Genomic DNA, 70,636 nt, shown 5'->3' on the forward strand with positions numbered 1-70,636 from the left:
CTGGGAACAGTCTGTCCTATAGATCTGAATAAAAGTGAAAACCTGTCTTCACAAACATCCAGAGAATCCTCTCAGACAGCTCGTTAGGTTTAAAAATGTGAAGAGGAGGGAGGAGGACTTTTATCAGGATGATAATTCAATTCACAATTCAATTCTCAATTCACCTCTGATTTTTTATTTTTTTTGGACTAAGTGAGAAATGCAAGTTGAGTTTCTCTTCATGCGTTTACCTCCACAGTTGCATCCAATCACTGAGTAAGACTCTTTACCTGCTGACGTAGCGATGAGAGCGTGAAGAAGCTGCTGCACACGTGATCGTGTGACCGTAAACATTTTGTAGGCTACTTTTTAAAGGATCACACAGACAGCGTTCACAATCACACAACGTCCAACTCCATTCTATGAATGACTTTTTTTCTCGGCTCAACCAATCACAGCTTCGGAAAAAAAAAAAAAAAAGTGTCAAACCAAGCAATGTGGTCCACCACACCAAAGGCGCTGTGGCTGCTTCATCTGCGGCGTTTGAAAGGGGCAGTGACGTCAGTGTGTGTATGTGCACGTGTGACCTGCAGTGTAACTTAAACTCTCCAGCAGATGAAGGTGTTAGTATATGATATCATGGTTTAACGTGAGTCAAATACCATTGATTTAAAAAATAAAATAAAAAAAAGTATTAAAAAGTAAGAACTTCAGGACACTTTGGATCGTGATTCAATAACATATTTTAATTTTCAGTGTTTTAGTATAAAAATCCCAGCGGCCTGCCGTCGGCTGGTGTCCGCTCTCGTTGGCTATAACTGTGTTTTTTTTTTTTCCCAGAGAATCAGCTAAAGTACCAAATCTATGTACACACAACATCCACATCCAGAGGGGCCAAACAAAAGCTCACATCTACCCATCGCTACCCCGTCCAAAAGAAAACATCAAACACTATCACCTCACCGCTCAGATTTAATGCTATTGATCAAAAAATTAAAATAAAATAAAAAAAGAGTCACAAAACAAGAGAAGAGGCGCCTCTACACGCGGCTCCTCCTGTGCCCGTCGTATTTTCTTACAATACTCTCTCTATAAAGTAATGCATATACATTTTCTGCTTTACAATAAATTAGTACAGGCACGTTCTCTTCTCTCCTACAGCTGACTGTAGCTCCGCTCAGGCGATGACGCAGCACGCACACACGAGAGGCTGAAAACAACCGTAAAAAAAAAAAAAAAAAAACACATTTAGTGGGAACCGTGTGGGAAGCAGATTTTTTTTTTTTTGGTTTCGGTGTGAATGATGCACTTTCGGCATTTTTAAAACTTTTTGAGAGCATCTATATAGATTTTATATAAATATGTACAAACAAAAAAAAAAAAAACCCAAAACAATGAAGTAGTCCAGTAAAACATTCAGGTAAAAAAATAAAAAGATGCAAACACACACAAAAAAAACAAAAACATAATGCCAAAGACGAGAGAACTTGAAGCTTGAGAACTCAATAACTTACAAAAACTGTAGAAAAAAAAGGAGCTGAAATCAAAGAGTTTGTTACAGTATGCATGTTTGTTTCGTTGTCTCCGTGTAGAGATAGCACCAGCAGAAAGGCCGACGTGCCGGCGACGACGTGCGTGGATCGTCACCTGCGACGGTATAAATATGTGAACAGCATGTACCAAAACAAACTGAGGATAGTGAATAAATTAGTGTCAGGCCTTGTACAGGATATTTACAGGAGCTGCTGCAGTCGCTCCGCTGCACGCTGACGGCTGTTTTCTCCGTGGCAGTGGGACTGTTGCAGCAGTCTTGCAGCACATTAAAAGGAGGTCAGAGGTCAAACTCTGACACATTCAAACAGGTTTAGACCCGAGACCTTCTCGGCCCTCACAGACCCGGGTTTTGATTTCTCTCACGACTTCTTGCACCCGCTCACCGAGTCGTTGACGTTGCATAGCTCTTTGACAAAAAAACAAGATGGCCATCACAAGCTACAGTATTTGAGACGGAGGGGGACGATGTGAGGGGAGACGTGAATCCAGTTAGCAGGAAATGGTAAACATGACAAGTGTGTGTGAGTGTGTGTTTTTTTTGTGCGTAAGAGGCAGAAACTGAGCGTCTCACAAACGGGACAAACAGGAGAGATGGATGATGGGAGGAGGAAGAGTTCAGTCCGTGAGAGCGAGGGCGCCGCTCAGCTCATGCTCGCTGCTGCGGACCCGGTTCATGTGGTCCATGGCTCGTTGGAAGGCGAGCCGCACGGCTTTTCGGATGGAGGAGCAGCGAGCCTCCTTCAGCTTCACTCTGTCCAGCGTCTGGTTGATCCCGAAGGGAGCCATCTTGGATCTAGGAAGCCATTGCCTGAAGAGAGAGGAGACGGACAACATTCAAGCACGGACTGAACGGAGTTTACACCAGGAGTCGGGTTGTGTTTTTTCACATCTGTAATCCGATGAAGACGCGGACGCTTCATTGAACAGAGCGCTTAACGACGAAAACACTAAAAGACGTCACACACTAGTGATGGCCGGATATTTGATCATGTGATCTACAAGCTGTATTCCATCAACCTGACGCCCTTTGCTCGTCCACTGGCGTACCGCAGGGATCTTTACTGGGCACACTTTTATTTTGCTTGTATGTAAATGAGCTTCCATCTGTCTGTGCTGACGACACAGCAGGAACGTTTATTAACATGCTCTCTAAATAAATCAGCGTCAGACTTCAAAGAAGAACAGCTATAATGAAGACACAGCGTTTGTTTACAGTCTGTGATGATGGAGACAGAATCATGCGAGTCGTCGATCTCCTCACCAGCTGCGCCTGCTGTCGAAGAAGTGGACGAGGAAGAGTTTCTCTGCGGACCTGAACTGCATCCGCTCTCCGGCTCTGAGGACGTCCTGCGGCGGCTGGGGAAGCTCCGCCCCGCTGGGGCGCGGACGCGTCGTCCTCCTCCTCCGCGCTCTGGGATCCATGATCTGTGGAGACGCAGAGAGAGAGAGAGAGAGAGAGGCGGAGCCTGAGTGACGGGCGGTCTGCTCGCTGTGTGACGGCGGAGAGAGGAAGCCCGCACTCAGAGACACAAACATGCAAAGGCCGAGTCGTGCCGTGACGCTCTGAGCGAAGCGGCCGACTTACACACACACACACACACACACACACACAGAGTGGTCCATCATTGGCTGGCTGGCAGCTGCTGCATGGCTGTGAGCACGAATCACGAGCTACGGCACGCACTATGGCAGAGGTAGCAGATGGTGGATGAGAAACAGAGGGCACCGACACTCACTCACCAGGGCGGGGTAGGACGGATATCCACTACATTTAGCCCAAACTAGTTTAAGAGGCTCCAGAACAAATGGAGAAGCAGCGGAGGGTTTCCACACCTCTACAGAAACAACAACAAGCAAGTTATGAAGCGTTCACTGCAACAGACAACTGAGCACGAGCAGAGAGAGAACACACACACACACACACATACAAACACACACGCACACACACACACACACACACACACACACACACACACGCACACACACACACACTGGAGGAACCAGGAAGAGCAGGAGACAAACACTGTGTGTGAGCGTCAGGACAAAAATAAAACACAGTCAGGTGTGGCGAAGAACATCTGTACAGGAGGAGAGGACCTTACAGACTTCTCTTCACTTCCACCGTGTCAATCAAAGGCTTCCTGTTTGCACCTCGTAGACAGGAAGTTGTTGTTTTTTTTTCATCATTCAGTGTGTAAGGCTGCATGCACGCTCTGCAGAGGAAAGGCGTCTCAGTCACCTGGAGAGATGTCGGCGGAGGCGGTGAACTCGCCGTTCTCGATGCAGGTCATCAGAGTGCTTTTGTCGTCCACGGTGCTCCGTCGAGCCGCCGCCGGCCGCCCTTTCCCGCTCTTGGACACGTTGGTGACAGTGCTGCGAGGAGGAGAAGGGACACGTTTAAGTAGCAGGGTGGGACGAGTCGGACGTTCTCGGAGAAGTAAAGTCGGCTTAGTTTGATACGTTAAAGAGGGAATTAAAAAAATGCTGTGCCCGTCTCACCTGGTGCTGGAGGGGACGCTTCCCCCGGAGGAGATGCTCGACTCGGAGGCACATCGCCGGCGAGGCTCCAGCAGACGAGGGGGCGGGGAGATTTCCTCCTCCTCCTCGACCACGAAGCCGTTAGCTATACCTGAAGACAAACATCAACGTTGCTTTAGTGGCTGTTGACTTTTTGCCGGCTGTTTGGTTTCAGACTCTGAGGGAGTACCTGTACCGAGGCGTTTAATGGGCGACTCCTCCTCCTCCTCCTCGCCTTCCACGCTGGAGCTACGTTTCCTCTTCTTGGGCAGGAGGAGCGTCTCCAGCCGAGGGATCACCACCGACAGGAAGGTTTTGGCGCCCAGGGGGGACGCGGGTGCAGCGGGAGCCTCCTGGGTCCTGGGCGGTTTCTGCGGGCTGGTGCTCTTGGATCTGCGGAACAGGATGTTGGTCGGTGGGTCGCCGGAGGCCTCGGTGTGAAGCTCGCCGTTTAGGAGCTGTGGTTCGAGGATGTGCCCGTTCAGGGGTTCTGAAGCGAGCACTGAGGTAGAAGTGTCTGTGTCGCCGTCCAGCTCCATGGGAACGTGGTCGGCGGCGGCTTTGAGGGGTTTGAGAGGCGGCTCCGAGATGCCACCGGGCGAAGTGTCCAGCGCAGACAGGGAGGTTAACAGTTCAAACGCTGGCGAGGGTAAAGGCTCCTCCTCCTCCTGCGGCGTGGGCGCTTCCACGGGGAGCTCTGGTAGTGGTTTCTCCTCGGGCTCTGGGGGGGCGGAGTTAGTCTCCTGAGGAGGAGGGGGAGAAGGGGGCGGTTTGGAGCGGGGCTTCTTGAGACTCATCTCGCTGCGGACCTCCATGATGGTCTTCTTCAGCAGCTTGAGCCTCTTGCTGCGGGACGGGCTGTGCTTCATGGCCGTGCTCAGGTCCAGCTTCTCCAGCAGCTCCTTCAGCTGCTCCTCCAGCGGCGTCTGCTGACGGTACGCCGGGCTCAGGACGCGGTCCACTGTGACAGAGAGACGTTTACACATTTAACACCACCGTGTGGAACCTCTAATGCTTCAACTCAAACTCTACTCCCCCATCTTTAATCCTCAACTTCAACCAGTTTGTTCTTTCTATAAAACCATGAGAAGCCTTTTTTTCTCAACAACATTTAAAGCCTTTTTATATTTGTTCATGATGAATGCAGACAGGGGTGGAACTCTGTACAAGCCTTATTTGGCTTCGTTTCCCTCCTTGCACTCCGATGTGCTAAATAAACAAATCAAACAACCATCGACAGAAAGTCTCAGACACAAACGAGCAAACTTGCTTTTTCCTTTACAGTCAAACTCTGGGTTATAAATCGTGCTGGACTAAAAGACGCAGGCTGTTTCCAAGAAAACAAAAAGAGTTGGAAACCATCTTCCTGTGTGAGCAGAAAAACTCCACAGAGTTCAGTTTCTGTGCCTCTCTGTATGTTTGCAGCTCTACTCGTGACATCACAAAAACGTGGAAGCAGCGCATCTTACCGTCCTCCCAGGAGAAGGGCGCCGGAGCCTCAAGTTTGGGGGCTTCGGGCAGGTGCAGCCCGCTGGGGAAGTCGAAGCCAATCCGGTCGACCTCCCGGCGGGCTCGGCGGAGGATCACTCCTCCGTGGTCCTGCATCCGCTGAGCCGCCTTGTAGAAGAACGTGTCCTTGGAGTTGTAGGACAAGCAGTTGGCGATGATGAGGTTGAAGTCGTCCTCGAACTCGTCGAAGCTCCCGTACTCGTGGCCGTCGATGCGTTTCCTCATGGTGGAGAAGTCCATGGGCTTCTTGATGTGGTCGTGGTAGTCGGGAACCTGCAGGAGACGCGGCGAGGAAGTAAATCTTTATTTATACAGCACTTTAAAAACAGGAACAAAGACAGAAGGCTGGTCTGCACGGGGGAGTTTTCAGGTGATCAGAGAATCGGGGACAGACCTCCTTGGCGCTGACGGGCTGAGCGTAGATGTTGTACTGGTCCTTCTCCTGCAGCTGGCTGAGCACGGCTCTCAGCAGGATGTTGAACGGCGTCAGCTGGACCTCCAGCACCGACTGCTGCTGCTTCATCTGACGGGACGAAAAAAAACACATGTGTCAGCGCGGACGCTAACAACTATCTAAATACGGCGACGCGGGGGGTCAAAAACGTTCTCTACCTCCTCCCTCTTCAGCTTCTCCCTCTTCCTGATGAGCTCCAGCAGCAGGCGAGCTCGCTCCAGGTCGTGGCGGAGGCGGTGCCACTCTTTCAGCTGCTCCTTCAGCGCCTGGTTGGTCTCCATGCGCTCCTGCAGACAAACACGTTCCGTCACGTCAGCGAGAGAGAAAGAGACGTTAAAAAAAAAAAAAAGGCTCCTTTTTGAGAAGCCGCACTGACCATCTGCTTGGTTTTGGGCGGCTGAGGCGTGGCCTGGAGCCGGCGGATCAGCGGCACGTTGTTCCTCGACTGCCTCTTCTGCACCCAGTAACTAAAGACCCGCTCGACGAAGACGCGCTTCCTCTGAACCGCCACCTGGTTCAGGATGGTGTCAAAACTGATGAGCAGAGAAACAGAAAACACATGGGTCAGTACTTCCTCGTGTTTCCTCCGGTGTTTCGAAGTGAAAGAGTTCATCTGAAAGCGTACCTTGAAACAGTAATACTGGGTCCAGCGTTAGCAGGCGTCTCAGGTTCTGGTTCTGGTTCCGGCTCCACCCTCCTGCTCTTCTTCTTCTGCCAGCTCTTGGCCCGGGATTTCCCCCTCTTGTCCGTCCTCTTGCAGGCTCCGTTTTTGGGGTGCGGCTCCTCGTAGACGTTGAGCGGCCGGCGGTCGCAGCCTTCCGGCGTGTGGCTGCAGCAGTACGACGTCTTCTTCACGGAGAAGGTGGAGGCGCCCGACGGCGTCACCTCTTTGACGGGCTCCATCTTCATGTAGAGGCCGGCCTTCTGCGCGCAGCTCACGTGGAAGGCCGTGTAACAGTTGATCTTGTCGCACTGGATGCAAGCGCCCGCCCCCTTCTCTTTGCAAAGGTAGCAGGTGAGCTTCCAGCGCGCCGGCGGGATGTTGCGGACGCCGTCGATCGGCTCGATGAAAACCGTGTCTGAGAAGCCGACCTCTGGGACCCACAGGGCGCACGCCACGTGACCCCAGCGGTCGTCGTCGGTCTTCTTCAGGGCTCCGCCTCGGTTCGGGCAGAAGACGCACTCGGCCGGTCGAGACGGGCACTGCAGGCAGTGTCTGCACAGCCACTGACCCTCGGGGATGTACGGCACGCCGTAGCACTCCTGGTGCACGGCGATGTTGCACGAGTCGCAGAAGAGGATGACGTTGCTGTCGGCGCCGTCCCCGTCCATGCAGATGCAGCAGACGGCGTCCTCGTCCACCAGCGAGTGCGGCTCGCTCTGACCCTGAGTGGCCATGTACGACTCCTTCTCGAAGCGGTCCATGAGGAACTCGAAGAGGTTGTGCGACACCTGGCTGACGCCCTCGCTCTTCCTCTTCTCGTTGATCAGCTCCAGCCAGGCGTAGTCCTCCTCGTCCATGTCGTACTCCACCTCCTCGTCCAGCTCCTCCTCCGTCCTCTCCATGTATTTGTAATACGCCGCGGGCCTCTTGGGCACCACCGGCAGATTGTACTCAACCGTTCTGACCTTGGCCTCCAGCAGGCCGCTGGCGTGGCCGTGCGTGCCGATGCCGCCGTGCGCGGCCGTGAGCGCCGCGTTCTTCTTCTGCTGGTTGTTTTTGAGGCGCACGGAGCGCACCAGGACCTGCTGGGGCTTCTCGTTGTTCTCCTTGTTGCTGTTGCACTCCATGATCTCCTGAGCCGTGGGGTCGTCGTCCCCGATGACGTCCAGCTTGTCGTAGATGCTGAGCCGGTGCACGCGGCCGTCCACCTCCAGCTCCACGATCCGCTGAGCCTCGGCGTACGTCAGCGTCTCGCGGTTGGGCGAAGGCTTGATGGGAGAAGAATCTCTCTTCAGCACCGCCGGGCGGTGATGTCGACCCTTTTTCTTCATTTCGACAGACTCTAAAAAAAAAACCAAAGAAGGAAAACGGTGTCAGTGATGTAACACAGCAGCAACCTGCTGCGATGATTTACAGCCTGCTGCCTCACGTGTGTTCCACGAGCACGTCAGAATAACACGTCTCTTGGTTCTGCAGCTCCACCTCATCCATGCTTAGAGAAAGAAAACTCACACATAAAACACAGGCATGTGTGTAACTTCATGCACTCAGTGCAGGCGCAGCAGAAACTAAGAAGCCGAGCGGAGCACTAATGCAGATGGAGTCACATGTTACAGCTAAGTCTCGGTTGGCCCCACAAATACCTGCCAACATATTTGTGATGATGATGAAGATGATGATGATGTTAAAGACTGAGGACTGATACCAAAACCATGCTCAACACTCGACCTGGAGAATCTAAACTCCACATCAGATGTACTTCAAAACTGAATATCTAATCAAGTTGCTCCTAATACCAGAACTCGTGGTCCGTGTATTTAACTCTCGTCCATAATGAAGTCATATTTATAAGCCCTTTGTTGCACACTAACCACAACTACAGAGAGTCATCACGGTGTTTCCTCTCCTCTAAGTAATGACACACTGGTTGATGGTTCTGTTTGGATGTTTAGCTGTCTGTATTGTGTCTCCTCCTCCACGTGTATGCTGGGCTGTAGAGCTACACAGACGGCTGATGAAAACAATAACCACGGTTCATGTCGGTCAACACGTGCAAGGTGACTATTCAATACATAACATCTCTAGAAACGAAAAGGAAACCAGCCTGATTGTTCATGTTCATAATCATCATGGTTATTGAACAGAGCTTCATTTAAAATGAATGGATTCTGTCTCTCCTCTGTTGTGAGGGAAACAGGGAAGTTAATAGAATTACAGATGCGTCCTCACAGGAACAGATGGGACATGAAGATCAGCTGAGAGCTTTAGAGGAGGAAGCCCCCGACTCTGTGTGTGTGTGTGTGTGTGTGTGTGTGTGTGTGTGCTGCTCACTTTATCAAGTGTTTTCACTACACCAGGTTTGCATGCATCTATGAGACAACAACACCAACAAAACAGACGTGTCCTCTGCGCTACTTTAGGGAAATGTCTCATTTTGAATCATCAAAAACTGAAGTCCAAAGTCCTACTCACTATCAAAACGTTTCCATGCCGATGTACACGTGGGAGTAAAAACGTGTGCAGGAGTTTGCTCGTCATTTTCTGTGGACTCTCTCCTGCAAGTCCGTCTCATGCAATGGATCAGCGCTGCACAATCAATCAGACCTGTGTTCAAATATGAGCTTTTCCCTCAAGAAAGGCATCGCAAAATTCTGAATTCAAATCGCAATCATAAATAGAAAAAATGATGTAGACGTTGGAATTATTTGTCAGTCAGTATGTGCATGACGTGTCTGCACACGGGTGTCATGGTCATGTTGATGGGCTCATATGAGACTGAAGCAAACTGTCAGCTACCCTCACATTCAACAATGTCAGAAAACAAGTATTGTTGGCTTCAGGAGAAATGTTTTAATTGCACATGCACAGGTTTCATTTGTGTCATATAAGAGGGCTTCTAAATCTTGTTTCAGGTTTATTATATACATGTTTATAGTAACTAATGTCTTGTGTCCTACTACTGGATGAGGGGATGTTTCCCCTCAGGATCGATAAAGTACCGATCCATCCATCTAGTTTGGTGTAAAACATGAAGAACTGAATTATAGATGTTGTGCATGCTTGAATATTTGTTTACTTAGCACACAGTTCATTTTACTAATCATATCTTAAATAAAGTAAGAACACATGGTACTATTTTCTAAAGACATTCAAGTCTTTTATTTACATAAAGAGGAGTAGTGTTATTATTATTATTATCAGGTTTTGATTTGTGTTCTTGCAGGTAGATAAAGACATCACAATGTCAGCTCTGTTTATTAAAAATAACTGTGTCGAAAATTAAAGTGTTGAAGATTGTAAAATGTTGACAGTATTAAATGTTAGACAGTCCAGGTTGAGGGGGGGGGACTGGATGAATGAAACTAAAGAGCCGAGAGCAGCGCACCTACACGCCGCCGAGGGCGAGCCCACTGTCGGCTCTGTGAGTCCGCCTGGAGCCGCTGAGAGCTGGATGGTCGTTGTTGAGTGTCCTCGGCTTCCAGCTTCTCCATTACTGTACTCAAATGGATTCTTCTAGCTGAGGAGGCTAACGTTAGCTTCACTACACTGTCAGGAGTGTGATCTGTGTTATGATCAATTGTTTCTCCTTGTAGAAAGAAAAAAAGCTAAACGCCAGTTAAGTGTCTGAACTAACCCCGTCGATGCCCCCTCCTTCTCCGGGCGTCGGTTGAACACATTAGGACACTCCGTCCACAAACCGGAGCTAATGCTAAAGCCAGCTAGCATTACACTGAAGGGGGGAGGAAACATGGCTACTAGCAGCACAACAAGAAACGCTTTAGACCTGGAAACATGGCTTTCCCTCACGGTGGCTGGGGTCGTTTTAAGGTGTGAAGCCTCTCCAGACTCACAGGGCGTCATATTAAGAAGGTTAAGGCCGAGTGAGGTTGATCTTACCTCGGTTATTTTCACGAATTCAGCGTATAAATCCAGCAGCAATGGCGGCGCGGCCTGCGGAGCGAAGCGGCAGTTAAATCCACATCCAGTCCGCTCATCCAACCGCGGCGGCGGCTCGCGCTGAACCGAGTCAAACTTGTTGGTGACTGACAGGTATCCAGGGCGACGGAACCGATGTCGGTTTGTTGTACGATGTTCAAGAGAAAACAAAAACACGGGGTCGATCTTCCTGTTTTTTTTAAAGCGGTTAGAAGTGGCAGGGCTTCTCTTCCCCCAACAACAATGCGGTTGTGTGAGTCTTTGCGTCGTGACGTCAACGCGTAAAAAAAAAAGGAAACCAGGAAGTGGAGATGCTTTTTTTTGGTTGGGTTCTGGGCTGTGGTAAAAATATATTTTGAAAAACTTTCCCAATTAATTAGAAAACTGACGCATTACATACCCTTGTATATTTCATTCAATATTATAATCCTTTTTTTTAAAATTATCTATCATCTCCTTTCTTCAGTTCAGACCTCATTAATTGCACTTTTAATACACCTTCATTTAATTTCTATATTTTTTAAACATGTTGATTGCTGTTTCTCTTGACAATCCTGTACAAAATGTGAAATGTTAATTTTGCAATATTTTGCATGTGTTTTCTGTATTTGTAATCTTATAGGAAATGTTTAATAAAGTTTTTTTTAGGGTTCTGTGCCGTGGTTTCTTAGTGTAAACATAAAACCGGTTCATATCTCAATATTGTTGACAGTGTAAACATAGCTAACAGAGGAGGATGAACACGGGTGTTACAGCAGGACATGAACAGAGAGTTAATATTCTAAAAAGTGTTAACTTTTTTATTATTATTAATGGACTTGAAAAAAAAAAAAAATGTGCTCAACTCCTGAAAAGCTGGCGAGTGAAGCCCAATAAATCCAAAACAAGAAACACAATGGAGGGACTGCACCTCACAGATGCTGAGACGCAGCAGATGCCCATCTTCAGTCAGCAATGACACTAGAGGGCAGCACACCAGGAGATTTGATGTTAGTTACATTCATGCAAGTAAACCACAATGTCATTGTTTTTCTTTCCAAGACATGACCTTTAATTTTCAAATATAAAATGTGAACAATTCTTTATTCAGAGTCTTGAAGGCTCTGTAATCAAACGCTCCCCATTAAACCAGACGAAACAATAAAAACATACCACCATGATCAATTAAAAAAAAAAATGGAGGTCCTCTGAAGGTGAAGAAAGACAGGATGAAGGAGGAAACGGGTGACACACGTTTCCAGTCTTTGTACTAAGCTGAGCTAAAAACTGCTCGGTTTTTGAGCTGGATCCACATCCACCCTCTCATTGGTCAGATATCTGTGTGGCGAGGAGCAGTCAGAGGGATCAGGTGGACTCAGTTTGTTGCTGTGTCTCATCTTGGCTCTGATTGGGAGTGTCCTCTCTGGAAAGCAGGTTGTTTTTGCGGAGGTGGCAGGCCTGTTGGTAGGGGGGCTGTATGGGCGGCTGGGTGGGTGGCGTGTACTGATAATGTTTACCCTCTTCCAGCTAAGGAAAGAAAACACAGAAGCTTACCACAACTATGAGATTGTCCAGAAATAATAATTAAAAAAAAACACACTTCAACATGTTTTTTTTAACTCTAAAGTGTTTACATTACGATAAGAATAATGCTGTTTGTCTCAGTAACGAGCAGAACGGATGGCCAGGCTCACCTGTAGAGGGTAGGTTCTGTCTGAGTCGAAGGCGCTGAGGTCTCCACACGCCAGGAAGGGAACGATGACACGGTTTGGACCCTCTAACTGGTTAAAATCCACATCTGAAGAAGAGAGTCCAGACTGAGATGAAAGACTGAAACTGTTTTTGTTATACTATTTGTTTATAACGTTTACCTTTGAGTCACATTTATCTGTAACTTCCCAGTAAAAGTGAAACGGGCTCATGTGATGCGGTTACCGTAGCAATGGTCGAGCAGAGGGTTGGACATGTTGGGGACGTAACCTTCAGGAGGAGCGTAATTCTGACACACAACGAAGGCCTCTGCAAACAGACAGACGGAGAAACTGGATGAGAGTTCAGGAAAATGTTGACAGTATAGATAAAAACTGTGAAGAAAAAAAAACAAAAACATTAGATACACATGGTTATGATGCATTTGACTTTTCTACGCTCATCTGCACATATGCTCACAGTGAAGTCGTGCATTTATTTTGACTTGGAGGACTGATGGTTGAGTGTTGCTCATGACTCACCGATGCTCGAGTTCCGGCTGCTGCGAGGCTTGGCGCAGGTCACACCACTGAAGAAGATCTTCAGCTGAGAGTAGAGCAGAGTCACGTCTTTTCCTCTGAAGATCTGAGACACACAGGGCAAGATGAGGTTACAAAAAATGTGATGTCATGAAGGGAAAATCTCCAAACCGACTGTTTGAGAGTTGACTTTTATATGTAAAGCACTTTTACTTGCATTTGTTGTACAGAAGATCTAATACAAACACAGAGACTCTTATTAGAATCGTTTTTAGCTACAGCATGTTCACACAGATTTTTATAATCCACGTGGATTCAGATGAGTAACAGTTTGACTCACTTTAGCCACAAACGTTCCTCCAGGTTTCAGGACGTGCGTCGTGATGTTCAGAGCCTGAGAGAGACAAACAAACAGCCGTCATCATGACATCACAGAGAGACAGGTGAATTAGCAAACACCTCTTTACTCACAGCCAATAGGAGCTGAGCCTGGATGTACTCATCCACGTCGTGTAGACCGGTTACTATGGAGACAGAACAGGATGTTACACCTTCAGATTGTCTCGACGTGGGATACGGGGAAGGTTAAAAGTCAAGATGGGACAGACAGAAAACGAGCGCCTCACCATCTGGAGCTCCGTCACACACAACCAGGTCGGCCGGCTGACCCTCGAAGTGACGGATGATCTCCTGAGCTGTCGACACCTGAGAGGAGGAAAAAGAAGGTGTGTCAGATTTCAGTTATTTAAAAAGGCAGCAACATTGTAGCCAGCCTGTTCAGACTGCGTTTCATGCCGTGATATTCACACCCCGTCACGTTTTATCTTCTGTCTGAATTTCAAGTACTGTAGGTATAATCGTAGTTTACTGACGCTGAAATTAAGTATTTTCTGACAATTTTCCTTAAAAAACAACACAAAAAAAGTTTCCCTGCTCCTGTCTGATTAAGATCTGAGTACCGTGTGTATTCATCTTGTCCTCACCTTGGTGATGTCTCCCTGAATCTGAGTGACTCCTGGCAGAGGAGCCATGGCCTGTAGGTCCACCGCCACAATCTTCACCTCCTCCCCTCCCTCGCCCTTTTCCTCCCGTCCTCTGAGAGGACAAAAACAAAAAAACAATTCATGACACAAAGCGTGGAACTGTAACAACAGGAGCTTCAATCCAAAGAGAAAGGTTTAGAAGAAATGTACCTGAGTTTCCGACTGAGGACCTGACTCCAGCTGCCAGGTGCTGCACATAGATCCACCGCTCTGTTCACGCCTTACAGAACAAGTAGACACATCTGACATTTAATCAGAGGCAGTAAATTAACCCATGAATGACCAGTGTGTATGAACAATGTCTGGTCTCAGGTGTCTCCTTTCTCAATCTCACCTGAGAACAGGTTGAACTCTTCGTCCAGCTGCAGCAGCTTGAAGGCGCTCCGGGCCCTCCAGCCCTCCTCTTTGGCCAGACGATAGTAAATGTCCCGTTTGTCTTTGGAGGAGCGACCCATCCTGACCTCTGGAGGAAAACACACAGACACAGTAACAGTGACATATGGTCAAAAATACACACCAAATACACCATAAGACAATCCAACTAATGTCAACACATAATGTTCAAAATGGATGTTTGGCTTATTTTATGTGAGCCGAATTAAAGAGGGCCTCGTCATGAATCTTATCATGTATTTGTTGATAATTTGATGAACTCTGCTGACATGCTGCAGACTGATTAATACAACTTGAATTATTTTTAAATTGAGTTCGGCGTAGAAAGAATAACAAACGCGTCATTTCATGGCTGCCTGAGCTTTTTATTCAATGTTAGGTCAGTAAATATCTCTTGGTTGAATATAAAGATTTGTAGTCTTAAAGATTAGACTTTAAAAACATCATTTTGTCACATTTAAGAAGGCTTTACGAACCATTAAAACGCCGCTATACGTACCGTAAGCGTGCAGCTCCGGTGACGATGGAAGGACCACTGCCCTGTCAACAGCTGTCCGCGCGGTGCCTGATCAAAATGAAGTTTCCAAACCAACTTAAATATTTTAAAAATTACAATAATCCTTCACGGAGATTGTCGTTGTATATATAAATGTATTTCACACAAAAATGAAGGACGCTAATATGCTATAAAGTTGGAAATACCAAATGGGATGCGATACAACAAGACGGCCACGCGGTGTCGCTGCTAACACACAAAACGTCCCTCATTAGACTTCAAACATCCTCAAGGAGAAATGTGGAAAAAATATCACTGATGCCAGTTAATATTAAATGATGTAGAGTCATATAATATAAACTTTAATAAACAGACAAGAAATGTGTGGGAGCAACAGATTGGTGTGATGTGCAAACGTATATTTGAAGGATTACTAATGCATTACCTTATTTTTTAACTTGTTCTCAAGTTTTAAGTCTAACGAATGTTTCTTAAAGGTATGAGCAGATTATGTGAAGTTATTTTTTTTTCATTCACGGTGAGGGATTTCATGTTCGTGTTTCATTGCTCAGTTTGCTCGATGCGTTAGATAAAAAAACAGAAATAAATTTCACAAGAAACCAACTTTCTACAAAAGTTTTAATTTCAAATTTCTCCATGAAAAACAAAATACTTTTTGTTCTGTGTGAATTATTTACATCAAAGCATTGAACGAACAAACTGATCTAAAACCTGAACGAAGCTCGTAATCATGAGGAAATGAAAACCACTAAAGACATGTCCAATAAATAACCACATAGGGGGACGTCTCTTAACCAAATAAATACGGGATATATAAAATAAACATAAAATACACATATTGTTCATATTACAAGAAAATAGTTTTTGCATTGAATGTGCGTTTTAAACATAGAGGCGGACAGCTGCAGGGACCCTTATTCTCCGAACCAAAGTAGTGAGACACATTGAAACTTAAGACCGGCCGCGCAACCCGCAGTGATTTCGTTTATTTAAAACTGACCGGACTCAAGGAGGACGTGGTCTCAGTCCAAAACATTTCAAACGCATACAGCCGCCTTTTAAGAGAGGGAACAGAAAGAACGATGAAGAACGCTCTACGGTCTGCTGTGACGGGGTCACCGACGGATGCCTTTTCTGAGTTTTACATCAGGAGGCTCCGCCCCTGTTTAAGATCAGAAACGTTAAACATTTTTAAAAAGTCAGAACAAAAACCTTGAGATTCCACGGAGTGAAAAGTAAACATCTTTTGGTATCCAAGCAGAGAGTCAGGTCTGGGGTCCTGAAGCAGACTCCTCAGGTGTGTGTGTGTGTTTAAGAGTGTAGATTGTGTGTTTTCAAGTATCCCACTTCTTCTTCAAGCAGGTGAGGGTCTCTTCACGTACATGTCGGTTCATCTTTTTGGCAGTTGTTCAAGTAAGCTGAAATAAAAGTTAAAAGTTGCTGCTTGTTTGTCTTTACAGTTCAGTCTGCTGTCGCCCAACATGAGGTAAAAAAAGAATCGTTTTCATCTTTTATTTTGAAAAACCAGAGCACCATGTTTCTCTCTCCTCGGGGTGAACGACATGTTTCCAAAGTAATGCCTGAACTGATTTACACGCGTCCCTGTTTAACGAGGCCAGATGTCGACTCTGACAGAGAAACAGTGGAACATGAACACCCTGAGGTGAGCTTCACGGCGGTGCTCGTTGATGTTTATTGTGATGAAACAAAACAAAAAAAAAACTGAAAAACGACCCAGCGGTGGGTGCCTAACCCTTTCTTTTTTAATGTTGTCATGGTATTAAACAGCCATCTGTGTTGTTTCTAGTTTTACCAGAGTGTAAGTCTAAAAGTCTGGTAGGTAGCCCTGACAGGAGGCGCGTCGCCATGACAACGCTTCACCCGCAAGATGTTTTTGTGTTAAGGCACTGTGAGGCAGAACACGGCTGATGAGGCTCTATAAGAGCTACTCGCTCCGATCACATCTCGAGACGACCAGCGTGCCCAAGAAAAACTCCACCAGAGGAGGAGCTGTCAATCAAGCTCAAGCCCCGCCCTCTGGACGCCCCCATTTGACCAATCAGATGCTCTGCTGGCCGGAAGAAGACGAGGAGGGGTCGGCTGTGATGGAGTGGAGCGTGATGCTGTCCGTCTTCTGTCCAGCGCCGCCCGTCACCCACGGGTGAGCGAGGATCTGCTCCACTGTCGGCCTGTCAGACGGCGCCTGGCTGAGACACCAGCCAATCAGCTGCTGGCATTCTGCGACGCAAACACAGCGAGAGATGATGAACAAACACGAGACTGAAGAAAAACTCCATTTAATGTCTTTTAACTCGTCTCCGTTCTCACCCGAGGAGACTTTTTCTCTGAAGCAGACGCGTCCTCTCAGGATCTCGTCGTCCTGCTCGAACGGGATGTCCCCGCACACCATGTCGTACAGCAGGACGCCGAGCGACCACACGGTGGCTGAGCGACCGTGGTACCTGCGAAACCGGATCCACTCTGGAGGACTATAAACCCGCGTACCTGCAGGGAGCAGAGAGGGGACGAAAACATTCAGGAAAAAAAGAAGAAACAAATAGCTGGGACTGTAAGACGATTATAAGACATCAGACTCACCATCAAACTCGGTGTAGGCGCTCTCTTTGAGGAGCGCTCCCGAGCCGAAGTCGATGAGTTTGACATGTCCCGTCCTCAGGTCCACCAGCAGGTTCTCGTCTTTGATGTCGCGGTGGACGACGCCGCAGCTGTAGCAGTGACGCACGGCCTCCAGCACCTGCAGGAAGAAGTGACGCGCCTCCGCCTCGCCCAGGGCGCCGCGCTCCGTGATGTAATCGAACAGGTCCTGCCCCTGCTCGAGGCGCTCCATCACCAGCAGCCAGCCGTCCGTCCGCTCCCACCAGTCCAACAGACGCACCACGCCGCCAAACGCCCCGCCCACCTTCTTCAACAGCACGATCTCCAGGGGGACGACCACGCCACACTGAAGACACACGTGTCCATTTTCAATCCATGAAATTAAACTTTTTAATCAAATTTTGAGACACTGCAGAAAACGTTCAAATTCAAATCACCCGCTCTGATAAAATACTGTCAAAGTTAAAAAACATTGAGTTGTGTGGATGTAAATAGTTCAGTATGAATCTCACCAGAGAGCCCCACTCAGTCACTCGCTCCCTGCACACGTGCTTCACCGCCACCTGCAAGAAGACAAAACAACCAAAGACTTAATACATGATAAATAAACTATATCAAAATCAGCACAAGAAGACTTGTCTGCTGCTCTGGCCTCTGAAGGTTTTTCTTTGTTGACAAATTAAGAGGATTTCACCAACAGTTTTTGGCACCCGCACTGGAAATTTAATTTATTTTGAAAATCCCGTCTTTCTCCCCACGTGTCAAAAACAAAAGCAGGATTTCTTCCCGACACAATAAAAGAGGCGTTTAAAGCTCCACTGACTATGGCTCTTTGTGAAAACAAAGACCACATGCCAGACGGCACGAGGTGCGTCAAGCTGGCCAGCTGACACAAATGAAACAGGAAGTAGAGAGAAACGACGCTGCCTTCCAAATAAAAGCACAGAGACAAAATAAACCGGTGCTCAGCTAGCTGTGCATTAAAATGCAAAACATTGAGATTTAGACAAGAGACAACAAAGTTTTAGTGTTTAACAGCTGTTACTCAGTTTCTGTGTCTTGTTTGCTGTTCTTTCAAGTTCGATACGATACGAGTGTGTGCATCTTGTTACTACTGAATCTGAATCCAAACAGCTTTTATTTTTCCTTCACCACTTTAATAACGTCTATTAATCTGAGGGTAGGTGAAAGGTTGCTTAAGCTTTTCTCTCTGTATTGACAGTGTGTGAAAGAATAGCCTTCATCAGAAAGGGAATTTAATGAACACTTAATAGATTTGTTTACATGCAGTCATTTTGTCACTAATGGTCAACAAAATCTTGAGCATGACAGCGATGATAAACTAATATTAAAAAAGTATTGAAATAGAAAGTGAAGTAAAGAAAGGAAACGCTGCTTGATTGGGGCCACAAAATATCTAATTATTAAAGACATTAGAGCTATTGAATTGTTTCAACAAATGGACCACACAGTAAAATAATTAAAATTCATGATTAGAATTTAAATTATATTCCAGAAGACAATGCTCAAAGCCACACTGTTTGTGCAAATTACAACATTCATTTCTTCTACAAGTATTAATTAATGGATCATTGTAGTTTATTTAATAACGTCATTTAAAAATAAAATAAATAAATCTACTGCTTGTAACAATAAAAGGAACAATGACAATATTGATTTAAAGCGGCTCTTATTTTGGAGTATTGACAGGAAGTGCGAGCTTCCAGTGTGTAACTTGACGCTCAGAGCCGCCATGTGGCGCCGGGAGACACCGGGACCAAAACAAAGCATCATCACCCCGCTCTTACCGGCAGCCCGTCGGCGAGGCGGACACCCGAGTACACGGTGCCGAATCCTCCGCTGCCGAGCACCGGACCCAGCCGGTACAGCTTCTCAAAGGGCGGCTTCTCCGTTTTCACTGAACAAATAAAAAATAAAGAGTTAAAAGTTAAATCTGCATCATTGCGCCAAAATGTCAAACCCCTCAATAAATCAAAAACCCAACGATGTGCTTTCGATTAACTTGATTGTCTTTATTTATATGATGAATACAAACATTTAAGAATTAAAAACTAACATCAAACAGCGAGTAAACCCGGGCACAGGGCCGGCTGTCCTCGGATGACCCCCGTTGTTCTTCTTGTTTGAGCCGTTTAAAAATGGTGGACGCACAAAAGCTCTTAACGGCTGACCAAAAACCAAAATAAAAACACAGTACCAACATGTAGCTTTTAATTAACAAAGTCAAACATTTACACATTAAATACTGCGTTCAAAGTGGTCAAACGTCGTGTTATTTTAAAAAAAAAGGTAATGCAGTAAAAGATTTAAAATTTATTAATTTAAATAATTTATTTAAATATAGTCAGCGGTCTTCGCCTCTCCTGTTTGAAATAAAATTATTTAGAAGCCATTGTCTGGGTTATGTTGACCTTATTGAGGTTAGAGATTGGTTTAAAAGAGAGAGAGAAAAAATAACGTTTAAATAAATCACTAGTTTCCGCCAAGAGGTGTTACGCTGTATTTTGCGACCCTTGTGATCGTGTGACCTAGCTTTTTTTGGCACTGCGTCCCTCGTGGAGTTACGTGAGGACACCAAATAATCCAGTCACAGAAAATGGTAAGACACTACCTTCGTGTTGTCGTCGTTTTTTTCTTACCTTGCTGGAGATGAAGCTTGGCCGGTAGCTCCATGCTGGATGAAATGTGAGACAACGAGGAGTCCAGCTTGGAGAGCAGCATGCTGCTGCTGGTGATTCCTCCCAAAAAATATATTCAGCACACCGGGAATAAAAATTAAGAAAATCCAAAATGGCAACACTAGTCCGTTTAGCTGTTCTTACGGGTGAAAAAAGACGCAAGCACGGTAAAAATCCATCGGTAGTACGCCGGTAATTCACTCTGGAGAAGAGTCAAATCCCTGCAGCGTATAAAGAAGCGCGCCACTCTCTGCCTCCTCCTGCTGCTGCCAATATTTACAAACACTACATAGATCCTTCCGCCCACGCGGATCATCAAGTAATACCTCAACAGCACCACCTCACACCTACACTGACTCGCTTAGATTAATGTTGTGTCCATTTTCATCGGTCTACTGGGGTTTTTATTTCAAAGTGATCGCGTGGAAGCGAAACGAAGGAGAAAACAAAGCGGACTACTTTAACGTAGTAACGTAACGTAGACGGCGCAAGGATACAGAGAGCGCGCGACAGAGCCGCGGCTCCCGAGAGCAACGAGACGAATAAATAAGCTGTTTTTAAATCAATAAATTATTTATTCGTCTCTCTTTCGTTATTTCTCATAACTCAAAAAGAATACTATTTATAGGTGCTGCTTTTAAATACAATATTTATTGTCTACATCCCTCGTCTCTCAAATATCTCTCGTGGTTTTTCTGTTTAATACAAGTCTTTTTAGTGAAAAACAAAACAAACAAACTACAGCATATGCAAATATTATAATCAGTTAAACAGCATTAATCGATTAATTGTTCTCTTTAGGTTTGTCCCTTTGTATCATCATCATTTTCCTTCTAACCTCAATGTACAATGTAGTCATGTGCTTTAAACGCATAATCATTTTTATTTGGTTAATATATAAAGCATGAAGGTTTTTATATCAATTAAAACATTGTGTTAGAAAAATCAAAGTTCAAACATAATCAGCATTGTTTTGTATCTTGTGCCTCCAAAGTTTGAATCCTTATTATGAAATGTCACAACATCTTAAAAACTAAACAAAAAAAACCCGAATATTTTTTCCTGCATCTTGGAAAGCGATTTCCTTTTGCTCTTTCTGTGGATGTCAAAATAAAATATTAGATTACAGTCAACCTCTAAAGTGTCAGTCTACATAGTAATCTCTTCACAGATTGGTCTGTTTATAAATCACTGTATACTGCTGTTATCATTGATGTTCACTTTTATTATATTCCTCCTTGTGCATTACATTTTCTGTTTTTGTTTTATTAATAGCACCTGCTAATCTGTGCAATGGGTGTAAATAGTAGGTTTTTTTGTTTGTTTTTTAAATTAGCTGCATGGGTTGTGTATGTAAGTCCAATGCAAACTGGATTTTAAATCCTTTGCTTTTTGTTTACTCAGTGGGAAATGACTTGACAGACATTTAAGTTGCAACAGAGCAGTAAAGAAGGAAGTAGACCCTCACATCACGTGAGGGTTTGACTCTGATAACCTGATTAACGTCATCCACACACACACACACACACGCTCATCCATCCCTTTAGTTAAAGCTCCACCTCCTGGCTTCAGTCCCAGATCGACGCTGGAGGTTGTTGAGGGCGTCGGCCTCCGAGCCGTGTCCCAGTCTGACCTCGGCCTCCCTCTTTATTCTGGCTTGGATTTAACGTCGCTGCCTGCTGCTGGCGTCCCGCTCAGTTGCCCTTTGGTGCCTGGCTCTGCCTGCCGTTTCCCTCCATCATCATCATCATCAGAGGAAACAGAGGCTGCTGAAGGAAACAGAAACGCCTCTTGAGGATGAACACTGGAGCTCACATAGCGACAGCAGCACAGACAGACTGAGTGATTGGTCTAATTTACTTGAATTATTAAAAACATCATACATATTAATGTTTTTCTCCTTCATTCGACTCTGTCATATTATGTCCTCTGTCATTTGAATTCTACAGAGATGTAACCTTGATATCTGTTAGTAAATGCGTGTGCACGAAATGAAACTGCTGTGTGGTGATTTTAGTTCATCTGTTTGTTGACACCCCCTCCTCCTCTTCCTCCTCTTCCTCCTCCTCCTCCACAACTCACAGATAAAGTCTCCTGCTTCCCAAGGTGCATGTGTGAACAAGCAACTCAGCAAGATTTCAAAGGCAACCACTTGAAATTATGGGGGAACGTTGAGGAGTCATTATGCTGAAATGGTATTTTTGTTGTGCTTTAAGAAAGAGGCTGGAAAAGGAACATGAAACTTTGTCATGACTTGAATAAAATGTGTTTACGAACCACATATTTTCCTGGAAGTTCCTGAGCTCGTCTTCAGCGGGGTCACCTCGTACTACTACCATCAGATGTCTCCAAACATCCGGGCAAAGTTTTGCATTATGGTCAAAATTATAAAAAGACCCCAAGTTGTGCGAAACCATTGTTTTCATTTGTATTTATTAAAAGAAAGATGGGTAGAAAAGAAAAGCTGGAGTGTAAAGAAGCTGTTGACGATCCAGAAGAGAAATGAGCTCATTCCTTCAGTGCGAGTTTGTCTGGCAGCTGCAGCATGAACGTCCACACAGATCCACTTCTGGGGAAGCCCTTCATCTGCCGCCTTGGTTTCCAGGTTTTCCCGTCGACTACGTACTCCAGAGTCGTGCTCCTGTTGAGCGTGAACACCGAGTCGCCTCTCACCACGGCTGTGAACAGAGAGCCTTTGCTGTTGGCGAAGTGTCCGGGCAGAGTCGACCACTGACCCGAGCTCAGGCTGTAACAGTCCATCAGACATCTCAGGAAGTCGTCGGACGGCCCGTTTCTCATCACGTACAGGTTGTCTCTGTGGCCGACCATGCAGTGACCGTAGCTCTGTTTTCTGATCAGCGTGGTCACAAGCCGCCACTCGTCTCTCCTGGAGACGTACTCGTAGATCTCTGTTGTCTCCATCGGCTTCCATAAACACACAAACATCCTGCTCATGGCTTTGGTGCACGCTGCTCCCGCTGCTGGTCGAGGTAAGTGTGCCGCAAACGCCCACCTTCCGGTCTTTACATCGTAGGTCTCCACGGAGGACATCACTGTCCGCTCGCATTCTCCTCCGATGGCGTAAAGACGACCGTCTGCGCCCACGAGGCTCAGATTATATCGGAGCTGTGCCGGGCTTGAGAACCCGCTCCAGATGTTTTCTTTGACATCGTAGCAGAAACACGCGTCCACGACTTGGTTGTGAAGTCTGTGAACTCCTCCGACGATGTAGAGCTTGTTGTCGAGAACAGTCACTCCCGCCATGGAGGTGCTGGCCTGAAGCGGAAGATCCGTTAACACCTTCCAGCTGTTTCCTGTTTCGTCCAGGTAGCAGACCGTCCTGGAGGCAGCGTGGACCGTTTCATCCCCACCGCAGGTCACATGGGCCCCGACAGCCACGAAGACACTCGGGGAAAGAGATTCCACGTAGGAGATGAGCTCGGACGATAGGGATTTCTTAACCTCCGCCTCCAGGTCGCTGTACATGTTCCTGATAAAGAGCGCAGCGGCGTGATAAAGATCCATGAGTCCAAAGGTCGCAGCAGTGTGAAACATCAGCAAGCAGTTTTCGGAGTCGATGAGGTTGATGAGATGCTTGGCTAGCGATGACACCTGCAAGAAAGCGGCACACTCAATGGCTTCGACAATGTCGTCGCCATCCAGGGCGGGCTTCTCACCTCGTAGCACCGCCATGGCGAGAAAGAAACCCCGAGCACGCAGAGACTTGAGGTGGATTTCTTCCTGCTCGCACTCCTTCATCCCCGAGCGATACAGAGCTCGGAAGTAGTCGCAACTCTGAACAAGCAACATCTTTTCCTCGGAGAAGCGAGCGTCTCCGACCACGATGGTTAGTTTGGCCGAGATGAGACCCGAGGCACGACATGGCAGATATTTTCCGGCACTGTCACAGCTGCTGCCCTCCTCTGCGTCTCTGCTGTTCGCTGACATTATACTCTTCTCTGGCAGTGTCAAATATCCTCCATTAAAAAAAAAAACAATCACACGACACGTTTCATGAAAGTTTGCAGAGCGGAGCTGGAGAGGCTTGACTCAGAGCGAAGCAGCTTCACTCTCCGGGGAGGCACAGTTGTTCCACAGCTTTCAAAATAGACACAGCTAAAGATAGAGCAGAACAAATGACCTCTGTGACATTCATGTTGGTGACAGGAAGTGAATAATGGTGGTGCTATGTGCTGCTGCTACTAGAAAGGGAGATGTGGTTGTTTTAAACTAAGACCCTTTTTTTGTTTTCCTTTGGATCCTCAATAAACGGGTGCAAAAGTTTTGAGTGAGAAGTGCGAGTCCCGCCGGCTGTGTTGTTGTTGTTGGAGCTGTGTTTACGTCATGTTGACATGGCCGACTCCTCCTCAGGTATATTAAAGCTGATTTAGTCAAGAAAAGAAGAATGACATAGCCGACTCACCGCACAGAAAGAGTTTTTGTTAATGGAGTCTTGTGGCTTTAAAGAGCTCTGGGTTACCTGTATCAAATCTTAATTTAAAGTCTGTCAGGATCCTGTTTGTAATAGTGTGAGTATCAGTGACACAAACAAGTACTGAAAGTGATGACTTTAAACAGGTTTATTTGCCACAGAAGATTACATTTTTAGCATAACAACCAGTCTTCAGCTGCTGGCTGAATTACTCTTCAACTAAACTAAAATATCTAATTTCAGGAGGACCGCTCTGGATCACATGCTCTCCTCACAGCCGGAGACCATACCTGTCGAAGAGGGGTAACATGGGTAACGTGACACATAAAAAAAAAAACAGAGGGAAGAAGCATCACGGTCCGCAATGCGTTTCTATAATGAGGATATTTTCATGTCAATGTAACATGGAGTTCAAAAGAATCAAAATATCAACAACAGAGTGGAGAAGAACACAGTGACGAACAGGAAATGTAAGGCAGCCGTTTAATGACGTGAGCAGAAATCCTAATGATCACTGTGATCCACTCTATGCAGTAAATAAATGTCTCCCCTCCTCCTATTGGCTGGAGGTGAATTCTCCTGATAATATCCTGCAGCGTTCTCACATCGGCTCACCTGAACTTGCTGCAGAATAAATACCTGGGCGCTCCATAATGTGTGGAGATTAACGGCCTGTTTTTAATATTGAGCTTTAAAGGGAAGTTTAACCAAAACATGGTGCTATAGCTGTGTGACGCAAACAGTTAAAAAAACAAGCTGTGACCTCTAATCTCCTGATCGTCATGTGACTTCAGATCACTTTAGAGATGTTTGTCTCCACAGAACAACAGCAGCTCTTCTGTTTGTTGTCCTTAAATCAGCTTTCTGTTGATCTATCTTTACGTTTACAGCGCGAGGAGGAGGGGCTGACCCACATTTGCACCCTATTACATGGGGTCATAATGAAGACCACTTCCTCCTTAATCAAAACAATCACGCCGGCCACATTAAGCAGTTTGAGAGGCGACAGGAGGGATTGTGGGATCTTTCTTAAAAGGACGGTTGTACAGTCGTGTAAAGATTGAATGAAAATCAAGCAGAAAAGAACAGGAAGTGATTCACTGGAGAACAAAGAGGGGCATTAAACGACTTAAACAGACACTTCCTTCAGGAGGTGGTGGAGACCAAAAACAGAGCCAAAAGAGAGGGAATGTTTTCTTCACATTGATCAAACACGACCTCCAGACAAACGCTGTTGGGGCCTTTATAGGTAGGAGGAGGAAAATCAGAGAGAAGGAGGAGGAAAATTAGAGAGAAGGAGGAGGAAAGTCCAAAAAAAGAAGGAGAAAAGTCTGAGAGAAGGAGGAGGAAAGTCAGAGAGAAGGAGGAAAGAGAGAGAAGGAGGAGGAAAGTCAGAGAGACAGGAGGAGGAAAGTCAGAGAGGAGGAGGGAGGAGAATCAGAGAGAAGGAGGGATGAAAATTAGAGAGAAGGAGGAGGAAAGTCCAAAAAAAGAAGGAGAAAAGTCTGAGAGAAGGAGGAGGAAAGTCAGGGAGAAGGAGGGAGGAAAATCAGGGAGAAGGAGGGAAGAAAGTCAGAGAGAAGGAGGGAGGAAAATCAGGGAGAAGGAGGGAAGAAAGTCAGAGAGAAGGAGGAGGAAAGTGAGAGAGAAGGAGGGAGGAAAGTCAGAGAGACAGGAGGAGGAAAGTCAGAGAGATTTCCAGCTCTGTGAACAGAAAGTACCAATAAGAAATGTACAGAGAGTGACGTTAAGAGGATTCTGTATGAATAAGCTCCACAAACTGTTCTCCGTATTTATCTTAGAACAGATCAATTTAAAGCTTTAATTCCTCCTGAAGCTCTCGGAGAGAGATGTCCAACCTCCGTAAGCTGGATCTCTGTTTGTGTCTTCCTTCTTTTGCCTCAGGCTCAACAAGAGGACACGAAACATGTTGTCAAAAACAAACAAACAAAGGACTTATTTCTAATTTTAAAAAGAAATCACGGCGGGCAGCTAACAGGCTAACTTGTGTTTGTTTTGGCTGCAGGCTGTTTGCACGCTCAGTGTTTGAAACCAGCCGGCTCTGCAGAGGAAACTAGGTCAGTCTAAATAAAGACTTTACACACAAACACGCTGGTTGTGTGAGGCGGTGATGTCACTGTAGCTGCGGCGCTGTTGACCTCGGGGCGACCTCTGATCGTCACCATGACATCTTGAGTTATTCAGAGGAGCTTGACTCTCATTGTTCGGCTTTAAATGTTAAACAATACTGCATTAAAACGTCATTAGTCACTCCTTTATCAGCCACTTAATATACCACACAAAAAGTTAACCCTTTAATATCAACTTTATTTTAAAATCAAACATGAGATACAATGATTTTACTTTCATTTACAAAATACTTTTAAAACAGTTCTCTACATTTTAGCTGGTTTAATTGTTAGAGAGACTCAAGAAGCTCTGAAGAAAAATAACTTTTCCCTCAATCACTTTTGAAAAAACTTTCAGAAACTCTGTTTAGGATGTTTTTATTTTTTTTATTTTTATTTATTTTATTTTTCAAGGACAATGCATATTAAAAAAAACATTTCTGTAAATATACCCGAGTTAGCCAAAAGGCTCATTTTCATGTCGTCTCTGTCCAGCTTTGATAAAATGCTCCCTAATAAAAACAAATGACAAATAGAAATCATATGGCAGTCAATAATCAATAATTTGTAGAGGCCATGTGATGTCATGCTGTGTGTTGGTTTCATCACTGTCTCTTTAGTTTACCTGAGATAGGTGCAGATGCAACCAAACTGCAGTGCTGCTATCATGTTCATAGACCTTGAGAAGTGTGTGGGATCAATCAGGCTAATGGGTGTTAGCATGTTAGCAATTAGTCCTCCAATAAACCCTGATGCTAAGCTAAGCATCGACTGACTTTTGAGGCGGACATGAAGATCCGAACACAACAATCTTTCTGCTCCGTGCGGCTTTGAATTAGAAGTAAAGAGGCTAATCCATCAGGAGATCCAGCCCAGCCCCCCACACACCGGCTCCGTCACTGACCCACACAAAGACCAGCGTTGTCTCACAACCAGCGGCGTGCACCATTCACAGTTTTCCTCCTTAAATGGTCGTTTTTTTCTCTCACAGAGGAGGAAGAAGAGGCTATTTATAGAGCGTGGACAGAGGCAGCATCAAGTTAGTCTTTTTGAAACAAACGTGGCATTAAGGGGATTCAGTGTGTGTGTGTGTGTGTGTGTGTGTTGGGGCCCTATAGACGAATATTCACAGGGGGGCTTCTCCAACCAGCGTTCATCAACGCTTTTTTCTAAATGATCTGACAGCAACATCTCACACTGAGGACAAGAAGTACAAACTGAAACAGGAAACAAAACGACAAAAGACAAATCAGGAAAACAAACACAGACTATATTGCTGCTTTTTACCTCTCCTCCTTCCTGTATTTTCCTCGCTCTAGTCCAGCTTTACATTTTCCCTCTCGTAGAGCTGAGTGTGTGACCCACTGTGGATTGACAAAAAATCCTAAAAGCTCCTCTATGTCCTCTGATTTATTCCTCTGTATCTGTGTGAATCAGCACTCAGATCCAGCGTGTCCTCGGTTCACCTCTCTGCTGCTTCAGTCTCACACACACACACACGCACACACGCACACACACACACACACACTTTAAGTCATCAGCGTGCACATTCCTTCAAACTGAAATCAAGAGAAGAGAAGACAATAAACAAACAAAGACAAGTAGAGCAATATGGACACATAAAGGAGAGTAAAAAGGAGTCAAGCATGCTGCCTGAACCCTCTGACCTCCCATCATTACATCATGCTCCTACTGCCCCCTGCAGGACAGAGCAGGAAGTGTAGGGCAGGGAATTCACTTCTGCTCTTTGCTGTCTATCTAAATATATAAAACATTCTGCCTGGAGCTTTTAATTCATTTAGCGCTTGGTTCAGATTATGTGGATTTTTTTTATTGGTTTTTAGACTGTTAACTGTCTACCAAACAGTAAACCATACATGTATGAATCTTGGTCCTCTGCAGGTGCATAATAGCTATTTTTAATGTTGCACACGACAGTGACACACACCCTGTGTGAGTCCGAGTGAGAAGAAAGAGGTGAGGAGGAGGACGGACTTAATCTGAGCTGAGCGGGACAAAAAGTCTTTTCTAACTTATTTATTGTCTCTACTTTCACACATTCCCACATGTACACAACTTTAAACACTAACTCACACAAGCCAACTTACACATGGACACACAATAACACACAAGATAGTTCAAAAGCACACACCCAACTCACACGTGTAAGTAAGACACACTGACACATGCACGACACAAACATTTAAAACACAAAGACATGCAGATATTTTCACATGCACATTTATTACAATAAGACAACATACACACATTTAACACAAGTTCCCCGTGTTTGATCGCCCCCCCCCCCTCCCCCGGACTGTTCCCCGTTCTAAGTCCGCGAAGGCCGACCAAACACGGGGAACAGTCCGGGGGGGGGGGGGGTGAAGGCCGACCAAACACGGGGAACAGTCCGGGGGGGGGGGGTGAAGGCCGACCAAACACAGGGAACAGTGAAGGGGGGTGGGGGGGGAGGGTGAAGGCCGACCAAACACGGGTAACAGTCCAGGGGGGGGGCAGCCAAACACGGGGAACAGTCCGGGGTGGGGGGGTGGGGGGGGGTGAAGGCGGACCAAACACGGGTAACAGTTCGGGGGGGCGCAACCAAACACAGGGAACAGTGAAGGGGGGTGGGGGGGGGGAGGGTGAAGGCCGACCAAACACGGGTAACAGTCCAGGGGGGGGCAGCCAAACACGGGGAACAGTCCGGGGGGGGGGGGTGAAGGCCGACCAAACACGGGTAACAGTTCGGGGGGGGCAACCAAACACAGGGAACAGTGAAGGGGGGTGGGGTTGCGGCCAAGGGGTGTCAGCACTTCATTGATCTTCTAACAACTCTAATGGGTATGTGTTAAAAAGTAAATCTGGCCGATGCTTTCCATGCTTGATGCAGTGAACTTACAGTCGATACACCAGTCGTCTCCGCTCAGGTTAATATTTGTAACTACGCCACACATCTTCAACCACACCAGTAAGGGCTAACAAAAAAGATAAAACAAAAACTTACTTAGCAAAACCAAAATCCAAAAACCAAGACAGAGAAAACACAGGGAGCAGGGATAAGCAACAACCAGAGATGACGACACACGAAAGACACTGACAATGACATGACAATACAATGAACCGACAAGAGACTGAGGAAAAACACAGAGACTAAATAGACAGGGGTAATTGGACACAGGTGAGACTAACGAGACAGGTGAGGAACATCAGGGTAATCACAAAGGCGGGAAAACACAAGGAACAAAGAACACAAGACCAGAACACTGAGGACATGTGCAAAGTAAAACCTAACACCACCACCAAAACCAGATCTACAAAATAAAACAGGAAACACTAAAGACTACACTTAAAACACAAGACAGGAACTAAACAAACAGGTAACATAGGAGAACACAGAGAGACACACTCAAGACTATGAAACATTAAAGCACACAAGGGAAACAAACCACACGAGGAAACAAATAACACTTAAGGACAGAATTAAAACTAAAACTAGAAACACAGACAAAACCAAACCAAACCATGACATATGTAGTCATCCTCGCTATCGTCTGATGATGCCACTGAGGATTCAGATGAAGATGACGTGCGAAGTGGAGAGCAGGGCACATCTGTTAATGGCAGATAACGGTCTGTCTGAGACGGGGTTTGAAGTTGGAACCCGTCATCGCTATCGTCTGACGTCGCCACGAAGGATTCAGATGAAGATGATGTGCTCAGTGTGTCAACTGAAAGCGAAGGAGCATCATGGCCGGCAGGTTCAGGGGTGCTCAGGTCGTCATCGCCTGCTCCTTCCTCTTCTGGGACAATACATTTGTCAACGAGCGTCCTCATAGTTTTAGTAATCAAGCTGCCAAAAAGGAAGCCAACTGCAAAAAAAGGCATTGTGTTGTGATAAACTGGCAAAAAAAATCTGAGGACAGGTGGAAAGTTTGTCTGTCTCTGTCTGTCTCTTGATAAGTCTGCCTGTCTCTGTCTGTCTCTTGATAAGTCTGCCTGTCTCTGTCTGTCTCTTGATAAGTCTGCCTGTCTCTGTCTGTCTCTTGATAAGTCTGCCTGTCTCTGTCTGTCTCTTGGAGATGAATGCACTTGTTGAAATGTATTCTTCAGGACTGCACTGAGTGTAGATTCGAATTGATATGAATGTGACGTCACACATCACCTTGCCTTTGAAGTCATTCTACTGTAACTTTGTTTACGTTCAAACCACAATAAAGGCACGTCGCTGCGTCAGAGCGTCAGAGCGTCAGAGCGTGAAAGCAGAAATTGTAATGGTCTGATATTTAAAAAAAAATATCTGAGGGCCTAATTTAGCAGCACTTTTTATTTTGAGCTCAGAAAAGAAATCTGATGGATAGCCTATTAAAAAATAATAAATAATATTGAATATTTCTGACTTTTTTTTATATCAGTATTTAAATTAACCGTAGACAAAAACTTTTTGCACAAAGCTTCTCATAGTGACTTGTTAATGAAATGTTAATGCGCTGCATCGTGACGGTGCTGCTGCGTTCAGCGCGCAGAGTGCGAGCATGCAGTCCGGGACAATGTGCTGTGACAGAGCCACAAAAAGAATGAATGTTTCAAAACGAGGAAGGAAAGGAAATTCAATTGAAACATATAAAATAAATATTATTCCATTGTAGTGAAAGAAATGATGTAGGGGCATCAATTAACCTGTAGGAAAAGGGAGGAGGGCGGTGATAAGGGGAGGGGGAAAAAGAACGAGAGCCCAGAGGGAACAAGTGAAAAAAAAAAGAGAGTTCAGTGCCAGGGAAAAGTTTTTCTGCAGCTGACAATGAAGTTCATATGCTGATGGGGATTAAGGGGTTTTAAGAAAATAAACAGCGGAATATGAAATGAACAAAGCAACAATCGAGAAAATAAGGAATTCCAACTTTTTTTTCATTCATTCTTGGACACGCGGCTCGTTGACGAGGAAAAGTTTGGCGATGCCAGGGAACGGGACATTTGCTCTCCAAGGATCCGGGTGAGATCGTTTTTTGTTTCCCTTTTTTGTGGCCTGCGTGGGAATAACCCTGTTTGGATTATTATTTTTTGGATTACGTCGCTTATTTTTGATGACGAAACGTTTGGGATGCGCATAAGGAGGATTTATTTTTGGATAAACTGAGACTAAGAGACCGTAAAATATGAACGTTTGTTTGCTTTATTTGGTTTTCGTTTTGTGGTTTTGTTGAAGTGATTATTTGCGGCGTTATTAATTGTTTTGTTGTGTTAATGATCAGTTGGGATAATCCCGACATTAATTAAATTGAATTGAGTTTAGACAAATGGTTTAATTGTGGGTTTAGTTACTTTAACGACAAGTTTTCTGATTTAAGTTAATCCTTCCCTGAATCCCTTGTGTGAGTGAATACAACCCTTAAGGGGTGAGTGTTACACAGTCTAATGCCACTTTACCTTCTGAGGGAAGTTCACCACCTCGTTGTTTATCAGACAGACTCACTTACAAAAGAGGAGGAAGAGGGGGGCGTCTATAGATTGTAATGCGCTGGTACAAACAATTACACAATTAGTTGGAGGTTGTGATTTACCGTGCAGGCGGTGTGTGCACGTCAAAACTATCTAATGCAATTAAAAGTCTGAATAGAGGAGGTATTTGATGTGCAAACAAATATGTGGATGCATAAAACAGTTTGAAACAGCTGCTGCGCTTTTCTTGTTTAACTGCACGCACAACAGGTGATCAAGTTATTGATCACCTGTTTAAGCTGTTTTAATGGGGACGCACAAATCAGAGGCACAGATCCAGACTCTGCATTTACTCTTCAGCTGTTTCAGACTTTCAGACTCATTTTTTGACCAGCTTGTGTGGTCGTCTGTGTTTTTTAAAAAGCTCCCTGTCTGCAGGCGAGCTGCGACTTCTCAGCGGACTTGTGATGTCCTCCTATATTTTGAACGCATTTACAATTTCATAGTCTTTCTAATCTTTGCCGTGCACGAGTTTTGTTGGAAGATAACAAAAAAGCTCATCTTGTATTGACGCCTTGTTCATCTCTGTCGCTAGTCTCAGAGCTTTGCAAGGTGCTTAACTTTCCTTCATAGCTGGGACTGATGCTGCACGTAAAATGCAATATGAACTTCCCTAACACAACAGCTCAGAGCATGTTTAAAGCTCTCAGTATGACCTGCCATGTTGGTGTTGGGTGTTTGGGTAAGAAGCCATAAAAAAAAGTGGACATGGTCCATATTTAAGATCCTCATTGGTCTCTGGATTGTTGCTTTGAAGCCTCAATCATGGCTGACACTGTGTCTGCTTCTTGTGAGGTCAGCAGGGATTAACATTGAGGAGCAGAAAACGTCACAGTTGATTTTAAACGATTTAACTTTGCCTTTTTTTTGACTCATAACAAAACAATCCAGCCCCCCCCCCCCCCCCCCCCCCCCCCCCCCCATCCACTTGCTTTAGATTTGAGTTCTTACATTATGAAACAGCTGACATTCATTTCTATATTCTGCTTCTTAATTCTATGTTTTTGCACCAAGCGAATTTCACTCCAGTGACCCACAAACTACTTTTCTTCACTGAGGCGATTTCTGAGAACATCTCCGTGTTTCTCTGAGAACACAGAATCAGACCCTTCAAACATCCTGGTGGCCCCTCACAAAAGTCAGAGGGCCCTAAAGGGACAGATGGATGTTTCGGTCCTGACAGGAGCCGCACTTTGTTTGTGTGTGTGTGTGTGTGTGTGTGTGTGTGTGTGTGTGTGTGTTGGGGCCCTATAGACGAATATTCACAGGGGGGCTTCTCCAACCAGCGTTCATCAACGCTTTTTTCTAAATGATCTGACAGCAACATCTCACACTGAGGACAAGAAGTACAAACTGAAACAGGAAACAAAACGACAAAAGACAAATCAGGAAAACAAACACAGACTATATTGCTGCTTTTTACCTCTCCTCCTTCCTGTATTTTCCTCGCTCCACTCCAGCTTTACATTTTCCCTCTCGTAGAGCTGAGTGTGTGACCCACTGTGGATTAAAAAAAAATCTGGAGCTTTTAATTCATTTAGCGCTTGGTTCAGATTATGTGGATTTTTTTTATTATTGGTTTTTAGACTGTTAACTGTCTACCAAACAGTAAACCATACATGTATGAATCTTGGTCCTCTGCAGGTGCATAATAGCTATTTTTAATGTTGCACACGACAGTGACACACACCCTGTGTGAGTCCGAGTGAGAAGAAAGAGGTGAGGAGGAGGACGGACTTAATCTGAGCTGAGCGGGACAAAAAGTCTTTTCTAACTTATTTATTGTCTCTACTTTCACACATTACCACATGTACACAACTTTAAACACTAACTCACACAAGCCAACTTACACATGGACACACAATAACACACAAGATAGTTCAAAAGCACACACCCAACTCACACGTGTAAGTAAGACACACTGACACATGCACGACACAAACATTTAAAACACAAAGACATGCAGATATTTTCACATGCACATTTATTACAATAAGACAACATACACACATTTAACACAAGTTCCCCGTGTTTGATCGCCCCCCCCCCCCCTGGACTGTTCCCCGTTCTTAGTCCGCGAAGGCCGACCAAACACGGGGAACAGTCCGGGGGGGGGGGGGGGGGGGGGTGAAGGCCGACCAAACACGGGTAACAGTCCGGGGGGGGGGGGGTGAAGGCCGACCAAACACGGGTAACAGTTCGGGGGGGGGCAACCAAACACAGGGAACAGTGAAGGGGGGTGGGGGGGGGAGGGTGAAGGCCGACCAAACACGGGGAACAGTCCAGGGGGGGGGCAGCCAAACACGGGTAACAGTCCAGGGGGGGGGCAGCCAAACACGGGGAACAGTCCGGGGTGGGGGGGTGGGGGGGGTGAAGGCCGACCAAACACGGGTAACAGTCCAGGGGGGGGCAGCCAAACACGGGGAACAGTCCGGGGGGGGGGGGTGAAGGCCGACCAAACACGGGTAACAGTTCGGGGGGGGCAACCAAACACAGGGAACAGTGAAGGGGGGTGGGGTTGCGGCCAAGGGGTGTCAGCACTTCATTGATCTTCTAACAACTCTAATGGGTATGTGTTAAAAAGTAAATCTGGCCGATGCTTTCCATGCTTGATGCAGTGAACTTACAGTCGATACACCAGTCGTCTCCGCTCAGGTTAATATTTGTAACTACGCCACACATCTTCAACCACACCAGTAAGGGCTAACAAAAAAGATAAAACAAAAACTTACTTAGCAAAACCAAAATCCAAAAACCAAGACAGAGAAAACACAGGGAGCAGGGATAAGCAACAACCAGAGATGACGACACACGAAAGACACTGACAATGACATGACAATACAATGAACCGACAAGAGACTGAGGAAAAACACAGAGACTAAATAGACAGGGGTAATTGGACACAGGTGAGACTAACGAGACAGGTGAGGAACATCAGGGTAATCACAAAGGCGGGAAAACACAAGGAACAAAGAACACAAGACCAGAACACTGAGGACATGTGCAAAGTAAAACCTAACACCACCACCAAAACCAGATCTACAAAATAAAACAGGAAACACTAAAGACTACACTTAAAACACAAGACAGGAACTAAACAAACAGGTAACATAGGAGAACACAGAGAGACACACTCAAGACTATGAAACATTAAAGCACACAAGGGAAACAAACCACACGAGGAAACAAATAACACTTAAGGACAGAATTAAAACTAAAACTAGAAACACAGACAAAACCAAACCAAACCATGACATATGTAGTCATCCTCGCTATCGTCTGATGATGCCACTGAGGATTCAGATGAAGATGACGTGCGAAGTGGAGAGCAGGGCACATCTGTTAATGGCAGATAACGGTCTGTCTGAGACGGGGTTTGAAGTTGGAACCCGTCATCGCTATCGTCTGACGTCGCCACGAAGGATTCAGATGAAGATGATGTGCTCAGTGTGTCAACTGAAACCGAAGGAGCATCATGGCCGGCAGGTTCAGGGGTGCTCAGGTCGTCATCGCCTGCTCCTTCCTCTTCTGGGACAATACATTTGTCAACGAGCGTCCTCATAGTTTTAGTAATCAAGCTGCCAAAAAGGAAGCCAACTGCAAAAAAAGGCATTGTGTTGTGATAAACTGGCAAAAAAAATCTGAGGACAGGTGGAAAGTTTGTCTGTCTCTGTCTGTCTCTTGATAAGTCTGCCTGTCTCTGTCTGTCTCTTGATAAGTCTGCCTGTCTCTGTCTGTCTCTTGATAAGTCTGCCTGTCTCTGTCTGTCTCTTGATAAGTCTGCCTGTCTCTGTCTGTCTCTTGATAAGTCTGCCTGTCTGATGAATGTATATGAATGTGACGTCACACATCACCTTGCCTTTGATGTCCGTCCGACACGTCATTCTACTGTAACTTTGTTTACGTTCAAACCACAATAAAGGCACGTCGCTGCGTCAGAGCGTCAGAGCGTCAGAGCGTGAAAGCAGAAATTGTAATGGTCTGATATTTTAAAAAAAATATCTGAGGGCCTAATTTAGCAGCACTTTTTATTTTGAGCTCAGAAAAGAAATCTGATGGATAGCCTATTAAAAAATAATAAATAATATTGAATATTTCTGACTTTTTTTTATATCAGTATTTAAATTAACCGTAGACAAAAACTTTTTGCACAAAGCTTCTCATAGTGACTTGTTAATGAAATGTTAATGCGCTGCATCGTGACGGTGCTGCTGCGTTCAGCGCGCAGAGTGCGAGCATGCAGTCCGGGACAATGTGCTGTGACAGAGCCACAAAAAGAATGAATGTTTCAAAACGAGGAAGGAAAGGAAATTCAATTGAAACATATAAAATAAATATTATTCCATTGTAGTGAAAGAAATGATGTAGGGGCATCAATTAACCTGTAGGAAAAGGGAGGAGGGCGGTGATAAGGGGAGGGGGAAAAAGAACGAGAGCCCAGAGGGAACAGGTGAAAAAAAAACAGAGTTCAGTGCCAGGGAAAAGTTTTTCTGCAGCTGACAATGAAGTTCATATGCTGATGGGGATTAAGGGGTTTTAAGAAAATAAACAGCGGAATATGAAATGAACAAAGCAACAATCGAGAAAATAAGGAATTCCAACTTTTTTTTCATTCATTCTTGGACACGCGGCTCGTTGACGAGGAAAAGTTTGGCGATGCCAGGGAACGGGACATTTGCTCTCCAAGGATCCGGGTGAGATCGTTTTTTGTTTCCCTTTTTTGTGGCCTGCGTGGGAATAACCCTGTTTGGATTATTATTTTTTGGATTACGTCGCTTATTTTTGATGACGAAACGTTTGGGATGCGCATAAGGAGGATTTATTTTTGGATAAACTGAGACTAAGAGACCGTAAAATATGAACGTTTGTTTGCTTTATTTGGTTTTCGTTTTGTGGTTTTGTTGAAGTGATTATTTGGGGCGTTATAAAATTGTTTTGTTGTGTTAATGATCAGTTGGGATAATCCCGACATTAATTAAATTGAATTGAGTTTAGACAAATGGTTTAATTGTGGGTTTAGTTACTTTAACGACAAGTTTTCTGATTTAAGTTAATCCTTCCCTGAATCCCTTGTGTGAGTGAATACAACCCTTAAGGGGTGAGTGTTACACAGTCTAATGCCACTTTACCTTCTGAGGGAAGTTCACCACCTCGTTGTTTATCAGACAGACTCACTTACAAAAGAGGAGGAAGAGGGGGGCGTCTATAGATTGTAATGCGCTGGTACAAACAATTACACAATTAGTTGGAGGTTGTGATTTACCGTGCAGGCGGTGTGGGCACGTCAAAACTATCTAATGCAATTAAAAGTCTGAATAGAGGAGGTATTTGATGTGCAAACAAATATGTGGATGCATAAAACAGTTTGAAACAGCTGCTGCGCTTTTCTTGTTTAACTGCACGCACAACAGGTGATCAAGTTATTGATCACCTGTTTAAGCTGTTTTAATGGGGACGCACAAATCAGAGGCACAGATCCAGACTCTGCATTTACTCTTCAGCTGTTTCAGACTTTCAGACTCATTTTTTGACCAGCTTGTGTGGTCGCCTGTGTTTTTTTAAAAAGCTCCCTGTCTGCAGGCGAGCTGCGACTTCTCAGCGGACTTGTGATGTCCTCCTATATTTTGAACGCATTTACAATTTCACAGTCTTTCTAATCTTTGCCGTGCTCAAGTTTTGTTGGAAAATAACAAAAAGCTCATCTTGTATTGACGCCTTGTTCATCTCTGTCGCTAGTCTCAGAGCTTTGCAAGGCGCTTAACTTTCCTTCATAGCTGGGACTGATGCTGCACGTAAAATGCAATATGAACTTCCCTAACACAACAGCTCAGAGCATGTTTAAAGCTCTCAGTGTGGTGTATCACCACATGCTATGGTGTGGTAGTCACGACAGTGTGACGTCACGGCCGGAAAGTGTTCGGTGTTTTTGAAGGCAAGGTGTGTTGAGTGTACAACCTGTGTTACGACAATAAAGCCGCCATAAGCACACAGTCGATGTCCGTGTCTTACTGGACATAATATTGGCGACGAAGATGGAGCTTCCTCTATCACCTCTATCTCCGTTCCTCGCTTTGCCGGGCGAGCCGACGATTCCATGGCCCCGCTGGTATGAGTCGTTTCAGACGTTTATTGCTGCTATGGGATTAGCCGGGGCTGACGACGCACGGCTAAAGGCTTTGCTCATCCACAGCCTGGGCAGCGAGGGACAACGCATTTTCCGCACTCTCGGACCCGCAGATAAGTACGCAGACTGTGTTGCCTTACTGGCCAGACATTTCGCCGCTCCACAGAGCGTAATAGTCCGGCGGATCGTCTTCCGCCAGCGCCGACAACGGCCGGGTGAGTCTGTCCACCAATACGTCACCGACCTCCGGTGTTTGGCTAGCCTCTGTAAATTCGACCGGCTAGAGGAGGAGTTAATTCGAGACCAGCTAGCTGAGCACACGGCCGATCACAAGCTGAGAGAAAAACTGTTAATGTCGCCAGACGACCTGACCCTGGCCAAAGCGGTGGAAATAGCTTTTCAGCTGGAATCTGCTGCTCAGTTAGCACCGCGGCTAGCGGCCACGGACCCGGCTGCCTCACACTCTGCTCCACTAGCACAGACAGTAGCCCCAGCCGCTCAGCTTCCCAGCCCCACTTCCCCTCACATCGATCTGGAGGTTAATGTAGCAGGGCGTCAGGAGACCGCAGCATGCAGCATGTGGCTCTTCGTCTCACTCCACACGCGCTCAGATCTGTCCAGCCACGGGGCAGAGGTGCCAGCGCTGTGGTAAATTACATCACTTCGCCAAAGTGTGCCGCTCAGCACCCGCTCCCACAAAACCTCAGCGCCGCTCATCCTATCCATCAGGCACAACTACCATCCACTCTGTGGGCTCAAGCGCCAAGCCATTTACATGGTGCACAGTGGAGCTGGATGGCGTGTGCTTGCCACTGCTACTGGACACAGCTGCTTCCAGGTCTCTTCTCAATGAATCCACTGTACGACGGCTCTTCCCCAGACAGACGATCAAGGCAGAAGCAGAGGAACTGTACGGCTATGGACACACTAAAATCAGCATGTTGGGCACCGCTTCCTTTTCCGTGCGCTATGGCTCCAGAGCCCTCCCGGCTTTCACATTCCAAGTATCTCGCCATGGTGCCAACCTTCTGGGGTTTGACCTCTTCTGTGCCCTGGGCTTCTCCATCACAGACAACATGGGAGCCACCGTCCTGACTGTGACCACGTCCTGGCAGCAGCGCTGGCCATCGCTGTTCACTGGGCTGGGCTGCCTCACTGCCTTCAACCACCAGCCGATAATCGATCCAACCACGTCCCCTGTCATCCAACCTCTGCGCCGGCTACCCCTCACCCTGCGTGATGACGTCACAGCCGAGCTGCAGAAACTGCTGGACGGTGGCATTATTGAGCGAGTTGACGCCTCGCCCTGGATCTCCAATCTGGTGGTGGCAAAGAAAAAGACAGGTGGCCTGCGGCCATGTATTGACCTCAGACAAGTGAACAAAGCGGTGGTCCCCGACAAATACCCACTGCCCACAGTGGAGGAGCTCTCTGCCAAGTTCCACGGCTCGACAGTTTTTTCAAAGCTCGACCTCCGCCAGGGTTATCTGCAGGTGCCCCTACATCCAGACAGCCGCAACCTCACTGCCTTCGTGACCCACATGGGGGTCTTTCGTTACACCCGCATGCCTTTTGGCCTCAGCTCCGCTCCCAGCTGCTTTCAGAAGATTATGTCCACAATCTTTGCCGGCATCCCCGGCGTGGTTGTGTACTTGGACGACATCGTGGTGCATGGAGCGACATCCTCACTGCATGACGACCGCCTCGCCAGGGTGCTAAGTGTGCTCGCCCGTCACAACCTCACACTGAATGGGGAGAAGTGCATCTTCGCAGCACCTGTCATCGAGTTTGTGGGGTTTCGCCTGACCGCCGACGGCTTAAGCCCACTTCATTCTAACGTGGAAGCCATTCTGCGCCTGCCTGAGCCCTCCTGCCCTGCGCAACTGTCATCATTCCTGGGGATGACTGCTTATTATCTACGCTTCCTCCCTCTCTACTCTGACACCACTGCACCTCTGCGCGCCCTCCTTAAGCAGGATGCACCCTGGACCTGGACTCCTGCATGCTCTGCTGCAGTCCGCCGGCTAAAGTCGCAGCTCACCTCCCCACCTGTGCTCGCTCACTTCGATCTGCAGAGCCCCACGTTTGTGACCTGTGATGCCTCCAACACTGCAGTTGGTGCGGTCCTGTCCCAGCTCCAGCAAGGGACCGAGCGCCCAGTGGCGTTCGCTTCAAGGTCCCTCACCCCGACTGAGCAGAAGTATTCGGTGGGGGAGAGGGAGGCACTGGCCTGCGTCTGGGCATGCGAGCGATGGCACATGTACCTCTATGGTCGGCATTTTACACTGCGGACCGACCACCAGGCCCTCACAGCCCTCCTGGCCACAACCGGGTCGGGTCACAAGCCACTGCGCCTTTATCGGTGGTCTGAGAGGTTACAGGCGTACAACTTCTCCACGCAGTTTACACCTGGCAGAGAGAATGTCGTGGCTGACCTCCTCTCCAGGGCTACACCCAGCTCGGTCCCAGACGTCACCCACGACTCCTCAGAACCAGAACTGATCCTCATGCTGCACGCACCCCTCCAGGCTGCTGTTTCTCTGCCGGAGCTTCAGGCAGCTTCCGCACAGGACCCTGTACTCACCCAACTCCGCACTTTCATCCGTGAAGGCTGGCCCACCAGAGTCCCGGAGGAACTAGCACCCTTCCACCGGGTCAAGGGCGACCTCTCATGCTGGAATGATGTTTGCGTGGCAAGAGGGCTGTGCACAGTGGTCCCGAGCGCTCTGAGGGAACGTGTCCTGGCCATGGTTCATGACGGCCACCTGGGCATTGTGAAGGTCAAACAACGCTGCAGGGGCCTGGTCTGGTGGCCGGGTATCGACAGAGACGTGGAGACATTGGTCAAAGACTGTGTGGCCTGTCTCACCAGCGGGAAGACTGGCCCTCCCCCGCCTCCGCCCTTGCAGCCTCTGCCATGGCCCCAGGCGCCATGGACCCACATTCAGGTGGACATCTGCGGTGAACTCCATGGCACCCCACAGCATCAGCGCTTCCTCCTGGTGGCCTACGATCTTCACTCTAAATGGCCAGAGGTGCTGCCTGCTGGGTCCGTCACCACCAGAGTGGTAATCGACTTCCTATCCTCCCTGTTTGCCCGCTGGGGTGTACCCGATGCCATCACCACTGATAACGGGCCCCAGTTCATCTCGGCCGAATTTGCCTCTTTCGTGGTGGGGAGGGGGATAAAACACATAAGAACTGCCTTTTACCACCCGCAGGCCAACGGTGGCGTCGAGAGGTTTAATCAAACCCTCAAGAACGGGCTCAGAGCACACATGGCAGACGGCCTAACATTCTCATCATCACTGCAGAGCACCTTGCTGCATTACAGAGCAACGACACACACGACGACTGGTAGCTCTCCAGCCCTTCTGATGCTGGGGCGCGAGCTGCAACTACCGTTGGACCGCCTGCGCCCTCCGGTAGGGGACTCTCCAGCAGTGACGCCCGTCTCATGTGACAGAGTGGCAAAGAGACAACACAGCATGAAGCAGCAGTTCGACAAGAAGCATCGCGTGAAGCACCCCACACTCACCGCATTGGACTGGGTCCGGATCCGGCGACCCAGCCGGTCCCACAAACTGCTCTCATTCTGGTCTGCACCACAGCAAGTTACAGCACAACTGGGATCAGCCACCTTTCGCCTGGCCGACGGTTCACGTTGGCATGCCAGTCGCCTCAGACGAGTGGCACCACCGCCTGCCTCGGACCAGGTAACCGCAGCTCATCGGCGTCACACAGATGGGGACTGGGACCTGCCAAGTATACAGGCTGAGACCCCGGCTGAGAATCTCCCGGAGCCGAATGTGCCTGTCGAACCTCTGCAGCCTAGACCCCATCCTGTCCGGGTCCGCCAGAGGCCCCCTTACCTCACAGACTATGTCACAGACTTTTAAACCTTAGTATAGCGCATAGCCTGTCATGTGGCAGAATAAACCACAAGGCTATGCGGGTAAGTCTACCCGGCTTATCCAGTCAGGTTGGCCGTTCGGGCCATAGTGTGTTATTGTAAATTGTTAACCCTGTTGCAGTTGTTTGGACGCTTTAAAAAGGGGGGGTAAATGTGGTGTATCACCACATGCTATGGTGTGGTAGTCACGACAGTGTGACGTCACGGCCGGAAAGTGTTCGGTGTTTTTGAAGGCAAGGTGTGTTGAGTGTACAACCTGTGTTACGACAATAAAGCCGCCATAAGCACACAGTCGATGTCCGTGTCTTACTGGACATAATACTCAGTATGACCTGCCATGTTGGTGTTGGGTGTTTGGGTAAGAAGCCATAAAAAAAAGTGGACATGGTCCATATATAAGATCCTCATTGGTCTCTGGATTGTTGCTTTGAAGCCTCAATCATGGCTGACACTGTGTCTGCTTCTTGTGAGGTCAGCAGGGATTAACATTGAGGAGCAGAAAACATCACAGTTGATTTTAAACGATTTAACTTTGCCTTTTTTTTGACTCATAACAAAACAATCCAGCCCCCCCCCCATCCACTTGCTTTAGATTTGAGTTCTTACATTATGAAACAGCTGACATTCATTTCTATATTCTGCTTCTTAATTCTATGTTTTTGCACCAAGCGAATTTCACTCCAGTGACCCACGAACTACTTTTCTTCACTGAGGCGATTTCTGAGAACATCTCCGTGTTTCTCTGAGAACACAGAATCAGACCCTTCAAACATCCTGGTGGCCCCTCACAAAAGTCAGAGGGCCCTAAAGGGACAGATGGATGTTTCGGTCCTGACAGGAGCCGCACTTTGTTTGTGTGTGTGTGTGTGTGTGTGTGTGTGTGTGTGTTGGGGCCCTATAGACGAATATTCACAGGGGGGCTTCTCCAACCAGCGTTCATCAACGCTTTTTTCTAAATGATCTGACAGCAACATCTCACACTGAGGACAAGAAGTACAAACTGAAACAGGAAACAAAACGACAAAAGACAAATCAGGAAAACAAACACAGACTATATTGCTGCTTTTTACCTCTCCTCCTTCCTGTATTTTCCTCGCTCCAGTCCAGTTTTACATTTTCCCTCTCGTAGAGCTGAGTGTGTGACCCACTGTGGATTAAAAAAAAATCTGGAGCTTTTAATTCATTTAGCGCTTGGTTCAGATTATGTGGATTTTTTTTATTATTGGTTTTTAGACTGTTAACTGTCTACCAAACAGTAAACCATACATGTATGAATCTTGGTCCTCTGCAGGTGCATAATAGCTATTTTTAATGTTGCACACGACAGTGACACACACCCTGTGTGAGTCCGAGTGAGAAGAAAGAGGTGAGGAGGAGGACGGACTTAATCTGAGCTGAGCGGGACAAAAAGTCTTTTCTAACTTATTTATTGTCTCTACTTTCACACATTACCACATGTACACAACTTTAAACACTAACTCACACAAGCCAACTTACACATGGACACACAATAACACACAAGATAGTTCAAAAGCACACACCCAACTCACACGTGTAAGTAAGACACACTGACACATGCACGACACAAACATTTAAAACACAAAGACATGCAGATATTTTCACATGCACATTTATTACAATAAGACAACATACACACATTTAACACAAGTTCCCCGTGTTTGATCGCCCCCCCCCCCCCTGGACTGTTCCCCGTTCTTAGTCCGCGAAGGCCGACCAAACACGGGGAACAGTCCGGGGGGGGGGGGGGGGGGGGTGAAGGCCGACCAAATACGGGGAACAGTCCAGGGGGGGGGGGCAGCCAAACACGGGGAACAGTCCGGGGGGGGGGGGGGTGAAGGCCGACCAAACACGGGTAACAGTCCGGGGGGGGGCAACCAAACACAGGGAACAGTGAAGGGGGGTGGGGGGGGTAGAGTGAAGGCCGACCACACACGGGTAACAGTCCGGGGGGGTGAAGGCCGACCAAACACGGGTAACAGTCCGGGGAGGGGGGGGGGGGGTGAAGGCCGACCAAACACGGGTAACAGTTCGGGGGGGGGCAACCAAACACAGGGAACAGTGAAGGGGGGTGGGGGGGGGAGGGTGAAGGCCGACCAAACACGGGTAACAGTTCGGGGGGGGCAACCAAACACAGGGAACAGTGAAGGGGGGTGGGGGGTGGGGGGTGGGGGGGGGAGGGTGAAGGCCGACCAAACACGGGTAACAGTCCGGGGGGGGGGGGGGGTTGCGGCCAAGGGGTGTCAGCACTTCATTGATCTTCTAACAACTCTAATGGGTATGTGTTAAAAAGTAAATCTGGCCGATGCTTTCCATGCTTGATGCAGTGAACTTACAGTCGATACACCAGTCGTCTCCGCTCAGGTTAATATTTGTAACTACGCCACACATCTTCAACCACACCAGTAAGGGCTAACAAAAAAGATAAAACAAAAACTTACTTAGCAAAACCAAAATCCAAAAACCAAGACAGAGAAAACACAGGGAGCAGGGATAAGCAACAACCAGAGATGACGACACACGAAAGACACTGACAATGACATGACAATACAATGAACCGACAAGAGACTGAGGAAAAACACAGAGACTAAATAGACAGGGGTAATTGGACACAGGTGAGACTAACGAGACAGGTGAGGAACATCAGGGTAATCACAAAGGCGGGAAAACACAAGGAACAAAGAACACAAGACCAGAACACTGAGGACATGTGCAAAGTAAAACCTATGAAAACTAAAACTAGAAACACAGACAAAACCAAACCAAACCATGACATATGTAGTCATCCTCGCTATCGTCTGATGATGCCACTGAGGATTCAGATGAAGATGACGTGCGAAGTGGAGAGCAGGGCACATCTGTTAATGGCAGATAACGGTCTGTCTGAGACGGGGTTTGAAGTTGGAACCCGTCATCGCTATCGTCTGACGTCGCCACGAAGGATTCAGATGAAGATGATGTGCTCAGTGTGTCAACTGAAAGCGAAGGAGCATCATGGCCGGCAGGTTCAGGGGTGCTCAGGTCGTCATCGCCTGCTCCTTCCTCTTCTGGGACAATACATTTGTCAACGAGCGTCCTCATAGTTTTAGTAATCAAGCTGCCAAAAAGGAAGCCAACTGCAAAAAAAGGCATTGTGTTGTGATAAACTGGCAAAAAAAATCTGAGGACAGGTGGAAAGTTTGTCTGTCTCTGTCTGTCTCTTGATAAGTCTGCCTGTCTCTGTCTGTCTCTTGATAAGTCTGCCTGTCTCTGTCTGTCTCTTGATAAGTCTGCCTGTCTCTGTCTGTCTCTTGATAAGTCTGCCTGTCTGATGAATGTATATGAATGTGACGTCACACATCACCTTGCCTTTGATGTCCGTCCGACGCGTCATTCTACTGTAACTTTGTTTACGTTCAAACCACAATAAAGGCACGTCGCTGCGTCAGAGCGTCAGAGCGTCAGAGCGTGAAAGCAGAAATTGTAATGGTCTGATATTTAAAAAAAAATATCTGAGGGCCTAATTTAGCAGCACTTTTTATTTTGAGCTCAGAAAAGAAATCTGATGGATAGCCTATTAAAACATAATAAATAATATTGAATATGTCGGACTTTTTTTATATCAGTATTTAAATTAACCGTAGACAAAAACTTTTTGCACAAAGCTTCTCATAGTGACTTGTTAATGAAATGTTAATGCGCTGCATCGTGACGGTGCTGCTGCGTTCAGCGCGCAGAGTGCGAGCATGCAGTCCGGGACAATGTGCTGTGACAGAGCCACAAAAAGAATGAATGTTTCAAAACGAGGAAGGAAAGGAAATTCAATTGAAACATATAAAATAAATATTATTCCATTGTAGTGAAAGAAATGATGTAGGGGCATCAATTAACCTGTAGGAAAAGGGAGGAGGGCGGTGATAAGGGGAGGGGGAAAAAGAACGAGAGCCCAGAGGGAACAGGTGAAAAAAAAAAGAGAGTTCAGTGCCAGGGAAAAGTTTTTCTGCAGCTGACAATGAAGTTCATATGCTGATGGGGATTAAGGGGTTTTAAGAAAATAAACAGCGGAATATGAAATGAACAAAGCAACAATCGAGAAAATAAGGAATTCCAACTTTTTTTTTCATTCATTCTTGGACACGCGGCTCGTTGACGAGGAAAAGTTTGGCGATGCCAGGGAACGGGACATTTGCTCTCCAAGGATCCGGGTGAGATCGTTTTTTGTTTCCCTTTTTTGCGGCCTGCGTGGGAATAACCCTGTTTGGATTATTATTTTTTGGATTACGTCGCTTATTTTTGATGACGAAACGTTTGGGATGCGCATAAAGAGGATTTATTTTTGGATAAACTGAGACTAAGAGACCGTAAAATATGAACGTTTGTTTGCTTTATGTGGTTTTCGTTTTGTGGTTTTGTTGAAGTGATTATTTGGGGCGTTATAAAATTGTTTTGTTGTGTTAATGATCAGTTGGTGTTAAGAATTCTTCAAGTTATCGATAAGTATTTTTGTATTCATGCTTTTATTTTGAAGAATTCGCTCTTATTTAGAAGGACGTCTATGTAGTTCCTTCCTTTTTCCCGACGTTCGTTTGTTGGATTTTTACAGTGATGCAGCAGTCACTGACGATGTAAGTTATGTTCATAAAGATGTGAAATGAATATATACATGTTACTTACCTCTTTGATAGTGTTGTTTGATTCTGGGGATGTATTTACATTCTTTAAAATGTTCGTTTTCACGTGTTAGCATGATCGCGATTTAGCATGTAAGCTAACCGAGTTGATTTGCATGACATGTTAGCCTCAGAGTTTCCCGGTTTGCATGTATGCTGTGTGATTTAGGTTGGAGCAGAACCTATAAATATTAAGTGTTTATTTACTGCATTTGACTCAGTAGTCCATAATGATAATTTGGTTTATTTTCTTGTTATACATTTACAGAAACTGCTCTGCAAATCTGTATCAGATGCATCACTGTACTACAATTCATCAGTAAAGAATCAAACTCATCTGATGTCTTGCGTGCTCTCTGACCGGAGCCCTGCAGTGGTCAATTAAGTTATAAAATCAGCATCAGAGGTCGTATTCCTCAACAAAGGTCCTTCGAGCCGGAGTATTGACTACTGCAGAATATGTCATCAGAGGAGTTTACAACGTCCCTCCCTCATATGGATGTACGAGAGCAACAAGTGAGACAGCGCCGCACACCAAAACACCTAGAGGAGTACATCCTTGCCTACAACCGTCATAGGCCTGCCCGTTCCTCCCACCCTGACAACGTACAGCACGAGGAGCAGAGCGGAGCAGCAGCCACAGCAGACAGTGGACAAGCAGATGCAGCTTCACATCTTGATGCAAGCGGAGCCTCACGTAGCCCTAACTCAGGTGACCCACTGAGCACCACATCACTGAAACGACTCATTGAATCCCTGTCCAGGAGTGAGAAGGAGGAAAAGGCGGAGATAGCTAAAGTCACGAACAAACTCCGTCAGTATGAACATCGACAACATCGTCGTCAAGATCTACTACGGCACATCTCATCATTCCTGCAGGAAGAAGAGGAGGGCGAGGAGACTCATAATGTTAAAGGTACCACAACTACACAAGTACTAAGAGAGTCTCCACTCCACACTCCTCCCTGTGTTCACTCTCCGAGCCACTCCCCCCTTGTAGAGAGGCAGGAGTACGACATAGAGCCTCAAATCAGAAAACACACAACAAATGTGATTTCAACATTAGTGGGAGGAGCTGAACCGAGGGACTATACCCCTAACATAATAAGTGAAAGAGCAAATTCTGCGTTTACACCAATACATTCAGTTTCTCCGAAGCACCCACACTCCCCCTACTCAATCGTCTCTGGATCGATGACACCAACCTCAGCCCAACGGCACCTCATAAAACCAGTTCCTCTACAGCCCCAGAAGACGGAGCTGTATTACTATCAGGATGAAGTTTCCTATAGGCACCAGCATCAGGTACCACAGCTGTTAACCAACACAGCCCTACCTTACAATCCCACGCCTACAGCGTTATATCAGAGACTTCTTCCATCTCAAACCACCTCAACCTATGGTCTGCCTCCTTATGTACCCGTGCCACCATCAGTAGTTCCACCCCAGACTCTTCCATCTGTCCCAGGTACAAGTAACATGTCTGCAGCTGCTCAGTCGCAGTTCCCAAAAGGCCAGACAGTAGCCCCACATAACTTTGGTCTGCAACCACGCTCTATATATGGTGTGCCAAAACCCAAAATCCCAGACTTCACTACAGATAGTGAAAGGGAATTTGCTAACCTGAAGTTAGCCTTGGACAATCTGCTCGAACCCTATACCGAACTGACTGAGAAATACAAGTACCATGTGTTACTCGAACACCTCAAGCTCCCTGAGGCACAGATGATTGGCCAGTCATGTCGACATGACCCATTCCCCTATACAGCAGCCATACAAGCACTACAGCTCCAGTACGGTCAGCCGCATCAGCTGGCACAGAGTGAAATAGCAGCTATTCTCACTGCATCTGATGTGAAGTCCGGAGATGCACGCACCTTCCAGAGCTTTGCTCTCAGAGTCCATCTCCTTGTCAGCATGCTGCTCTCCCTGGAGGGACCCCAAGGGATGGAGCTCAACTGCTGCTCACATGTTGACCGTCTACTTAGTAAGTTACCCAAATATCATAGAGATGGGTTCATTGAATATCTCCAGCTACAGGGAAAGCTCAACACCGCAAGCCTCAATCCCTATAACCTCCAAGATTTGAACAGTTGGCTTCAAGGTAAAGCTCAGCAGCAGCGTCTGTCAAACAGACTAGTACAGCGTTACCAAATAGAGAAACCTGCTAGCAACGGGAAGGAGAAAATCTCATTTAAGAACAAAAGTCAAAGTGTAGCTGTGTATCATGAGGCAGAGCCCACTCCACCAAACATCTTGAATAAACCCATGTCATCTGCGGGCAAGAGACCCTTGAAAGTGCATTGTCTCTTCTGTGACAGCAAAGAGCATTTCATCAGCCGCTGTCCCAGCATTAAAGTACAGTCAGCAATGGAGCTGGACAGGTGGATAACAGAAGGGAAACGTTGCTGGAAATGCGCACGTGCTCACACACCTCAGTCTTGCAACCTCAAGAAACCTTGCAGTGACTGTGGCGACGTTCACCTCCAAGTGCTTCACAATGTTGCTCAGTGTCGCTCCACTGATCTACAGCCAAGAGCTTCAGAGAGTCGAGTCTACTTGACACCCAGTATAACGACCAGCAGAGTGCTCCTGAAGGTAGTTCCTGTCTTGCTGCACAACAATTCTAATTTAGTGGAAACCTTTGCTGTATTAGATGATGGCGCACAACGGACTATGATCTTGCCAGCGGCTGTCCAGCAGCTCCAACTGAAGGGAGAGGCAGAGACCCTCGCTCTACGCACAGTACGTACAGATGTCACACATCTTCAAGGCTCAAAGGTCAGTTTCCAGATCTCTCCTAAAGCCAACCCACGGAAGCGGTACAAGGTTCAGGGAGCATTCACCGCCACAGGCCTGGATCTAGTAGAGCAAACCTACCCTGTACAGATGCTTCAAAGACGACACTCCCACCTGCGGGGAATACCGCTGCAGCTATTCCATAAGGCACGACCACTGGTGTTACTTGGTTCAGATCATGCACACCTCATCACTGCAACTGAACCAATCCGCAGAGGGTCTAATGGTGGACCCATAGCCATCCACACTGTCCTGGGATGGGCTCTGCAAGGTACAGAGAGGTGCATGCCAGAACAATCTCCGGTGCAGCAGTGTCTCTTCACGTCAGTCACCAGTCAAGACGACCTTCTCTACCGGAACGTCGAAAGGTTGTGGCAACTTGACGTTTTGCCTTTCCGAAATGAGAAAATGGTTGTCCGCTCTCGTGAGGACCAGGACGCCATTAGCCTCCTGGAAACCAAGACACAGCGCCTCGAAGTGGGAGGAGTCCGTCGGTACGCAACCCCCCTCCTAAGGAAACCAGGGGCACCCAAACTCAATAGCTCGGCACAATCAGTCATGGGTCATCTGAGGAGCACAGAGAGACGACTCAAGAGGGAGCCAGAGAAAGCAGCGATCTACTTGGCTGAGATCGACAAACTCATAAAAGCTGGGTACGTAAAGACGCTCCACTCGAAAGACGTGGAACAGTCTGCTGAAGCATGGTACTTACCCCATCATCTAGTGTGCCACAACAACAAACCACGGCTGGTCTTTGATTGTTCATTTCGGCTCCAAAATGTGTCCCTGAACGAACAGCTTCTACCCGGGCCTACGCTAGGTCCGTCACTGGTTGGGGTCCTCCTTCGCTTCAGGCAACACCAGGTAGCAGTAAGCGGTGACATTCGTGCAATGTTTCATCAAATCCGGCTGCTACCCGAAGACAGACCACTCCTCCGGTTCATTTGGAGGGACATGCGCTGTGAAGACCCACCAGATGTGTACGAATGGCAGGTGTTGCCATTCGGTACAACAAGCAGCCCGTGCTGTGCCATTTTCGCGCTCCAACAACATGCTCGTAATCATCAGGACACCCATCCAGAAGTGCTACAGTCTGTACAGCAGAGCTTCTATGTTGACAACTGTCTTGAGAGTTTTCCCACCATATCTACAGCCAAGCAGAGAGTCGACCAGTTGCGCACACTACTGGCAGAGGGAGGGTTCGACCTCAGGCAGTGGGCCAGTAATCAGCCCACGGTGGTCACACACCTTCCGATCGACGCAAGATCATCAGCTACGGAGCAGTGGTTGAGCCAGAGCCATACTGACCCACTTGAACCCACCTTAGGCCTGAGGTGGAACTGTGCTGCTGACACCCTTGGCTATCAGTACCGGGTAATTAAGCACTCTGCACTGACGATGAGGACAGCTTATCAAGTGTTAGCTAGTCAATATGACCCACTAGGGTTCATGGTGCCATTCACAACTCGAGCCAAGGTGCTAATCCAGTAGCTCTGGTCCAAACAAAGGGGTTGGGACGATCCTGACCTACCTCCTGTCCTCAGAGAAGCCTGGGAAAACTGGGAGAAAGAGCTGGAGCACCTCAGCAGTGTATCCATTCCTCGCAGTTACTTGCCCATCCCGGTAGAAGGTACGGATGTCAGGTGTGACCTTCATGTGTTTTGTGACGCTTCGGAACGAGCCTATGGAGCAGTTGCTTACCTTACAGTCTATGCGGGGGACACTACCCACACCTCCTTTGTTATGGCAAGATCCAGAGTTGCTCCTAAAAGGCAGCAGTCCATCCCCCGCTTGGAGCTCTGCGCAGCATTAGCCGGAGCTCAACTGGCCAAGCTCATAGAAACCGAGATGTCGCTCCCCCTCCGACAAACAGTCCTGTGGTCCGACTCTACCACAGTGTTAGAGTGGCTACAGTCCGACTCCTGTCGTTATAAGGTGTTCGTCGGTACTCGGGTATCAGAAATACAGGAGCTGACTGACCGACGGTCCTGGCGCTACGTGGACAGTCCAAACAATCCTGCCGATGACATAACCAGGGGAAAGTCATTGCTTGAGATTGCAGAACCTGGCCGCTGGAGTCAAGGCCCCTTGTACCTCAAGCAAAGCGCAGAACACTGGCCGATGAAGCCTGAGCAAACTACGACAGCAGGCTCATCTGAACTTAAAGGTATCACCTTTTGTTACTTCGTTGCTGTGGAGCCCAATAATAGCATTCCAGATGCTAGTCAGTACAGCTCATGGGAGAAGCTAGTGGAAGCAACCCAATTAGCTCATGGGGCGGCTTCAGATCAAGAACATGATCAGCTCCTCAGTCGCAGAGATGCAGAGGTCCTGCTGCTGAGAGGGTGTCAAGCCCATAGCTTCTCTGAAGAAGTTGCAGCTTGTAAGGCACAGAAACCTATCCCAACTCACAGTCGTATCCTCAACCTTTCTCCGGAGTGGGATGATGAAACTTGTCTCATTCGTGTGGGGGGAAGGCTACGGAGGCTGCAGAATCCAAGCATCGGTGAGATTCATCCAATTGTGCTTGATCCAAGGCACCCTGCAGTGAAACTCCTCATCAAAGACATGGATGAACAGCTCTTACATCCAGGCACGGAACGAGTCTATGCAGAGCTGAGGAGACAGGAAGTGTTATCGGACTGTGGTACTAACTTCCGTGGTGCAGAGCGAGAGCTCCGTGAGGCTTTCGCCATAATGGAACCACAACTGAAAGAACAGCTGGAAGCATATCAGATTGACTTCAAGTTTAACCCACCAAATGCTCCACATTTTGGCGGGGCATGGGAGCGAGAGGTACGGTCGATCAAATCTGGTCTTCAAGTTGCAGTGGGCAGTCAGTCAGTCTGTCTCAGAAGATGTCCTGTACACAGTTTTGGTGGAAGTGGAGGGGATCTTGAACTCAAAGCCACTAGGTTATGTGTCAGCTGATGTGGCTGACTTGGACCCCATCACTCCAAACATCCTCCTAATGGGGCGGCGGGATGCAGCTCTGCCTCAGGTGGTCTACGCTCCAGCCGGCATGGGGCGGCGAAGGTGGCGGCACTGCCAAGCATTGGTGGATCAGTTCTGGCTTCACTTCACAAGGAGCTACTTACCAAACCTCCAGACCCGGCAAAAGTGGCAACGGTCATCACAGAACATTACTGTGGACTCTGTCGTACTAATAGTCGACCCATCACTTCCAAGAGCTCAATTGCCCATCGGGAGAGTCAGTAAGGTCATCGCTAGCTTGGATGGATGTATCAGAACGGCAGAGGTCAAGGTCAACGACAAAGTTTACAGGAGACCAGTCGCTCGACTTGTTGAGCTTCCTGTCCTTCAGGATGACACTAAAGACACTTGAACAATACCTAGTCTTACACATTTACAAGCAAATGTGGGGGCGGCTGTTAAGAATTCTTCAAGTTATCGATAAGTATCTTTGTATTCATGCTTTTATTTTGAAGAATTCGCTCTTATTTAGAAGGACGTCTATGTAGTTCCTTCCTTTTTCCCGACGTTCGTTTGTTGGATTTTTACAGTGATGCAGCAGTCACTGACGATGTAAGTTATGTTCATAAAGATGTGAAATGAATATATACATGTTACTTACCTCTTTGATAGTGTTGTTTGATTCTGGGGATGTATTTACATTCTTTAAAATGTTCGTTTTCATGTGTTAGCATGATCGCGATTTAGCATGTAAGCTAACCGAGTTGATTTGCATGACATGTTAGCCTCAGAGTTTCCCGGTTTGCATGTATGCTGTGTGATTTAGGTTGGAGCAGAACCTATAAATATTAAGTGTTTATTTACTGCATTTGACTCAGTAGTCCAAAATGATAATTTGGTTTATTTTCTTGTTATACATTTACAGAAACTGCTCTGCAAATCTGTATCAGATGCATCACTGTACTACAATTCATCAGTAAAGAATCAAACTCATCTGATGTCTTGCGTGCTCTCTGACCGGAGCCCTGCAGTGGTCAATTAAGTTATAAAATCAGCATCAGAGGTCGTATTCCTCAACAGTTGGGATAATCCCGACATTAATTAAATTGAATTGAGTTTAGACAAATGGTTTAATTGTGGGTTTAGTTACTTTAACGACAAGTTTTCTGATTTAAGTTAATCCTTCCCTGAATCCCTTGTGTGAGTGAATACAACCCTTAAGGGGTGAGTGTTACACAGTCTAATGCCACTTTACCTTCTGAGGGAAGTTCACCACCTCGTTGTTTATCAGACAGACTCACTTACAAAAGAGGAGGAAGAGGGGGGCGTCTATAGATTGTAATGCGCCGGTACAAACAATTACACAATTAGTTGGAGGTTGTGATTTACCGTGCAGGCGGTGTGGGCACGTCAAAACTATCTAATGCAATTAAAAGTCTGAATAGAGGAGGTATTTGATGTGCAAACAAATATGTGGATGCATAAAACAGTTTGAAACAGCTGCTGCGCTTTTCTTGTTTAACTGCACGCACAACAGGTGATCAAGTTATTGATCACCTGTTTAAGCTGTTTTAATGGGGACGCACAAATCAGAGGCACAGATCCAGACTCTGCATTTACTCTTCAGCTGTTTCAGACTTTCAGACTCATTTTTTGACCAGCTTGTGTGGTCGTCTGTGTTTTTTAAAAAGCTCCCTGTCTGCAGGCGAGCTGCGACTTCTCAGCGGACTTGTGATGTCCTCCTATATTTTGAACGCATTTACAATTTCATAGTCTTTCTAATCTTTGCCGTGCACGAGTTTTGTTGGAAGATAACAAAAAAGCTCATCTTGTATTGACGCCTTGTTCATCGCTGTCGCTAGTCTCAGAGCTTTGCAAGGTGCTTAACTTTCCTTCATAGCTGGGACTGATGCTGCACGTAAAATGCAATATGAACTTCCCTAACACAACAGCTCAGAGCATGTTTAAAGCTCTCAGTATGACCTGCCATGTTGGTGTTGGGTGTTTGGGTAAGAAGCCATAAAAAAAAGTGGACATGGTCCATATTTAAGATCCTCATTGGTCTCTGGATTGTTGCTTTGAAGCCTCAATCATGGCTGACACTGTGTCTGCTTCTTGTGAGGTCAGCAGGGATTAACATTGAGGAGCAGAAAACATCACAGTTGATTTTAAACGATTTAACTTTGCCTTTTTTTTGACTCATAACAAAACAATCCAGCCCCCCCCCCCCCCCCCATCCACTTGCTTTAGATTTGAGTTCTTACATTATGAAACAGCTGACATTCATTTCTATATTCTGCTTCTTAATTCTATGTTTTTGCACCAAGCGAATTTCACTCCAGTGACCCACGAACTACTTTTCTTCACTGAGGCGATTTCTGAGAACATCTCCGTGTTTCTCTGAGAACACAGAATCAGACCCTTCAAACATCCTGGTGGCCCCTCACAAAAGTCAGAGGGCCCTAAAGGGACAGATGGATGTTTCGGTCCTGACAGGAGCCGCACTTTGTTTGTGTGTGTGTGTGTGTGTGTGTGTGTGTGTGTGTTGGGGCCCTATAGACGAATATTCACAGGGGGGCTTCTCCAACCAGCGTTCATCAACGCTTTTTTCTAAATGATCTGACAGCAACATCTCACACTGAGGACAAGAAGTACAAACTGAAACAGGAAACAAAACGACAAAAGACAAATCAGGAAAACACACACAGACTATATTGCTGCTTTTTACCTCTCCTCCTTCCTGTATTTTCCTCGCTCCAGTCCAGTTTTACATTTTCCCTCTCGTAGAGCTGAGTGTGTGACCCACTGTGGATTAAAAAAAAATCTGGAGCTTTTAATTCATTTAGCGCTTGGTTCAGATTATGTGGATTTTTTTTATTGGTTTTTAGACTGTTAACTGTCTACCAAACAGTAAACCATACATGTATGAATCTTGGTCCTCTGCAGGTGCATAATAGCTATTTTTAATGTTGCACACGACAGTGACACACACCCTGTGTGAGTCCGAGTGAGAAGAAAGAGGTGAGGAGGAGGACGGACTTAATCTGAGCTGAGCGGGACAAAAAGTCTTTTCTAACTTATTTATTGTCTCTACTTTCACACATTACCACATGTACACAACTTTAAACACTAACTCACACAAGCCAACTTACACATGGACACACAATAACACACAAGATAGTTCAAAAGCACACACCCAACTCACACGTGTAAGTAAGACACACTGACACATGCACGACCCAAACATTTAAAACACAAAGACATGCAGATATTTTCACATGCACATTTATTACAATAAGACAACATACACACATTTAACACAAGTTCCCCGTGTTTGATCGCCCCCCCCCCCGGACTGTTCCCCGTTCTAAGTCCGCGAAGGCCGACCAAACACGGGGAACAGTCCGGGGGGGGGGGGGTGAAGGCCGACCAAACACGGGTAACATTCCGGGGGGGGGGGGGTGAAGGCCGACCAAACACGGGTAACAGTTCGGGGGGGGGCAACCAAACACAGGGAACAGTGAAGGGGGGTGGGGGGGGAGGGTGAAGGCCGACCAAACACGGGTAACAGTCCAGGGGGGGGGCAGCCAAACACGGGGAACAGTCCGGGGTGGGGGGGGTGGGGGGGGTGAAGGCCGACCAAACACGGGGAACAGTCCGGGGGGGGGGGGGGGGTGAAGGCCGACCAAACACGGGTAACATTCCGGGGGGGGGGGGGGGGGGGGTGAAGGCCGACCAAACACAGGTAACAGTTCGGGGGGGGGCAACCAAACACAGGGAACAGTGAAGGGGGGTGGGGGGGGAGGGTGAAGGCCGACCAAACACGGGTAACAGTCCAGGGGGGGGGCAGCCAAACACGGGGAACAGTCCGGGGTGGGGGGGTGGGGGGGTGGGGGGGGTGAAGGCGGACCAAACACGGGTAACAGTTCGGGGGGGCGCAACCAAACACAGGGAACAGTGAAGGGGGGTGGGGGGGGGAGGGTGAAGGCCGACCAAACACGGGTAACAGTCCAGGGGGGGGGCAGCCAAACACAGGGAACAGTCCGGGGGGGGGGGGGGTGAAGGCCGACCAAACACGGGTAACAGTTCGGGGGGGCAACCAAACACAGGGAACAGTGAAGGGGGGTGGGGTTGCGGCCAAGGGGTGTCAGCACTTCATTGATCTTCTAACAACTCTAATGGGTATGTGTTAAAAAGTAAATCTGGCCGATGCTTTCCATGCTTGATGCAGTGAACTTACAGTCGATACACCAGTCGTCTCCGCTCAGGTTAATATTTGTAACTACGCCACACATCTTCAACCACACCAGTAAGGGCTAACAAAAAAGATAAAACAAAAACTTACTTAGCAAAACCAAAATCCAAAAACCAAGACAGAGAAAACACAGGGAGCAGGGATAAGCAACAACCAGAGATGACGACACACGAAAGACACTGACAATGACATGACAATACAATGAACCGACAAGAGACTGAGGAAAAACACAGAGACTAAATAGACAGGGGTAATTGGACACAGGTGAGACTAACGAGACAGGTGAGGAACATCAGGGTAATCACAAAGGCGGGAAAACACAAGGAACAAAGAACACAAGACCAGAACAACTGAGGACATGTGCAAAGTAAAACCTAACACCACCACCAAAACCAGATCTACAAAATAAAACAGGAAACACTAAAGACTACACTTAAAACACAAGACAGGAACTAAACAAACAGGTAACATAGGAGAACACAGAGAGACACACTCAAGACTAAAGTAAACACAAGACTATGAAACATTAAAGCACACAAGGGAAACAAACCACACGAGGAAACAAATAACACTTAAGGACAGAATGAAAACTAAAACTAGAAACACAGACAAAACCAAACCAAACCATGACATATGTAGTCATCCTCGCTATCGTCTGATGATGCCACTGAGGATTCAGATGAAGATGACGTGCGAAGTGGAGAGCAGGGCACATCTGTTAATGGCAGATAACGGTCTGTCTGAGACGGGGTTTGAAGTTGGAACCCGTCATCGCTATCGTCTGACGTCGCCACGAAGGATTCAGATGAAGATGATGTGCTCAGTGTGTCAACTGAAAGCGAAGGAGCATCATGGCCGGCAGGTTCAGGGGTGCTCAGGTCGTCATCGCCTGCTCCTTCCTCTTCTGGGACAATACATTTGTCAACGAGCGTCCTCATAGTTTTAGTAATCAAGCTGCCAAAAAGGAAGCCAACTGCAAAAAAAGGCATTGTGTTGTGATAAACTGGCAAAAAAAATCTGAGGACAGGTGGAAAGTTTGTCTGTCTCTGTCTGTCTCTTGATAAGTCTGCCTGTCTCTGTCTGTCTCTTGATAAGTCTGCCTGTCTCTGTCTGTCTCTTGATAAGTCTGCCTGTCTCTGTCTGTCTCTTGGAGATGAATGCACTTGTTGAAATGTATTCTTCAGGACTGCACTGAGTGTAGATTCGAATTGATATGAATGTGACGTCACACATCACCTTGCCTTTGAAGTCATTCTACTGTAACTTTGTTTACGTTCAAACCACAATAAAGGCACGTCGCTGCGTCAGAGCGTCAGAGCGTCAGAGCGTGAAAGCAGAAATTGTAATGGTCTGATATTTAAAAAAAAATATCTGAGGGCCTAATTTAGCAGCACTTTTTATTTTGAGCTCAGAAAAGAAATCTGATGGATAGCCTATTAAAAAATAATAAATAATATTGAATATTTCTGACTTTTTTTTATATCAGTATTTAAATTAACCGTAGACAAAAACTTTTTGCACAAAGCTTCTCATAGTGACTTGTTAATGAAATGTTAATGCGCTGCATCGTGACGGTGCTGCTGCGTTCAGCGCGCAGAGTGCGAGCATGCAGTCCGGGACAATGTGCTGTGACAGAGCCACAAAAAGAATGAATGTTTCAAAACGAGGAAGGAAAGGAAATTCAATTGAAACATATAAAATAAATATTATTCCATTGTAGTGAAAGAAATGATGTAGGGGCATCAATTAACCTGTAGGAAAAGGGAGGAGGGCGGTGATAAGGGGAGGGGAAAAAGAACGAGAGCCCAGAGGGAACAGGTGAAAAAAAAACAGAGTTCAGTGCCAGGGAAAAGTTTTTCTGCAGCTGACAATGAAGTTCATATGCTGATGGGGATTAAGGGGTTTTAAGAAAATAAACAGCGGAATATGAAATGAACAAAGCAACAATCGAGAAAATAAGGAATTCCAACTTTTTTTTTCATTCATTCTTGGACACGCGGCTCGTTGACGAGGAAAAGTTTGGCGATGCCAGGGAACGGGACATTTGCTCTCCAAGGATCCGGGTGAGATCGTTTTTTGTTTCCCTTTTTTGTGGCCTGCGTGGGAATAACCCTGTTTGGATTATTCTTTTTTGGATTACGTCGCTTATTTTTGATGACGAAACGTTTGGGATGCGCATAAGGAGGATTTATTTTTGGATAAACTGAGACTAAGAGACCGTAAAATATGAACTTTTGTTTGCTTTATTTGGTTTTCGTTTTGTGGTTTTGTTGAAGTGATTATTTGCGGCGTTATTAATTGTTTTGTTGTGTTAATGATCAGTTGGGATAATCCCGACATTAATTAAATTGAATTGAGTTTAGACAAATGGTTTAATTGTGGGTTTAGTTACTTTAACGACAAGTTTTCTGATTTAAGTTAATCCTTCCCTGAATCCCTTGTGTGAGTGAATACAACCCTTAAGGGGTGAGTGTTACACAGTCTAATGCCACTTTACCTTCTGAGGGAAGTTCACCACCTCGTTGTTTATCAGACAGACTCACTTACAAAAGAGGAGGAAGAGGGGGGCGTCTATAGATTGTAATGCGCTGGTACAAACAATTACACAATTAGTTGGAGGTTGTGATTTACCGTGCAGGCGGTGTGTGCACGTCAAAACTATCTAATGCAATTAAAAGTCTGAATAGAGGAGGTATTTGATGTGCAAACAAATATGTGGATGCATAAAACAGTTTGAAACAGCTGCTGCGCTTTTCTTGTTTAACTGCACGCACAACAGGTGATCAAGTTATTGATCACCTGTTTAAGCTGTTTTAATGGGGATGCACAAATCAGAGGCACAGATCCAGACTCTGCATTTACTCTTCAGCTGTTTCAGACTTTCAGACTCATTTTTTGACCAGCTTGTGTGGTCGCCTGTGTTTTTTTAAAAAGCTCCCTGTCTGCAGGCGAGCTGCGACTTCTCAGCGGACTTGTGATGTCCTCCTATATTTTGAACGCATTTACAATTTCACAGTCTTTCTAATCTTTGCCGTGCTCAAGTTTTGTTGGAAAATAACAAAAAGCTCATCTTGTATTGACGCCTTGTTCATCGCTGTCGCTAGTCTCAGAGCTTTGCAAGGCGCTTAACTTTCCTTCATAGCTGGGACTGATGCTGCACGTAAAATGCAATATGAACTTCCCTAACACAACAGCTCAGAGCATGTTTAAAGCTCTCAGTGTGGTGTATCACCACATGCTATGGTGTGGTAGTCACGACAGTGTGACGTCACGGCCGGAAAGTGTTCGGTGTTTTTGAAGGCAAGGTGTGTTGAGTGTACAACCTGTGTTACGACAATAAAGCCGCCATAAGCACACAGTCGATGTCCGTGTCTTACTGGACATAATATTGGCGACGAAGATGGAGCTTCCTCTATCACCTCTATCTCCGTTCCTCGCTTTGCCGGGCGAGCCGACGATTCCATGGCCCCGCTGGTATGAGTCGTTTCAGACGTTTATTGCTGCTATGGGATTAGCCGGGGCTGACGACGCACGGCTAAAGGCTTTGCTCATCCACAGCCTGGGCAGCGAGGGACAACGCATTTTCCGCACTCTCTGACCCGCAGATAAGTACGCAGACTGTGTTGCCTTACTGGCCAGACATTTCGCCGCTCCACAGAGCGTAATAGTCCGGCGGATCGTCTTCCGCCAGCGCCGACAACGGCCGGGTGAGTCTGTCCACCAATACGTCACCGACCTCCGGTGTTTGGCTAGCCTCTGTAAATTCGACCGGCTAGAGGAGGAGTTAATTCGAGACCAGCTAGCTGAGCACACGGCCGATCACAAGCTGAGAGAAAAACTGTTAATGTCGCCAGACGACCTGACCCTGGCCAAAGCAGTGGAAATAGCTTTTCAGCTGGAATCTGCTGCTCAGTTAGCACCGCGGCTAGCGGCCACGGACCCGGCTGCCTCACACTCTGCTCCACTAGCACAGACAGTAGCCCCAGCCGCTCAGCTTCCCAGCCCCACTTCCCCTCACATCGATCTGGAGGTTAATGTAGCAGGGCGTCAGGAGACCGCAGCATGCAGCATGTGGCTCTTCGTCTCACTCCACACGCGCTCAGATCTGTCCAGCCACGGGGCAGAGGTGCCAGCGCTGTGGTAAATTACATCACTTCGCCAAAGTGTGCCGCTCAGCACCCGCTCCCACAAAACCTCAGCGCCGCTCATCCTATCCATCAGGCACAACTACCATCCACTCTGTGGGCTCAAGCGCCAAGCCATTTACATGGTGCACAGTGGAGCTGGATGGCGTGTGCTTGCCACTGCTACTGGACACAGCTGCTTCCAGGTCTCTTCTCAATGAATCCACTGTACGACGGCTCTTCCCCAGACAGACGATCAAGGCAGAAGCAGAGGAACTGTACGGCTATGGACACACTAAAATCAGCATGTTGGGCACCGCTTCCTTTTCCGTGCGCTATGGCTCCAGAGCCCTCCCGGCTTTCACATTCCAAGTATCTCGCCATGGTGCCAACCTTCTGGGGTTTGACCTCTTCTGTGCCCTGGGCTTCTCCATCACAGACAACATGGGAGCCACCGTCCTGACTGTGACCACGTCCTGGCAGCAGCGCTGGCCATCGCTGTTCACTGGGCTGGGCTGCCTCACTGCCTTCAACCACCAGCCGATAATCGATCCAACCACGTCCCCTGTCATCCAACCTCTGCGCCGGCTACCCCTCACCCTGCGTGATGACGTCACAGCCGAGCTGCAGAAACTGCTGGACGGTGGCATTATTGAGCGAGTTGACGCCTCGCCCTGGATCTCCAATCTGGTGGTGGCAAAGAAAAAGACAGGTGGCCTGCGGCCATGTATTGACCTCAGACAAGTGAACAAAGCGGTGGTCCCCGACAAATACCCACTGCCCACAGTGGAGGAGCTCTCTGCCAAGTTCCACGGCTCGACAGTTTTTTCAAAGCTCGACCTCCGCCAGGGTTATCTGCAGGTGCCCCTACATCCAGACAGCCGCAACCTCACTGCCTTCGTGACCCACATGGGGGTCTTTCGTTACACCCGCATGCCTTTTGGCCTCAGCTCCGCTCCCAGCTGCTTTCAGAAGATTATGTCCACAATCTTTGCCGGCATCCCCGGCGTGGTTGTGTACTTGGACGACATCGTGGTGCATGGAGCGACATCCTCACTGCATGACGACCGCCTCGCCAGGGTGCTAAGTGTGCTCGCCCGTCACAACCTCACACTGAATGGGGAGAAGTGCATCTTCGCAGCACCTGTCATCGAGTTTGTGGGGTTTCGCCTGACCGCCGACGGCTTAAGCCCACTTCATTCTAACGTGGAAGCCATTCTGCGCCTGCCTGAGCCCTCCTGCCCTGCGCAACTGTCATCATTCCTGGGGATGACTGCTTATTATCTACGCTTCCTCCCTCTCTACTCTGACACCACTGCACCTCTGCGCGCCCTCCTTAAGCAGGATGCACCCTGGACCTGGACTCCTGCATGCTCTGCTGCAGTCCGCCGGCTAAAGTCGCAGCTCACCTCCCCACCTGTGCTCGCTCACTTCGATCTGCAGAGCCCCACGTTTGTGACCTGTGATGCCTCCAACACTGCAGTTGGTGCGGTCCTGTCCCAGCTCCAGCAAGGGACCGAGCGCCCAGTGGCGTTCGCTTCAAGGTCCCTCACCCCGACTGAGCAGAAGTATTCGGTGGGGGAGAGGGAGGCACTGGCCTGCGTCTGGGCATGCGAGCGATGGCACATGTACCTCTATGGTCGGCATTTTACACTGCGGACCGACCACCAGGCCCTCACAGCCCTCCTGGCCACAACCGGGTCGGGTCACAAGCCACTGCGCCTTTATCGGTGGTCTGAGAGGTTACAGGCGTACAACTTCTCCACGCAGTTTACACCTGGCAGAGAGAATGTCGTGGCTGACCTCCTCTCCAGGGCTACACCCAGCTCGGTCCCAGACGTCACCCACGACTCCTCAGAACCAGAACTGATCCTCATGCTGCACGCACCCCTCCAGGCTGCTGTTTCTCTGCCGGAGCTTCAGGCAGCTTCCGCACAGGACCCTGTACTCACCCAACTCCGCACTTTCATCCGTGAAGGCTGGCCCACCAGAGTCCCGGAGGAACTAGCACCCTTCCACCGGGTCAAGGGCGACCTCTCATGCTGGAATGATGTTTGCGTGGCAAGAGGGCTGTGCACAGTGGTCCCGAGCGCTCTGAGGGAACGTGTCCTGGCCATGGTTCATGACGGCCACCTGGGCATTGTGAAGGTCAAACAACGCTGCAGGGGCCTGGTCTGGTGGCCGGGTATCGACAGAGACGTGGAGACATTGGTCAAAGACTGTGTGGCCTGTCTCACCAGCGGGAAGACTGGCCCTCCCCCGCCTCCGCCCTTGCAGCCTCTGCCATGGCCCCAGGCGCCATGGACCCACATTCAGGTGGACATCTGCGGTGAACTCCATGGCACCCCACAGCATCAGCGCTTCCTCCTGGTGGCCTACGATCTTCACTCTAAATGGCCAGAGGTGCTGCCTGCTGGGTCCGTCACCACCAGAGTGGTAATCGACTTCCTATCCTCCCTGTTTGCCCGCTGGGGTGTACCCGACGCCATCACCACTGATAACGGGCCCCAGTTCATCTCGGCCGAATTTGCCTCTTTCGTGGTGGGGAGGGGGATAAAACACATAAGAACTGCCTTTTACCACCCGCAGGCCAACGGTGGCGTCGAGAGGTTTAATCAAACCCTCAAGAACGGGCTCAGAGCACACATGGCAGACGGCCTAACATTCTCATCATCACTGCAGAGCACCTTGCTGCATTACAGAGCAACGACACACACGACGACTGGTAGCTCTCCAGCCCTTCTGATGCTGGGGCGCGAGCTGCAACTACCGTTGGACCGCCTGCGCCCTCCGGTAGGGGACTCTCCAGCAGTGACGCCCGTCTCATGTGACAGAGTGGCAAAGAGACAACACAGCATGAAGCAGCAGTTCGACAAGAAGCATCGCGTGAAGCACCCCACACTCACCGCATTGGACTGGGTCCGGATCCGGCGACCCAGCCGGTCCCACAAACTGCTCTCATTCTGGTCTGCACCACAGCAAGTTACAGCACAACTGGGATCAGCCACCTTTCGCCTGGCCGACGGTTCACGTTGGCATGCCAGTCGCCTCAGACGAGTGGCACCACCGCCTGCCTCGGACCAGGTAACCGCAGCTCATCGGCGTCACACAGATGGGGACTGGGACCTGCCAAGTATACAGGCTGAGACCCCGGCTGAGAATCTCCCGGAGCCGAATGTGCCTGTCGAACCTCTGCAGCCTAGACCCCATCCTGTCCGGGTCCGCCAGAGGCCCCCTTACCTCACAGACTATGTCACAGACTTTTAAACCTTAGTATAGCGCATAGCCTGTCATGTGGCAGAATAAACCACAAGGCTATGCGGGTAAGTCGGCAGTCTACCCGGCTTATCCAGTCAGGTTGGCCGTTCGGGCCATAGTGTGTTATTATAAATTGTTAACCCTGTTGCAGTTGTTTGGACGCTTTAAAAAGGGGGGGTAAATGTGGTGTATCACCACATGCTATGGTGTGGTAGTCACGACAGTGTGACGTCACGGCCGGAAAGTGTTCGGTGTTTTTGAAGGCAAGGTGTGTTGAGTGTACAACCTGTGTTACGACAATAAAGCCGCCATAAGCACACAGTCGATGTCCGTGTCTTACTGGACATAATACTCAGTATGACCTGCCATGTTGGTGTTGGGTGTTTGGGTAAGAAGCCATAAAAAAAAGTGGACATGGTCCATATTTAAGATCCTCATTGGTCTCTGGATTGTTGCTTTGAAGCCTCAATCATGGCTGACACTGTGTCTGCTTCTTGTGAGGTCAGCAGGGATTAACATTGAGGAGCAGAAAACATCACAGTTGATTTTAAACGATTTAACTTTGCCTTTTTTTTGACTCATAACAAAACAATCCAGCCCCCCCCATCCACTTGCTTTAGATTTGAGTTCTTACATTATGAAACAGCTGACATTCATTTCTATATTCTGCTTCTTAATTCTATGTTTTTGCACCAAGCGAATTTCACTCCAGTGACCCACGAACTACTTTTCTTCACTGAGGCGATTTCTGAGAACATCTCCGTGTTTCTCTGAGAACACAGAATCAGACCCTTCAAACATCCTGGTGGCCCCTCACAAAAGTCAGAGGGCCCTAAAGGGACAGATGGATGTTTCGGTCCTGACAGGAGCCGCACTTTGTTTGTGTGTGTGTGTGTGTGTGTGTGTGTGTGTGTGTGTGTTGGGGCCCTATAGACGAATATTCACAGGGGGGCTTCTCCAACCAGCGTTCATCAACGCTTTTTTCTAAATGATCTGACAGCAACATCTCACACTGAGGACAAGAAGTACAAACTGAAACAGGAAACAAAACGACAAAAGACAAATCAGGAAAACAAACACAGACTATATTGCTGCTTTTTACCTCTCCTCCTTCCTGTATTTTCCTCGCTCCAGTCCAGTTTTACATTTTCCCTCTCGTAGAGCTGAGTGTGTGACCCACTGTGGATTAAAAAAAAATCTGGAGCTTTTAATTCATTTAGCGCTTGGTTCAGATTATGTGGATCTTTTTTTTATTGGTTTTTAGACTGTTAACTGTCTACCAAACAGTAAACCATACATGTATGAATCTTGGTCCTCTGCAGGTGCATAATAGCTATTTTTAATGTTGCACACGACAGTGACACACACCCTGTGTGAGTCCGAGTGAGAAGAAAGAGGTGAGGAGGAGGACGGACTTAATCTGAGCTGAGCGGGACAAAAAGTCTTTTCTAACTTATTTATTGTCTCTACTTTCACACATTACCACATGTACACAACTTTAAACACTAACTCACACAAGCCAACTTACACATGGACACACAATAACACACAAGATAGTTCAAAAGCACACACCCAACTCACACGTGTAAGTAAGACACACTGACACATGCACGACACAAACATTTAAAACACAAAGACATGCAGATATTTTCACATGCACATTTATTACAATAAGACAACATACACACATTTAACACAAGTTCCCCGTGTTTGATCGCCCCCCCCCCTGGACTGTTCCCCGTTCTTAGTCCGCGAAGGCCGACCAAACACGGGGAACAGTCCGGGGGGGGGGGGGGGTGAAGGCCGACCAAACACGGGTAACAGTCCAGGGGGGGGCAGCCAAACACGGGTAACAGTCCGGGGGGGGGGGGGGGGGGGGGTGAAGGCGGACCAAACACGGGTAACAGTTCGGGGGGGGCCAACCAAACACAGGGAACAGTGAAGGGGGGTGGGGGGGGAGGGTGAAGGCCGACCAAACACGGGTAACAGTCCGGGGGGGGGCAGCCAAACACGGGGAACAGTCCGGGGTGGGGGGGGGGGGGGGTGAAGGCGGACCAAACACGGGTAACAGTCCAGGGGGGGGCAGCCAAACACGGGGAACAGTCCGGGGTGGGTGGGGGGGGGGGGGGGGTGAAGGCGGACCAAACACGGGTAACAGTTCGGGGGGGGCCAACCAAACACAGGGAACAGTGAAGGGGGGTGGGGGGGGGGAGGGTGAAGGCCGACCAAACACGGGTAACAGTCCAGGGGGGGGACAGAATGAAAACTAAAACTAGAAACACAGACAAAACCAAACCAAACCATGACATATGTAGTCATCCTCGCTATCGTCTGATGATGCCACTGAGGATTCAGATGAAGATGACGTGCGAAGTGGAGAGCAGGGCACATCTGTTAATGGCAGATAACGGTCTGTCTGAGACGGGGTTTGAAGTTGGAACCCGTCATCGCTATCGTCTGACGTCGCCACGAAGGATTCAGATGAAGATGATGTGCTCAGTGTGTCAACTGAAAGCGAAGGAGCATCATGGCCGGCAGGTTCAGGGGTGCTCAGGTCGTCATCGCCTGCTCCTTCCTCTTCTGGGACAATACATTTGTCAACGAGCGTCCTCATAGTTTTAGTAATCAAGCTGCCAAAAAGGAAGCCAACTGCAAAAAAAGGCATTGTGTTGTGATAAACTGGCAAAAAAAATCTGAGGACAGGTGGAAAGTTTGTCTGTCTCTGTCTGTCTCTTGATAAGTCTGCCTGTCTCTGTCTGTCTCTTGATAAGTCTGCCTGTCTCTGTCTGTCTCTTGATAAGTCTGCCTGTCTCTGTCTGTCTCTTGATAAGTCTGCCTGTCTCTGTCTGTCTCTTGATAAGTCTGCCTGTCTCTGTCTGTCTCTTGATAAGTCTGCCTGTCTGATGAATGTATATGAATGTGACGTCACACATCACCTTGCCTTTGATGTCCGTCCGACACGTCATTCTACTGTAACTTTGTTTACGTTCAAACCACAATAAAGGCACGTCGCTGCGTCAGAGCGTCAGAGCGTCAGAGCGTGAAAGCAGAAATTGTAATGGTCTGATATTTTAAAAAAAATATCTGAGGGCCTAATTTAGCAGCACTTTTTATTTTGAGCTCAGAAAAGAAATCTGATGGATAGCCTATTAAAACATAATAAATAATATTGAATATGTCGGACTTTTTTTATATCAGTATTTAAATTAACCGTAGACAAAAACTTTTTGCACAAAGCTTCTCATAGTGACTTGTTAATGAAATGTTAATGCGCTGCATCGTGACGGTGCTGCTGCGTTCAGCGCGCAGAGTGCGAGCATGCAGTCCGGGACAATGTGCTGTGACAGAGCCACAAAAAGAATGAATGTTTCAAAACGAGGAAGGAAAGGAAATTCAATTGAAACATATAAAATAAATATTATTCCATTGTAGTGAAAGAAATGATGTAGGGGCATCAATTAACCTGTAGGAAAAGGGAGGAGGGCGGTGATAAGGGGAGGGGGGAAAAGAACGAGAGCCCAGAGGGAACAAGTGAAAAAAAAAAGAGAGTTCAGTGCCAGGGAAAAGTTTTTCTGCAGCTGACAATGAAGTTCATATGCTGATGGGGATTAAGGGGTTTTAAGAAAATAAACAGCGGAATATGAAATGAACAAAGCAACAATCGAGAAAATAAGGAATTCCAACTTTTTTTTCATTCATTCTTGGACACGCGGCTCGTTGACGAGGAAAAGTTTGGCGATGCCAGGGAACGGGACATTTGCTCTCCAAGGATCCGGGTGAGATCGTTTTTTGTTTCCCTTTTTTGTGGCCTGCGTGGGAATAACCCTGTTTGGATTATTATTTTTTGGATTACGTCGCTTATTTTTGATGACGAAACGTTTGGGATGCGCATAAGGAGGATTTATTTTTGGATAAACTGAGACTAAGAGACCGTAAAATATGAACTTTTGTTTGCTTTATTTGGTTTTCGTTTTGTGGTTTTGTTGAAGTGATTATTTGGGGCGTTATAAAATTGTTTTGTTGTGTTAATGATCAGTTGGGATAATCCCGACAATAATTAAATTGAATTGAGTTTGGACAAATGGTTTAATTGTGGGTTTAGTTACTTTAACGACAAGTTTTCTGATTTAAGTTAATCCTTCCCTGAATCCCTTGTGTGAGTGAATACAACCCTTAAGGGGTGAGTGTTACACAGTCTAATGCCACTTTACCTTCTGAGGGAAGTTCACCACCTCGTTGTTTATCAGACAGACTCACTTACAAAAGAGGAGGAAGAGGGGGGCGTCTATAGATTGTAATGCGCTGGTACAAACAATTACACAATTAGTTGGAGGTTGTGATTTACCGTGCAGGCGGTGTGGGCACGTCAAAACTATCTAATGCAATTAAAAGTCTGAATAGAGGAGGTATTTGATGTGCAAACAAATATGTGGATGCATAAAACAGTTTGAAACAGCTGCTGCGCTTTTCTTGTTTAACTGCACGCACAACAGGTGATCAAGTTATTGATCACCTGTTTAAGCTGTTTTAATGGGGACGCACAAATCAGAGGCACAGATCCAGACTCTGCATTTACTCTTCAGCTGTTTCAGACTTTCAGACTCATTTTTTGACCAGCTTGTGTGGTCGTCTGTGTTTTTTAAAAAGCTCCCTGTCTGCAGGCGAGCTGCGACTTCTCAGCGGACTTGTGATGTCCTCCTATATTTTGAACGCATTTACAATTTCATAGTCTTTCTAATCTTTGCCGTGCACGAGTTTTGTTGGAAGATAACAAAAAGCTCATCTTGTATTGACGCCGGTCCCAAATCAAGACAGGGTCCTTTCATAGACCAATTTGAAAGCTGTGGAAAGCTGTGGAATTGAAGTTTTACGGGAAATAAATCACAATGTCCAGCAGGGCAACAATAAGATCTGAAACAATCAAAGCACAAGAAGTTTGGGAGTAACGTGAAGGTTTGTCTGTGCAGGTGAGTTTTAAGATTGTGCAGATCTGAGGTTTGTGGGAGCTGGCTCCAGAGAGTGAGGGCTAAACACGACCCCCCTTTAGCTAAACAATTACAAAAAAATCTTCCAACAAAAAAAGTGTGAATTTGAGAAGCTGCTACAAATTAATCTGAATACTCTCCAAGTGGTCACATTTGAGTCAAAACAAGCCAGCCTTCACAGTCCTTACGGTAACATGTGCCCCCTTCTTTGTGTCTGTGAATGAGAACCCCCCCAACCCCCCCCCCCTCCCTCCCCATGTCTGAATAAGGAGACAATGATATGTGACACCCATGAATATTAAATGTATGAATAAGGTGAAAAGCAGCTGAACATTTCAGTCTGCTTCCTTTAACCAGTCTCTGTTGGAGGTGATTTAAAGTGTGTGTGTGTGTGGGGGGGGGGGGGGGGGGGTCGGGGGTCGGTGGGTGTGTTTAAGTTGTGTGAGGACAGCCGGTGAGGCGGCGTTAAGGCGTGACTCAAGCCATTTTTCACCAGTCCGGAGACAGCCGACCTTTGACCTCTTAACTCGTCCCAATATGTTTTTTTGCACATTGAGTTGTTATTAGCATCATTAGCAGCGTTAGCCTTCAGGAGGCTGCTGGTGGCTGAGGCTCATTTATCATCACAGCAAAGACAGATGGGGATCATCTGCAGAGACACTGACTGAGTGCGTTTAAACATGTTGTGAGAACAACATAAATACTGAACACAGTTTTAGTTTCTTCTTTTTCTGGACCGGTTTAATTCTGCCTATATCGAAAATGTACAATATCGTATTTTGCTGATTGTGTATTAGAGCTTGTTCATCTCTGTCGCTAGTCTCAGAGCTTTGCAAGGCGCTCATAACAAAACAATCCACCCCCCCAATCCACTTGCTTTAGATTTGTGTTCTTACATTATGAAACAGCTGACATTCATTTCTATATTCTGCTTCTTAATTCTATGTTTTTGCACCAAGCGAATTTCACTTCAGTGACCCACGAACTTTTCTTCACTGAGGCGATTTCTGAGAACATCTCCGTGTTTCTCTGAGAACACAGAATCAGACCCTTCAAACATCCTGGTGGCCCCTCACAAAAGTCAGAGGGCCCTAAAGGGACAGATGGATGTTTCAGTCCTGACAGGAGCCGCACTTTGTTGTTGTGCAATCAGTTGGTTAACAACTAGCCCCACCCCCTGCCACAAACCCCTCCCCCATTCTCTGGAGAGGTCAAAGGTCAGAGGGTGAGTGGGTTCGTCTGGAGACATGAGGCTGACACTTTCTTTCACCGCCATCTAAATAATTTATTAATTTAATCATATAAATGTCCTCCGTCCTTTTTCTCCTGTAACATGATTTCTCTTTATTCTTATTGTCCAGCAAATTCATTCTCTGATACTTGTTGTGTGTTTCGGTCCCACTCCAGAAAATGTTGAGATGGAACTATGATC

General features: G+C 47.1%; 4 protein-coding genes across 5 annotated transcripts; all 4 read right to left on the bottom strand.

Annotated features, from left to right (window-relative positions):
* Nucleotides 1–704: 704 nt before the first annotated feature.
* Nucleotides 705–10,906, bottom strand: LOC306824999 (bromodomain-containing protein 1-like). 2 transcript variants are annotated; one of them, XM_079345468.1, is made up of 12 exons: nt 10,575–10,906; nt 6,639–8,019; nt 6,390–6,546; nt 6,172–6,300; nt 5,954–6,082; nt 5,520–5,832; nt 4,241–5,011; nt 4,033–4,162; nt 3,773–3,906; nt 3,274–3,368; nt 2,795–2,958; nt 705–2,341 (listed from the first exon to the last, which is right to left on the bottom strand). In XM_079345468.1, exons 2-12 carry the CDS (start codon nt 8,006–8,008, stop codon nt 2,149–2,151), a joined length of 3,585 nt encoding a protein of 1,194 aa, XP_079201594.1. In that variant the 5' UTR covers nt 8,009–8,019; nt 10,575–10,906; the 3' UTR covers nt 705–2,148. The 2 variants fall into 2 exon arrangements, with proteins under 2 accessions (XP_079201594.1, XP_079201593.1); XM_079345467.1 differs by lacking the exon at nt 3,274–3,368 and having other exon boundaries at nt 2,201–2,341; nt 10,575–10,905.
* Nucleotides 10,907–11,085: 179 nt separating this feature from the next.
* On the bottom strand, nt 11,086–14,855 carry ftsj1 (FtsJ RNA 2'-O-methyltransferase 1). The gene is made up of 11 exons (XM_079345469.1): nt 14,756–14,855; nt 14,198–14,326; nt 14,014–14,083; nt 13,804–13,915; nt 13,447–13,525; nt 13,292–13,344; nt 13,161–13,214; nt 12,824–12,926; nt 12,528–12,611; nt 12,287–12,390; nt 11,086–12,119 (listed from the first exon to the last, which is right to left on the bottom strand). Exons 2-11 carry the CDS (start codon nt 14,316–14,318, stop codon nt 11,958–11,960), a joined length of 942 nt encoding a protein of 313 aa, XP_079201595.1. The 5' UTR covers nt 14,319–14,326; nt 14,756–14,855; the 3' UTR covers nt 11,086–11,957.
* Nucleotides 14,856–15,373: 518 nt separating this feature from the next.
* On the bottom strand, nt 15,374–20,436 carry LOC306824843 (serine/threonine-protein kinase pim-3-like). Its single transcript, XM_079345219.1, has 6 exons — nt 20,050–20,436; nt 19,198–19,307; nt 17,902–17,952; nt 17,372–17,735; nt 17,102–17,278; nt 15,374–17,011 (listed from the first exon to the last, which is right to left on the bottom strand). Exons 1-6 carry the CDS (start codon nt 20,129–20,131, stop codon nt 16,833–16,835), a joined length of 963 nt encoding a protein of 320 aa, XP_079201345.1. The 5' UTR covers nt 20,132–20,436; the 3' UTR covers nt 15,374–16,832.
* A 461-nt stretch (nt 20,437–20,897) lies between these two features.
* kbtbd13b (kelch repeat and BTB domain containing 13b) lies at nt 20,898–24,354 on the bottom strand. Its single transcript, XM_079345218.1, has 2 exons — nt 22,366–24,354; nt 20,898–21,857 (listed from the first exon to the last, which is right to left on the bottom strand). The coding sequence occupies exon 1, from the start codon at nt 24,034–24,036 to the stop codon at nt 22,597–22,599; it is 1,440 nt and encodes a 479-aa protein (XP_079201344.1). The 5' UTR covers nt 24,037–24,354; the 3' UTR covers nt 20,898–21,857; nt 22,366–22,596.
* Nucleotides 24,355–70,636: the final 46,282 nt, after the last annotated feature.

The sequence above is a fragment of the Symphodus melops genome, assembly GCF_947650265.1.
Source record: "Symphodus melops genome assembly, chromosome: 6".
Classification (NCBI taxonomy): domain Eukaryota; kingdom Metazoa; phylum Chordata; class Actinopteri; order Labriformes; family Labridae; genus Symphodus; species Symphodus melops.

What these genes read in the sequence shown, in the direction of transcription:
- LOC306824999 (XM_079345468.1), bottom strand. Translation starts at nt 8,008, where the DNA reads ATGAAGAAAAAGGGTCGACATCACCGCCCGGCGGTGCTGAAGAGAGAT. An exon ending in CCCAGTATTACTGTTTCAAG is followed by an intron (nt 6,547 to 6,638) that starts GTACGCTTTCAG and finishes TCTGCTCATCAG; the next exon opens with TTTTGACACCATCCTGAACC. An exon ending in GCCCTTCTCCTGGGAGGACG is followed by an intron (nt 5,012 to 5,519) that starts GTAAGATGCGCT and finishes TCTCTGTCACAG; the next exon opens with TGGACCGCGTCCTGAGCCCG.
- ftsj1 (XM_079345469.1), bottom strand. Translation starts at nt 14,318, where the DNA reads ATGGGTCGCTCCTCCAAAGACAAACGGGACATTTACTATCGTCTGGCC. An exon ending in GTGTGACGGAGCTCCAGATG is followed by an intron (nt 13,345 to 13,446) that starts GTGAGGCGCTCG and finishes CTGTCTCCATAG; the next exon opens with TAACCGGTCTACACGACGTG. An exon ending in GAGGAACGTTTGTGGCTAAA is followed by an intron (nt 12,927 to 13,160) that starts GTGAGTCAAACT and finishes TGTGTGTCTCAG; the next exon opens with ATCTTCAGAGGAAAAGACGT.
- LOC306824843 (XM_079345219.1), bottom strand. Translation starts at nt 20,131, where the DNA reads ATGCTGCTCTCCAAGCTGGACTCCTCGTTGTCTCACATTTCATCCAGC. An exon ending in GCCTCGCCGACGGGCTGCCG is followed by an intron (nt 17,953 to 19,197) that starts GTAAGAGCGGGG and finishes GTCTTCTTGCAG; the next exon opens with GTGGCGGTGAAGCACGTGTG. An exon ending in TGACTGAGTGGGGCTCTCTG is followed by an intron (nt 17,736 to 17,901) that starts GTGAGATTCATA and finishes GTGTGTCTTCAG; the next exon opens with TGTGGCGTGGTCGTCCCCCT.
- kbtbd13b (XM_079345218.1), bottom strand. Translation starts at nt 24,036, where the DNA reads ATGTCAGCGAACAGCAGAGACGCAGAGGAGGGCAGCAGCTGTGACAGT.